Source organism: Vipera berus (genome assembly GCF_964194415.1).
Source record: "Vipera berus genome assembly, chromosome: 1".
Lineage (NCBI taxonomy): Eukaryota > Metazoa > Chordata > Lepidosauria > Squamata > Viperidae > Vipera > Vipera berus.
This window is the reverse complement of record NC_138202.1, coordinates 25,726,898-25,798,986: the sequence shown is the minus strand read 5'-3', so window position 1 is coordinate 25,798,986 and position 72,089 is coordinate 25,726,898. Positions and strand designations below refer to the sequence as shown.

The 72,089-nt window shown below is 41.3% G+C and overlaps 1 protein-coding gene across 1 annotated transcript; it reads right to left on the bottom strand.

Moving 5' to 3' along the window:
* Positions 1 to 20,517: 20,517 nt before the first annotated feature.
* ARMH4 (armadillo like helical domain containing 4) lies at positions 20,518 to 71,829 on the bottom strand (the record flags this gene model as incomplete). The annotated part of the gene is made up of 7 exons (XM_081320593.1): positions 20,518 to 21,001; positions 22,011 to 22,145; positions 29,066 to 29,097; positions 47,575 to 47,835; positions 55,140 to 55,358; positions 57,488 to 57,757; positions 70,494 to 71,829. The coding sequence occupies 7 exons, from the start codon at positions 71,827 to 71,829 to the stop codon at positions 20,933 to 20,935; spliced, it is 2,322 nt and encodes a 773-aa protein (XP_081176719.1). The 3' UTR covers positions 20,518 to 20,932.
* Positions 71,830 to 72,089: the final 260 nt, after the last annotated feature.

The following is a 72,089-nucleotide window of genomic DNA, read 5'->3' as shown; positions in this document are numbered from 1 at the left end:
CACTAGATACAATGCTAAAATGTGGGTAGTAAGCCCAGGAAATTGAAGAGGAAAGATATGAGACCATGGGGCAGTCTTTCTTGAAGATTTAAAAGCCTAAAATTCAATTTACCGTTTTGGAGAGTTGGAATTGCTTAATTTAAGATCAATTTCTTGTGGATTTTTTGAGTAGTTGTTTCTACTACTAGACGATCATAGCAATGAAAGAAGCTGTCAAAATATATAAACTGTGGAAATCAACCAGAATGATCAAGTTATGGAGAAAACCAAATTATGATGAAAAATTATTACATCTAAAGATAAAAAAAACCGGACGCCGGAGGCAGCCATTTCTTGGCTGTCAGTCTCGTGGCTCCGTAGAGCTGCCGAAAACAGCGTCGATCAGCTGTTCGGCGGCTCTGAAGCCCCCACCTCGGGAGAAGAGGAGGGGGTGAGCGTCCAGGTAGGGGTAGAGCTCTCCGGGGCCGCCAGAACTTAGAGTTTTGGCGGCAGAAGGATTGAGCCCCCCCCGAAGCCTGGGCATGCTCCGGACTGCGAGGCGCCTCTGCTCCAGGTTTTTTGGAGCAGAACAGGGCATTCGCAACCATCCCTGCTAGCAAGGAAGAGCTTTTGAGAACGAGGACGCAGGCAGAGCGATGCAGGAGATTTTGGTGAAGATGATGTTTTGATCTTTAACTCAATGGACTTTGCTGAATCTGTAAGTGAAAGTGCGTAGTTAACAATAGTGGGTGAAAATGGCGGCTATATCTTCTAAAGTTCCTGCCCTGAGGCAGCAGTCTTCGGTGAAAACTTCATTGTCCTCTGCATCTGAATCTGTATCAGCTTTTACAGCAAAAGATTTGCAGAATCTGTTGCAAGAGACTATGGAAAAGCAAATGCAGCAATTTGTTGAGATAATGGAGAAAAAGTTGGAGGAGAAGTTTACAGAGAAATTAAAAGAAATGAGAGCAGCCATCACATCTGCAATACAAAGCATGGTTAAAAGTATTGAGATTTTGGATGAAAGAGTGGAAGATCTTGCTCAAAATGATATTAGATTGGAAGCCAAAATGACAGAAACTGAAAATGTAATAGAGAAAATGGATTATGATTTGATTTCGACACAGTATTCTCAGATGGAGTTTGCTTTAAGAATCAGAGGCCTAATAGAAAATCCTAAGGAAAATTTGGAGAAAATGGTTTCTGAGGCTTTGGAAGGGGTGTTGAAGCGACCAGCAGATGAAATAATGCAAGATATAGATAAAATCTTCCGTGTTAATTCGTGGATCGCAAGACAAAGGAAACTACGCAGAGATGTGGTAGTTTATTTTACAAAGAGAATGATTAGAAATGAAGTTATTCAGGCCTCCTACAATATTGATTTTGTAATTGCTGAGCAAAAAGTTCTGATTTTAAAAGAGATCCCTGCAAAGATTTTAAGAAAAAGGAAGGAATTTGCTTTTTTGACACAAGAATTGAGACGACGTGATATTAAGTTTAGATGGCAAATACCAGTGGGTATGGTGGTGACCTATGAAGGTACGAGGTATTGTTTTACTACGGAGATTCAGGCACGTGATTTCTACAGTAATGTTTTAAAAGCAGTCCCCATACCATCTTTGGAATCTACAAAGAAAAAAGGTGAGAGAGAGTCTCAACGTTCCAGAGAGAACCCGCAAGTTGCTGAAGGGTTAACGCAGACAGATGTGAAAGATACAGGAGTGGGTCAAATTTCATTATCACTGGAGAAGGCCAGAAATTGGAAGAGGCGTGCTACTTCTGGACGAATGAATCAAGTCTGAAGATTTAGTCACATAATTGTAAGAGACAATAATGTAATAAGGATTATGGGAATTGGAATTGCTAGAAGGACTAAATATTTGGGGATATATTTTCTACCCTTATAAAATAATTATGTAATATTTCGTGTTGCTTTAGTTCTAAGATGATTATGAAAAGTTAATTGGGAAGATTTGTAGTAGTGTTTATTGATATTCTGTAGGTTATGATTTGTTATTTGGATGAAAAATTTTAAGCTTTTAGTTGGATAGTTTTATAAAATTGATATAAATTGTTTTCTTTGTGATTGAAGTTAATTTGTAATATTTTTATGGGTAATATTGGAATAGGTAATAGAATATAAGAATATAAGAATGATGTGATTATATAAAAATTTCTTAAGTTTGGAAAGTAATCTATGGTATTTTAAGTTGTATAACACATTAGGATAATGTGAATTTAAAGCTTAGTTGGAATGAGGAATAGTTTTAGACAATTGATATAAATTGGTTATTTGAGATTGTTTTTATTGGGTATCAGATTGGAAGGTATTATTTTGTATTTGAATAATCATTGATATGATATATATATGTATGTTTGGAATTTACCTATATGAGTTAAAGTTTGATAGTTTGAATAGCTTAGGATTGTTTGCGTAAGTTAGATCATGATTGTTTGTATTTTTATACCCTGTGTTTTGGTATTAGATTGGAAAGTATTATTTTGTATTTGTATAATTATTGATATGATATATATATATATATATATATATATATATATATATATATATATATATATATATATATATATATATATATATATATATATATATATATATATATATATATATATATATATTTCAAATGTTAACTATTTAGATTACCTTGCTAGGCCCCAAACATGGGGCAAATCTTTATTTCCTGTTTTCAGCCTATCTTGAAGGCTATCAAACAGGCAGTAGTCACACCGGACAATTCATATATTTGTGTAAATTACTAACAAAGAATTAAAGGGAAACTGAGATGCATTTCTGACTCCTTAGTCGTCCTCAGCCAGCTATACCCTTCTGAGATTCGAACCTGGGCTGATAACACATTAGGATAAATAACACTGCCTTGTATGCAATCAGCCCAGGTTCGAATCTCAGAAGGGTATAGCTGGCTGAGGACGACTAAGGAGTCAGAAATGCATCTCAGTTTCCGTTTAATTCTTTGTTAGTAATTTACACAAATATATATATATATATATATATATATATATATATATATATATATATATATATATATATATATATATATATATATATATATATATATATATATATATATATATGTTTGGAGTTTTCTTATATGAGTTAAAGTTCGGTAGTTTAAATAGTTTAGGATTGTTTGCGTAAGTTAGATTATGATTGTTTGTATTTTTATACCCTGTATTTTGCTCTGGGAAGCCGGGGGGGGGAGGGGAAAGGGAGGGAGGGGTTGGGGAGGGTTGGGGAGGGGGAAGAGGGTGGGGGGGAGGGGGTTGGGAGGGTTTTTTTTTCTCTTTCTCTTTTTTTGGTTTGTTAAAGATAAAATGTATTGTAAAACTTTTTAATAAAAAAAAGATAAAAAAACCACAAAGTAAATTCCAGCTCTATGAAGCATTGTGGAAGAAAATACAGTCCAGGTGACTGTCAGATATATTGAGTCCCCTCCTTCTAGTACAAGGAAGAAAAAAAAACATTTTGCAAGCATCAGCAAGAAAGAATACAGGGCAGCTGATTCCTTTTAACTTTTACCTATTACTGTGATGTTCAATGATGCTAAAGGCTTTGCCATAGCATATTTTCTTCTTGCATGGCACTTTTTCTTCTTCAGTTGAACTTCAGTATCAAACCCCAACCTTTTACCATAAACAATTACAAAGTAAGTTAAGTGCAATGAGGAATACTATGAAGTATGTCAGTGGCTAAGAGCTTTCATTCCCTTGGGATTATGGAATTGAAGGAGAAAGAGGGTAGGGATTCTCTTGAGTTGAACTCAGGTTTGGAGATTGCAGGCATATTCTATTTAGTTTTCTTGGCAGCAATACAGACCTGATTTACCACTGGGTTTTTGTTCTGTTTTTTTGCTGGGGGGGGACATTTTTGTTTCATTCAACTCTTAGTGGTCTCCCTTTCAATTATCAAACAGACATAACTCTACTTAGCTTTTTCCAGATCAGCCAAGGTCAGTTACTGCTGTCATCTGCAATTATGAAGTTGCTGTGTGAGATGGGGAGTCTCTAAATTAGATGATAGATGACTGATAGATGAGAGAGAGAGAGAGAGAGAGAGAGAGAGAGAGAGAATATAGAATTATGTACCTTAGTTTAATTTCTTAGATACATTTATTTTACAGTTATTACATTACAGAAAAATCCATTGTATTCTCTTTTATGAGGACATTTTACCAAATAGTAATATTTAATATTTTCAGTTCCTCTTTGTCTTGAGGCATCTATTTTTTGAAATTGCAAATATCACTGTTAAAAAAAAGAGAGATGGGCTTCGCTTAGCCTTGCTACTGTTCATTACATTGTTAGGGAAGTAGATCAAATAATAGCTTCCACTGATCTTTCTTGCATGCTTCCTCCTGCAGGCAGCCCCTTCTACACCAGGGGTCCTCAACCTTTGCAGCTTTAAGACTTGTGAAATTCTGGGAGTTGAAGTCCACAAGTCTTAAAGTTGCCAAAGTTGAGGACCCTGTTCTACACAACACTCTGGGAGTTGCAGTGATACAGAATGAGTGAGCAATTGTACTGGTAAGAACTTGGACCCAATTTCATTCTGTCCCAGTGGAAGTAAACTCTCACAGGCCAGGACAGAAAAGAGAGCTTTTCAAGACATGACAAAGGAAGAACAGGTGAACATTTCAGTTTTCTCTGGTAAAGGAGTAGTTAACTCTTCAGTTAAACCAATGTTTCTCAGCTTCAGCAACCTTAAAATATGCAGACTTCAATTCCCAGAATTCTCCCAGAAGTTCACATATCTTAAAGTTGCTGAGGTTGAGAAATGCTGGGTTAAACTATCTGTGAAAAAGAGGATTAAGCAATTCGCTGACATCCCCTATTCTGTAATGATTTCACTGATAAATGAAAGGTGGACTTTTGCTCACGGTATTCAGCTGTCAAGCTTCTGTATCCTAGCACTTTTCCTGCCATAAAACATGACTGATGAAACTCTGAGTCTTGTTTTCCTGACCAGGCTTTGCTTTGGGGTACAGCCAGCCCCAGTGTCAGGATCTGGAAGCAAGTTTTGCACTATTCACTCATTGTCCATGTCAGTATTTCTCAACATCGGTAATTTTAAGATGAATGGACTTTTTTTTTCTTTTAAGACCCTGCAATCCCTTTATTTGCAGTAGAGTCAGGGTAGCTGAATAGAGCTAAGCATTTACTGGCCAGATGCCCTTCCTGTCACCTACGTGGAGTTCATATTTTCTGTTTGCACCTTGAGAGAGAAACATCCACCTGTTGCTGCCTGGGATTGAACTCTCAACTTTCTGTATAGGAGGTGAGTGTCTTCACCTCTAGGCCACCATACCATTATTTATTTTTTATTATTTATTATTGGGACTTATATGCCGCCCTATCTCCTGAAGGACTCAGGGCAGCTAACAACAATAAAATACAACAATACAAAAGTTAAAAAGAATTAAATTAACAGCCCCAATAGAATAAATTAAAATTGGAGTTAAAAATTAAAAAACATTTTAAAATCCCTGTCGTCAGTCCAGGTCAGCCTGATGGAAAAGAAGTGTTTTAAGGCCGCAGCGAAAGGACCAGAGATCCGGGGCCATCCGGAGCTCAAGGGGAATTTGGTTCCATAGGGCTGGCGCTCCCACAGAGAAGGCCCTCCCCCTGGGGGTCGCCAGCAGACATTGTCTAGCCGACGGTACCCTGAGGAGGCCCTCTCTGTGTGAGCGTACTGGTCGATGGGAGATCGTTCCCGGCAGCAGACGGTCCTGCAGATATCCCGGGCCTAAGCCATGTAGGGCTTTAAAGGTAAGTACCAGCACCTTATGGATATCATCTCCCAGCATGCTAGCTGGGGAATTCTGGATGTTGAAGTCCACACATCTTAAAGTTGCTAAGGTTGAGAAACAATGATCTACATGAATGAGATTCCTTTCCATCTCTAGCAAAATATGATAAATACACAGCTCTTGTGTTGATAGGCAGTCCTTTTCTATACCACTTCATGAGCAATTGTAGCCACAAATTATTTCGTTAGGAGTCTTATTACAGTCTTCCCCAAACTGCTCCTCCTGTCCCGCTAGGGAGACTGGAAATTTATGTCCAAAATACCTCGAGGCCATTGGGTTGGAGAAAATTATAGCTTCAGAATTATAGGAAGACATGGGGAAAATTGAAATAGCACAAAATAGCTACATTTCGGAAATTAAACTTTTTTCTCCCTGGGATTTTTCGGGGGGTGGGGGGGAGCCATCATTCTCCTGGCAAAGCTTCTTGCTGACACATGCATTCCAGTGATCCCAATTTCAGAAAACTAACTCTGTGACCTCAATTGCTGTGTTCCCTGCAGATTTTGCAGAATCAGAGAAGTGCCCATTCTGAAGACACTGACAGTGAAGGGTCTCGTCTAAGAGGCTTCTCCTGACTTGAAGGTCTGATCATGCAGAAGGTGGAACTGAGCCCACTGGAATGCAAGCAAGAGACTTCCTTCCAATCCCAGTCCTGTATTCCCTATTATAAAGCAACCAGGTTGGCTCCTTAAAACAGTGCTTGCTTCCCATAACTGTAAATCCTCCACTTTCTTGCCTACTGTAGCAACCAAGGCTCCATGTGTACTGCATTGCTGGCAGGGAGATGGGAGAATCATCAATAAGTTGAACAAGATAGACAGCCTGCTTGGCAGAAGTTGCTGAAGCAGCACCCCTTCCTATTGGCTAGACCTGGGAGAGGTTCTGCTAGGACCAAATGTGAATAGCCACCAATTGCTACTCCCTGGAAAGCAGAATGGAATCTGGATAACTAAGAGATGTTGTTTTTAAATCTAAGTCGAGATTGATTAGATGGGGGCTCTTGGAGAGCAGAATATTCTCCCAGTGCAAATCCACCGAGCCTTTTTCCCTTTGGCTGGTAGACAAGTATTCAGTTACAGAACTCTTAAATCCTAACACTGGCAAGAGGCCATTTAAGACACTAGGTCCAATGCCCTGCTCAGTGAGGAATCCAAGTGAAAGTGTCCACAAAAGATGACTGGCCAGTCTCTGCCTAAAGACCCCCATTCAATGGTAGCCAATCATTTTTTCACAGTCGTTTCCCTTATTAAATTCTGTCTTAGAACCTGCCTTCTTGCAACTTCAATTGATTAATCAGCATCCTGCCCCTCTGAAATGATAGAAAGTGGGTATGCTGGACATGGTGCTGAGATCCTTTCTGGTATTTGAAGAGAGCTATCTCAAGGTTGAACATCCCCAGCAACCTGAATCTCTCCCTTCATTGAATGGAGTTCCTAGTTTCCCAACTGTCTTCTTTGCCCTTCTCTGAGCCTATTGCAGTTTCTCCGATTTGCTGAACCGGAAGCAGTACTCAAGATGGGCAGTCTGAGGAATGCCAAACAAAGTGGAATTTTTAGATTCAACATTTAGATTGCCTCTTTCAAATTAGTGTTGTCTGAATTCTTGTAGCACTATTTCTATTGGCTTACTTTAAGGTAAAAGAACAACAAGGAAAAACCTGATCTATTTGTTTTTATTGTGTTATGGGTACACTGCTGTGGGGAAGGGATAAATGGATGGGTGGATGGATGGATGGATGGATGGATGGATGGATGGATGGATGGATGGATGGAAGGAAGGAAGGAATGGTTTTCCTTGTTGACAGCAACTTTTTAAATGACAAAACAAGAATTTCTTAAACCAGCCTTTGCCAATCTGGCATGTTCAGATGCAGTAGAATTGCACTACTCAGGTGACCCGGACGACACAGATAAACCTCCAAGTGGCCTCATCAACTCTCTTAAAAGAATGCAAGTGATCAGCTGCCTGAAAAGAATAGAAATCCTTCCATTTCCCACCATCCAGTTAGAGCTGAAGAAGCTTCTTGGATGAGAAGCGAAATGTCTTCAAAGAAAAAACTAGAAAGTCCTGTTGCCTTGTGAAAAAGCACCTTTGGGACAACCATTACCTGGATGACTGAGAATCCCCAGAGACACTCTGGGCAGCTTTAAAAAAAGAAAGAGAAGGGCACATACATCAAGACAAAAATCATCTCTCACACACACACACACACACACACACACACACACACAAATGCTGCTGGGTTTGTTTTCAGCAGAGCCCTCAAGGTCTTGCCAGGCAGAAGTTCAACAGGCATAGCTTTCGTTCAAAAGGGGGGGGCGGAAATCTGTTAATTAGATATTGCTTTGTACCCTTTTCTATCAAATCCCAAAGTTGAGGGGAGACAAAGAGGTGAACAGACTATGGGGAAGGAGCCTCAACCTCAGCCCTAGGCATTCAGGCCTCCAAGCCCTTCTACCACTGGTCTCTCTTGTGGCTCTGATCTGATCTGGCTGGTTCTTTCAAATTGCACAGAGGAATTGGAAACATTTTGCTGCCTGAAAAAGACAGGGAAACTTCCCTCACCCTCTATCTCCTTTCACGTACTCAAAAGATACTAAAACTGGTTTAGCAGGGCAATCATTCTTTGGGGCCCTAAATCTGGCAGCAGGCTATCTTCGGGGCTGCATTGCAGGTTAGGAAACTCATTGGTCTTTCCCATCCAACACTTGTCATGGCCCCATCAGATCCCAGTTCAGAGGAGGAGGAGTTGGAACCAGTACCATCCAGGACAGGGGTGACAAGTCTCCCTTGGAAAGTTTGGAGAGGCCAGGGGCTGAGGACAATGGTGTCCAAGACCCCATTGGGGGAGGGGAGGGGAGGGGAGCTGCCTGCCCGCACAGACATGGGGGAGGATCGGCTGCAGACAGCCAGTGATGTTGAGATGCAGCAGATCCCCTCTGATGAGGAACAGCTGCCGCCCCTACTCGATCTCAGGATAGGGAGAGTAGAGCGGAGGCAAACTCAAAGGAGGTCTGCGAGGCTACTTGGGAGAAGGTCACCCCGGCCTTCCTCTTAAGGAACACCTGGCTTAGGTTGACGTAAGCACAGGCTGGGGGAGGTTGTCTTTGTCAGGAACAATTGTTTGCTTTGGCATGCACTCCCCTGGCCATGGGGAAAACTCAGCTTTGACTCATATTTCTGCCTGTGCCTTGCCTTTACCTTGTGGACTTATCTTGCTCTGTGAACTTGCCTTGCTTCATGGACTTGCCTTGCCCTGTGGACCTTGACTCTGGACCTTGCCCCATGAGCTTACACCTTCTTCTTTGGACTTCCTCTCTGCCTCTGCAAATTGGTTTGTTGTTTACTAGTTTTTGTTTGTGGGTCTGTGACTGCCTTCAGGGAAGTTTGGGGTGGAGCCTTTACTGGCAGTGTTAGGGCTGGTTATTGTGTAATTTAACAGAGCAGTAAAGGACTCTACAGAAGCCTGCTTCTTCCTAGGTGACCTGGGTCATAACAACTTCACTGTGCCTTCCTAAATTGCAGGAGACTTTGATTTGAAGCAAATGCAGGACTTGACACATGACATAATTTTTCAAAGCAAAGAATGAAGAAGGGAAAACTAAAGAGTGATTTCAGAAGTTCTAGGGCAAAGCAGGTCTTCTGAGTCAGGGGGAAGCAAGAAAGATTAAAATCATGGCCATGATTGAAGCCCTGTGATACCCCTAAAAGAGCAGGGCTTCGCTCACATGGCTATAGTCACCATCCTGACATTTTTGACCCCTGTTGCAGATGCCCCCAAAGGGATGTTTGCATATACATTCTTCCAATTTTAAGTCTCATTACTTAGGAAAGAAAAAAAAAATCTTTAATTCTCCTGTTCTGAAATTACAGCCTGAGGTTCTGTTGTGTGTGAGGGGTGGGGGTGGGGATGTTCTCTATAGATGTTTACTCAAATAAGTAAATAGCTGAGATTTACAAAACTATTTTTTAAAAAGTCCCACCACCAGACTGGTCCTTGAGATCAATGTCCCTGGTAATTATATTGTTTTGTTCTAGCCACTGCTACCAGTTGTTTCTCCTTGCCTTATTTCTTGCACATGAAAAGAATTGATCCAATAGTTCTTGCCAGAGCATGTCAAATGGGATGTAAATTTCCCCTTAAAGTAAGTTTCCATAAATATCCTGAAATTGCAGTCTGGGCCATGCTTCAGAAGGCCTTCCAGGCTTGTGTAAGAGCTCTTCCTTCTTTGGCCTGTCCCTCCCTTGTCAACCTTATTTATTATGCTTGAATCCTAGAAGTAGTCTATCAAAACACCACAAGTCAATTGAAACCAAACTAGAAATTACTGGATTTCTTCTTAAAAGAAAGTACCACCACTCAAAACTGAGGGCAATTTTGGTGAAACTTCAGATCGTGTTCTTGGAAGGCCTTGTTGTTAGGGAAGGGATATAGTATTTGACTAAAATGCTCAAATTTAGGTATTGGTATGACTGAACAGTAATTCATTTATTAAATAATTCCTCCATGCGGACAGATGGATTGAAAACTGCATGCAAGATTTTTATATGTATCGGAGAAACTCTTACCTCAAATGATGCTCCTCAAAAGCAGAGGACATGTCCCCACTTGGATCCATCCACATCATAATCATACCCCCCCCCAAAAAAAATCCTCCTTAGACTTCACATCATCCTTATTCCATAAGTGAGGATAAATCATCCTTAGTTCCATTGGTTTTAAAGTAGTAGTTTCCCCCTTATTCTGACTCTGTACTTCAAGGAGTATACAGTCTGAATAATTGATGTAATTGGTATATGGCAGGGGTAGGCAACCTTGGCTCTTTTATGACTCGTGGACTTCAACTCCCAGAATTCCTGAGCCAGCTGAGGGCAACCTTGGCTCTTTTATGACTCGTGGACCTCAACTCCCAGAATTCCTGAGCCAGCTTGGATGGCTCAGGAATTCTGGGAGTTGAAGTCCACGAGTCATAAAAGAGCCAAGGTTGCCTGGCTTCCAGTGGCGACACGACGCTGAAGACAGCCATCTCCGGGCTGTCTGCTCCGCAGCTTTGTTGAATTACTGAAAACAGTGCCGATCAGCTGTTTTGGTGATTCGGAAGCCCCCTCCCCGGGAGAAGAGGAGGGGGTGAGGCCCCAGGTAGGGGTTGAGCTCTCCGGGGCCGCCTGAGCTTTAAGTTTGGGCGGCTGAAGGATCGAGCCCCCCCGAAGCCTGGGTTTGCTCCGGGCTGCGCAGCGCCTCTGCTCCGTGATTTTTGGAGCAGAGCCAAGCGTTAGCAACCACCCCTGCCAGAAGGAAAGACTCTTGAGTGTGAAGACGCAGGCAGAGCAGTACAGGAGGTCAAGGTGAAGTGGACTTTTATTTTTACTCTCTAGCTCAATGGACTTTATGGTTTTAAAGTGAAAGTGCGCAGCAAGTGAAAGTGGGGGAAGATGGCGACTAAAACTTCCAAAGTTCTCCGGAGTGTGGGGGCTTCCCCAGTGCAACAGACTTCGTTGCAAGCTTTGCTTCCTCCTGCACCTGCTCCGGCATTGACGCTTAAGGATTTGCAGGATGCCTTCGAAAAGCATTCACAATTAATGTCAGATATGATGGATGAAAAGATGGAAAAGCTGGAGGAGAAACTGGAGGAGAAGTTTAGAGCAATGAGGGCAGACATCTTGCCTGCAATTGAAGGTGTGGCTGTATGTGTGCAATGCTTGGATGAAAAAGTAGAGGATCTTAGTCAAAAGAATTCTATATTAGAAGCAAAAGTATTAGAGAATGAAAATATAAGGGATAAAATGGATGGAGACTTGACCCTCGTCCAGTACCATCAGATGGAGTTTGCTATCAGAATCAGAGGCTTAAAAGAGAATACTAAAGAAGATTTAAAGCAGTTGGTCTCTGAGGCTTTGGAAGCGGTACTGGGTCAGTCAGCAGCTGAAATTGAGGGAAGTATAGACAAAATCTTTCGTGTGAACTCATGGATTGCAAGGCAGAGGAAGTTGCCTAGAGATGTGGTGGTTTACTTTACAAAGAGAGCAATTAGGGTTGAAGTTATCCAAGTTGCTTATGATACTAGGTTTGTGGTTGCTGAGCAAGAAGTTTTGGTCTTAAAAGAGATTCCTCCAAAGATTTTAAGGAGAAGGAAAGATTTTGCCTTTTTGGCACAGGAACTTAAGAAATGCGACATCAAGTTTAGATGGGAGATTCCAGTGGGCATGGTGGTGATGCACGAAGGTAAAAGATATCGTTTGGTCACAGTGACTCAGGCACGTGATTTTTACAGTAAAGTTTTAAAAGCAACCCCTCTACCACTTTTGGAATCTGTAAAGGGAAATGGCGAGGGAAAGCCTCAAGATGCTGAAGGAATACAGACAGAGGAGAATGGTGCTGGAGGGGATCAAATTACAGTTTCATCGGCAGCTGCTGGAGAGCAGAGGATGACCCGTGCCGCCTTAAGACGAGTGAGACAAGAGCAAGAGCAAGATCAGCAGAAAGTTATGGAACCTCCAAAGCGTACTTACAGTGAAGCTGTGGGAGGGGCGGGGCGTGGCCTAAGGAAGTTAAAGGGGTCCTGGCAGACGTGCTCCAGAAGCTTCGGGATGCCAAGAATGGCGACTAAGTTCTTAACCTGGAATGTTAATGGATTAAATTCACCTCAGAAGAGAAAGAAAGTTTTTCAATATTTAAAACAATTTAAGACTGATGTTATCTGCTTGCAAGAAACGCATATTAGGGTTATGGACCAAAAGTACTTGTTGAACTCAAGGCTGGGCACGCAATTTATTGCTTCCGCAATGAATAAGAAAAATGGAGTGGTTATTTATGTTAAGAATACTCTGACAGCGGAACTAATTGAAGTAGATAAACAAGGAAGATATGTTATGATAGATTTGCTGTTAGAAGGCAAAAAAACGCTTTTAGTTGGACTGTATGCTCCTAATCAACAACAAACTGATTTTTTTAGTTCACTACATACAAAGATTACCCAGTTGGATTATAAATCTTTTATTTTTATGGGAGATTGGAATGGTGTCCTGGATGTACAGCTGGACAAATCTGGTTCTTTTAAGCGTGCCCCAAGTCATGCTAGATTGCCTAAATCTTTTTTTGAAATGAACGTTATATTATGGAGTGGAAAAAGTGGATTGATTATATGCAGAACAAATATGGGACTAAAAAGTTTCACTTAGCATTTGAATAAGTTTTCTTTTCTTTTTTTTTTCTTTTTTCTCTTTTTTATGTAATATCAGTATTGCTTGTAGTCATTTTATTTGAGCTAGAGTGCGATAGACTTAATAGTTTATTGTTGTTAGCATATGGATGTTTATGATTGTTCTTTGTTTTTATACCTTGTACTTAGCTCTGGGAAGTCGGGGGGGAGGGGGGAATGGGGGGGGAGGGATAGGGAGGGTTAGGTAGGGGTGGATGGAGGGAGGGGGGGATTGTTAAAGATAAAATGTACTGTAAAACTTTTCAATAAAAAAAGAGCCAAGGTTGCCTACCCCTGGTATATGGGAATGGCTTTGGGGGGAAGGAGATGCTGCCTAGAGTAGAATCAGATAAGAGGGAGCTTCACCTGCAGCTGCATAGTGGAGGGAGAAAGAAAGGACCTCCTCTCCAAGTTAACAGTAACAGAGTTGGAAGTCTAGTCCAACCCCCTGCTCAGGCAGGAAACCCTATACCTTTTCAGACAAATGGCTGTCCAGTCTCTTCTTAAAAACTTCCAGTGTTGGAGCATTCACCGCTTCTGGAGGCAGATTGTTCCACTGGTTAGTTGTTCTAACTGTCAGGAAGTTTCTCCTTAGTTCTAGGTTGCTTCTCTCCTTGATTAGTTTCCATCCATTGCTTCTTGTCCTGCCCTCAGGTGCTTTGGAAAATAGCTTGACTCCCTCTTCTTTGTGGCAGCCCCTGAGATATTGGAACGCTGCTATCATGTCACCCCTCATCCTTCTCTGCATTAAACTAGACATACCCAATTCCAGCAACCATTCCTTATGTTTTAGCCTCCAGTCTCTTGATCATCTTTGTTGCTCTTCTCTGTACTCTTTCTAGGGTCTCAACATCTTGTTTTCAGGGTGCAAAAGTTACGGTTACAGTTCTCGGGCTATAAAGGAGATAGCCAGAGATATGTACATTCAGAATTATAACATTCTGTTAATATAGTCTTACAATAAAGAACTGGCTCATCTGGTCATGTTTCCTGTCTGATCTATCTGGAAAGGCTGGCATCAGCATATTGGCTGGGGAATTCTGGGAGCTGAAGGCTGGGAGCTGGGCTAGAACACTTAGGAAGGAGAATCCTTAGAGAAGGATCCTTGACTTTGGCTGCTATCAGGATGTAATGGGACAGAATGGTAATTCACATTAGAAATGCCTCTCACTTCCATTTCCTCTTAAGCCTTGAGGGTGCAGATGCATACTGATCAAAACCATCTTTCAACAGCCCTTGTCTTTAGTACAAAGAGGGTAATCATTAAGAAGCCCTGGAGGGGAAAAAACATAGAAGTGTCTCTACCACCATTTGTGAGTTGATAGGACATTTCTCCAGTTTCTGTGGTCCTGATGACTGAGCAAGGCCAGAAACCACCATCTACAATACTTGCATCTTGGAGGCAACAAAGTGACAGGTACTGTGGATGGCAATATTTTGAGCATGCCTCCATCCCACCTTAAAGAAATATAGAATATCTCTTTCCGGTTGATCGATCGGTGGAGTTTTAGATATTGTGTTCTCTGCATTGCAGAGTCTGTCTTTATGCTATTCCTTGGCAAGTGGCCAGCCCTTTTCACTTTCAGAAGAATTAATGTCTCTCCCATCAGATCTTTTTTATCTCATGACTCTTCTACAATTCCCCTGTTCAGGAGAATTCAGGTTAGTTAATTATCAGCCTCACTTTATTTGATTAGACCCAGCCTTGCCAAACTACAAGTAGCCTTTGATTTCTCTGCAAGGGCATAACAAAGCAGGAGCATATTTTACAGAAAACCAGTGTTTTATCTGGGGTTATTAATGTTATGAGGACTGGGAATAAAAGAATGAAATCTCCACTGAGCCATAGGAAGCACCAGATACTCCCAGGATAGTCAGTCTCCTACATCTACTTGATAAGGTGGCAATGAATGTAATTTTTCAGATGCACCAATTTTGCATTTGTTTCCAGAGTTTCTTGGACTAAAGACAGGCTGTAAATGTTGTTCTACTTAAGTCTGAGACAGCCGGCAGCTTCATGTTAGATAATGTCCTCCTTTGTCCTACTCTGTTGGTTTGGCATCCCTTTTCCAGATTAAATTAAAGCAGGATTTTGTATCTCATATTGAAACCATGGACTTCTAACTCGTTGCATCAGCTAAAGTTATCATACGTCCTTCACTTCCGAAAGCTCTGCTTTAGATGTATTTAGTTATTTATTTTCTTGGTTTTGCTCATGAATCTTCTGTTGTGAAGCAAAATTATAAACAAACCATTTTTGCCATCCTTATGAACCTCTTTCAGATTTTCCCCCTTTTCAGACTTGTCCTTTATTTTTTCTAAGAAATTGTAGTCACTGTATGCTACTGAGCATAAAGGCCAGGTTCAAGGAGGAAACTGAAAACCGAGTTTGACTTCTTGCAGTTAAATGCACCCTTTTGCAAATGCAAGTAGCAGCTGTTGCAAAGAGGATTGAGGGCAATTAGAGATTTGAGCAGAAAAAGAGAGTTTAACTTTTTTTTTTCAATTGCTGAACGTTTTCCTTCTAAACCTGTTTGTTGTTGTGTTTTTTTTCAAACTTGGCAAATTTAAGACTTAGGGACTTCAACTCTCAGAATTCTGGCTGGGGAATTCTGGGAGTTGAAGTTCACGTGCCTTAAAGTTGCTAAATTTGAGAAACATTTTTCTAACTACGCTGGTGGAAAGAATCATTAGTGCCACAGAGCAACTCCTGATTATGTGAGCAGCAATGGGAATCCCTGGTGCTCCGAGGCTTGGTTGTTTGCTTATAAATGTTTCATTACCCAACTAGTTAACATCAGTGTTAGTGAGTATGGCTTTCACTCCCTTTTTCTATACTGTAGCTTGTCCTGCCAGTGTTTGTGGGGTGTGGTCTTCTCCTTTGTAGTTTCTTGATTAAAGTATTATTTTGTGCTTGTTTGTCTACTTATTTGTCTCTTTAGTAATTCCTTGATTTACAGTTTTACAGTACCGTTAGGGTATTCCTAGGGTAATAAGCAGAAAACAATATCCTAATGAAGGAACTGCCAAGGAGAAGATCATACCCCCACTAGCACTGGCAGGACAAACTACTGTACAGAAACAAAGAACACACTCAATAACACTGACAGTGTTACCTAGCCAGGTAACGAAATGTGTGCAAGAAAACAACTAAGATCAGAGCACCAAGAATCCTACAGCTCAACTCTGAGTTACATATATTCATAGCAGGCAGCAATTTCAGATTAGTTTTTCTGGCATTCCCCCCATCCTTCTGTGGCAACCCTAATCGTTGTACGTGCACCCTGCCAATATATGAAATTTAAAGATGCATTTTATGCTGCACCCGTTTAAGCACAGCTTTCCTTAAACAAACATTTCTTGCATTTGATAACTTCTCTCCCCTTGCTTTCTGAACCCAAGACGAACCTTTCTTTGCTGCTTCTTTCAGCTTTGCTCTGCCAGCCACCTCTAGCAAAAGCAAACTTGTGTCCCCTGGGATTGCCTCTTCCCCCAACAGTCCAAGCTGTTGTCATTACGAAAGCCTTTGACTCGGTCTGGATGGCAGCAGCTCCCAATCTGTCCGTCATACAGACGGACCAAAAAATGGCACCGTGGTGTTTTAAGAGTAGCCAGAAGGGAACTTGATTCCCTTTCAGTCATTAAAAACAAAGGTATTTCCAAATGTCCCTTCTTCCAATTAGGAGAACTTCTTAGCAAGCCAAAGTGGAGAAAATCAGGAAATCATCACCCAGAACTAATCATTTGTTCATTAGGGTACTCCTTAGACAAGGCCAAGATAAATCAAATGTCCCCAGGAAAAGGAGCTCATTTTTTCTTTCCTACATTTTTTTATCTGCTGCTAATCATTTAATGCCCACATGGCTGCTGGATAGGCTAAAACTGTTTCTTAAGCCAAACTTCCGTGTTTTTTTTACAAGCAGCACTATTTTGTTTTATGTCTACATATTTCTGACGGGACACATTTAACGGCCAAGTGCTTCAAAACTTTATTGGCTTGCCCTCACAACAACCCTGTGAGGTAGGTCTTTTGTTCCTACCCAAAAGGTGAAGAATTGGGTTGACCAAAGTGACCCATCAAAGGCCCAAGCAGCATTCCCCAACTTGGTGCACTCCAACTGTTCAGGCACATCATGACATCACTATAGCTTCCACTGGGCAGCTCGGATGTTGGACAACCGCTCCTCATCCCAACCAGCACATTGACACATCCAGAGGATTCCAGGTTGTGGAAGGCTGGTCTGTAGCCGGATGACAAGACTAGGCATCCTGAGATCCACCTCTGGTCAAGCTGTATCCTCTATCTACTGAAACATATATTCCTAGGTTGTTTTTTTTAGAATCCCGCTCTACACAGGTTAGAATGCTAACAAGACAATTCAAAATATTTCTCTTCTAACCCTGAAATCTGTAGAGTATCTTTCCCAAATCTAGAAGCAATTCCAGTTTTAGCCAGCTTCTTGCATTGTGAGATGCAGGAAGACTGAACCGCCGTGGAAAAGGAATTGCCTGGCATGCAATGGGACTCAGTTTGTATCCCTGCCTTAACTAGAGCCCTGCCTACCCTTGGGCTTTAGTTAAAGGCCCAAGAAGGAAAGGTCTATTCCCAGCAAGGGACCTCTTGCTGGCTAGAGCAATCAAAGCTGAGTTAAACATCCAAACTCTTATACTTGGCACCAAGCATCACTCCCGTTCCTATTGGAATGTCATGTATTTTAAGTCATTCTGTCCCTTCTGGGAGTGAATTAGGAAAAGGGGGATAGGTCCCAAGCTCTGGCCTATGACATTTGGGGCCTGCCATATCTGATCCAGCAAAAAGAGCCACCGGAGAAATTGCAAAGAGCAGGACTGCTCTGCTTGGACTGGCTGCTTTGAATGTGTTGTAGTGAGCCACTGGGTGGAGGAGAACATGGACTAGAAGATACAGAGAGGGCTTTGCTATTCCATACTGCTGAACTGGGAGACATGAAGAGGAAGAGCAAAAGAGTATCCCTATTTTATTTAACTGACATTCTTGAAAAAAGGTACCGACATATCAAGGAACAGCCAATTTATGGTTTTATTAGGGTTGGGGGGGGTGGCAATTGAAGCCTCCAAAATATGACAAGTCCATTCTGTTGCTTCTGAATCATCTTTGTCATCTCTATCTTCTCAACTTCACACAATCACTGGGTGCATGCATGGCCTTCAGCCCTTGCCAGATCAGAAAAGGCACCCCAACATATTATGTGCTACACATCACATTCTAGCACTTGTTGTGTTCCTTGCAGCCATATTGTATTGTTTACAATTGGCTGGAAGTCTTGGGCCCCCTCGTCTACAATCTTGGGATGCTATGCTAGGAAGCCTCTCTTACTAAGACATTGCTTTTTATGTAGTGTGCGTGTGTGTGTTCTACAAAAATAGTGTTTACCGGTAATATCCTTAAGATAACAAATTGTTCTCTATGGAATGGAAGCCTGAAACTAGAAATATTTCAACTGCTTTCACACTTCTTTCCTGCTTACCTACTATTTACTTTGTGGTGTACTGCTACTCTGAAGTCGTTGACCAGAACTGTCCTCAGCCATACACAGAAGATATATTTACACATACTTCCACCAGGTAAAGTGATGAGACAATGACTCCCAAAACACATGAGCCAAAGAGGCAAAGCATCTTGGTCAAATTAAGTTACAGTATCAGAAACAGTAATCACTGAATTGTAATAAAGCTAAAGATTTCTTGTTATAGCTTTAATTTCACCCTCTCAATCTTTTGAAAGAAAGAAAAGGCCAGAACTCGGATCATTTGTTTGGTATGCAGAAATTCCCAATTTCTGGCTATAGCCAATATTGGTGAGTGTAGCCTCTTCCTGAAACCCCTAACAGTTGTACTGGCTCAGGGTGGATAATAATTGGGAGAAGTAACCAAAAGCTCAGCTTAATACATGTCTCTTGTCTTTTTATGGAAAGCAAGACAAGAGGTCTTACTAGTTTAGTTAACTGGTGTGGTGAAAGCTCCAAGTCAGAAGCACATTTTAATTCCCAAGGAAATGGAACAATTAATTAGACCAGCCTTCCCCACCTGTAACTCTCTCCAGATGTATAGAAATATTCCTATCATCCCCGTTGACTGGGAAGAATGGGACTGATTGTCCAAGTCAACTGGAGAGAATCTGATAAATCAGACTGAGTTAGGGAATTTGTTGGCTAGTTTGCAATGCATATTTGGAATTTTGAACTTCTTGGAGAGAATTCCCTTGAAATAGCTGCTAGAGACTTGCCTATTTTCAAAACAGCTTCTGCAGTGCACATGGCCAATGAGAAAATAGTTCTTATGCTCCACAAAAAGTGGTGCCCAACTGGATCTTTTTTTCCCTTCAGCATATATATATATGTGTGTGTGTGTATGTCTATGTGTATATGTATATTGTAACAAATAGAAAATAATAGAATGTTAGAGGGTGGTTCCACAGAATGCCAGCTTTCACTGGAAGTGCTAAATTAAAAAGAAGCAAAATGGGGTAGGCTGCTTTGTGGACACATAGATGAATACAGAATTATCAGCCCTAAATTTTGCTGAGTCCCAAAGCAGCTAAAAAGGGATATGCTCCAAACTCTTGGCTTTTGTCTGAGTGCACAAAAAAGTGTACTCTAAACTTTAACCCAACGGTGCTTTTTCACGAGGCAACTGGGCTTCCTTTTTTTTTTCCTTTGAAGACATTTCACTTCTCATCCAAGAAGCTTCTTCAGTTCTGGAAGCTTCTTCAGCTTCTTTGCCAAGCTGAAGAAGCTTCTTGGAGGAGAAGCGAAACATCTTCAAAGAAAGAAAGAAAAAAAGAAAGACCAATGGCCTTGTGAAAAAGCACCTTTGGGACAACCATGACCTGGATAATTGAGAATCCCCATAGACATCTAAACTTTAACCCAGATCAGAAAGTGCTTTGCCTCATGGTATCAGGAATTTGGGCACCACGATCATGCGTTTACCACTGGTTCATTGCCATCGTTTGATGGCTACAGCGCCAAGTAATGATCTCTTGCAGATCAAATGTACACTGACCATTTCCATATCACTTTGGAACATTGCAAGACGGTAGAGAGGTTTTTAGCTGTGGGAGCTGAGTAAATAGCCATGTGAAGTATGCCATGCATATGTGACGGTTGCTTAGTACTTTGATCTTTATGGGTCCCCCACTGAGCTGATGAAAGCACTCTCCTACCCTCCTGACTGTTCTTCCACTCCCATTTGTTTCACAATGAACAAAACAAAGCACATGTGTCTTGGGTAAGTAACTATCTAGTTTGGCCCTAAGCATAATATACTATATATACATGACGTGCTTGTTCATTGTACTCTACCTACATAGTTATTCTCCTGTTTATGAGGTGGACTGCTTCTGGATGACCGTTTTGTTAATTAAACAGAGCCAATTATTTTCAAAACCATGAGCTTTTAGCTCAGGAAATCCCACATCTTAGAAGTGGCTTCCTAGTGGGAGATTGACAGGCATTATTTGGGTTCAAAATCATCCTCCCCAAGACAATATGGGAAAGAATGACATTTTGATTGCTAGCATCAACATGAAAATTAAAACCTTAGGACCATTACTGTCATTCAGCCTGTCTTGTCCCCCACTCTTAGTGGAATCATTGTTAGTTTCATCCTTAAGAACATGCAGTGCAATGGAAATGAAGTTGCACAAATGCATGGTTTTTAGAAAGGCTGCAACATGCTGTGAGTGGGATGTGTTTGGCTGTGTGTGTGTTTCTCCTTTTGGGGACCGGTTGTATAAAGCAACACTGCCATATGAGTGCACAACAGGGGCAGGCCGCTGGGGTGCAGCAGAAAGACTTTTTTTTACTTGCAAACCTCCCTTTGCAACCAAAGTAAGTCACTGGAGAACATGATGTAGCTTTGCAGCAGGATTCAAAATTCATCTTCAGAGCTGTCAGCTAAAAGCATCACCCGGTCTTGCATGCTGTTGAATTCTCTCTGCTAGTTGGGGTGAAAAGTGAAAAAGATAAAAAGAAAAGAAAAAGAAAAACATCAACAACAAGGAAGACAATCACACTTCCCAATTGTTTATTTCTTCCCTGCCTGGAAATATTCAGCTACTGCAGCTTTCTTTAACATACTTTCTTCCACATATGCTGGAGTTCAGCATATCCAAAGAGGTCAAAACCAATAAATCTGGAAGACACCAGATGGAGGAAGGCTGGGTTAGTTATAAACTTGGAGCAGCTCAAGAGTAGAGTTATCAAGACCAAAGCAGGTGCTTTGTAGATATTTGGGATACCTTGCCCCATCTCAAAAGCTAGCAAACACAAAACAATATGAGATATAACAGATCAAGCAATAAGTTCATTCTTATTGAACTAAGATGATTGGTTTAATTGCTCTGATATATTGAAATGTCACTGATAAAAAAAATCATCCTCTAAAAAGGTTAAGAAAATCTGACTGTTTACACCAATTCTCCAGTTTTTATAAACACTGCAGAATTCAAATTAAGCAGAAAGACAACATTAATTCTACATCACCTACAAACTACATCACCTACAAACTAATTTGTGCATGTTCCATTATCAATTTTTATACGTTTTTTGGACTGAGATTAGATTTCCAGTGTGCATTCTATCATGCCATCTTCCCCAACTTAGTGTGTTTCAGATATACTGAACCACTATGCCAAGAAGATGGAAATTGTGGCTGAACATTTCTGGAGCACACTGATTGGAAAAATCTGCATATAATCATGGTGTGTGGGTGTGCGTGGGTGTGCACACACGTGCGCTTTTGGGTCAGTTTTTGACTCCAAGCAAAGGTGGCAAAATTTTCCAGAAGTGGTTTGCCATTGCCTCCTTTCTGGGGCTGAGACAGTGTGACTGGCCAAGCTGGCTTTGTGCCTAAGGTGGGACTAATACTCACTTTTTAGGAGCAAGCAATCATTTGGGGCAAGGAGAGAACTCAAGCCATTTCATAGCATTTAAAGAAGAATACCAACCTTTTGCTTATGTCTTTTAAAGCCATTTCTGCGACGGCGGTTCATGATCTTGATACTATAAAGTGCTCCCAGGATGAAAAGGGCTCCAGCAATGCCTACACCCACTGGGACCAGCATCCCAGACATGTATCCTGCCTAAGGAAGGAAGGATGGAAGAAGAATTACAAGTAACCATCAGGTCAAGCTGGATTTTTTTTATGCTTTTAATTATTTGGTCACTATTAATACTGCAGACCTCAAACAACTGAACTCTCTTCTTGCAGACATGTTTCCAGCTATAAGCAACCATACTGCTACTTTGCTCTGCTGTCATTTAAACATAGAAAGTAATATGTGGTCATGTGATCCCCTTTTGTGACGTTTTGGCAAGCTGAGTCAATGGGGAAGCATAGTAACTGTGTTATTAACTTTACAACTGTGATAATTCACTTAACAACTATAGCAAGAAAGGTGTAAAATGGGGCAACATTTGCTTAACAACTGTCTCACTTAGCAATAGAATTTTAGGCTCAATTGTGGTTGTAAGTCAAGGACTACCTGTAATTCCCACATTTTTAAACCACAGGAATACAATGCTATATAAATTGGCGCTGTGATGGCATAGTGGTTAGAATGCAGTATTGCAGGCTAACTCTGCCAACTGCTGGCAGTTTGATTCTCACTGGCTCAAGGTTGACTCAGCCTTTCATTCTTCTGAGGTTGGTAAAATGAGGACCGAGATTGTTGGGGGCAATAGGCTGACTCTGTAAACCACTTAGAGAGTGCTGTAAAGCACTGTGAAGCAGTATCTAAGTGCTATTGCTAGTTGCCATTGCTGTATTATAGGGCAAAGAACTGAAAAAACACATAAAGTTCTGATTATTATTATACTCCATATATATATATATATATATATATATATATATATATATATATATATATATATATATAAATATGTTATTCTTTTATATGTTATATAAATAAATATGTTATTTTTTCCTTACAAAAGCTTTTGATAATTAATTTCAATTTAATTATTCAAATTTCCATTTGATAATTAATTTCCATTTGATTTCTATTTATCACCTGTCTTTTGTTCTTCAATTGGAATAATTTTGGAAAAATTCTAGTATTTTACAAGTTGCTTTCAGCAGAAAAACAGATAACAAAGGATAAATATGAATGCTGATCTTGTACCATAAAACAAAACAGTATTAACAGTATAATAAAATTAAAGCAAAATAATAATAAGAGCAATAAACTAATCTCTGAGAAGCATTTACATGAATTTTGCTGATACAGAAGAAACACAAAGCATAAAATAAAGGCATAAACACTGTATATTCCCATTGCAAACAAGTATTTGCTTTAATGTCTTGGATTTTATGCTTATTTTCTCAATTCATCCATGCTAGGAGTGGGTGGTGCATTTGTGGCACATAATATTTAGGAACAGAACAAAAACAATGTGAATATAAAACTGGGTCTTCCTAAAGCCTACTCTTGCTACGTTGGTTATCTGTTGGACAGGTAGATAAAAGTACCAGCAAAGCAAAAACAGGTCTAGGCTGAAAGTTTTGCCCCACTATTTATTCTCACCCTCATTCTTTAAGGCAAGGGGAGGAGATAAGTAGTACTCCTTATTTAAGCTTAAGCCCAACTAGCCAGGGGGTCTGTTCCAGATTGTGGTTAAAAAAAATAATTAAAGCTGGCACATATATATGTATGACATATATAAAAAAACTGATGGAGCTTCCGTTGCACCATTGCAGCTACCACCATCCCTTTTTTATCATTCCCCCTAGACCAGGGGTAGGCAACCTTGGCTCTTTTATGACTTGTGGACTTCAACTCCCAGAATTCCTGAGCCAGCATGGCTCAGCTTGGAAACCTCTCCCTTTCCCCTCAGCATGGCTGGCTCAGGAATTCTGGGAGTTGAAGTCCACGAGTCATAAAAGAGCCAAGGTGGCCTACCCCTGCCCTAGACAGTTGGAAAGGACCTGAGAGGTCTTCTAGTCCAACCCCCTGCTTAGGCAGGAAACCTTATGCCATTTCAGACAAATGGCTGTCCAGTCTCTTCTTAAAAACCTACAGTGTTGGAGCACCCACAACTTCTGGAGGCAAGAACAGAGAGACCCCCTGTAAGAGCCTTGGTGGAGCAGTGGGCTAATGCCTCCTTAAGTAACACCAGCTGCTTGCAATTAGTGCAGGTTCGAGTCCCACCAGGCTCAAGGTTGACTCAGCCTTCCATCCTTCCGAGGTAGGTAAAATGAGGACCCAGATTGTTGGGGGCAATAAGCTGACTTTGTAATAATGCCGCTTGGGGGGGGGGCGAAAGCCCTAATAAGCAGGCATATACATAGAATGAAGGCTATTGCTAAGCACATTAGTTTGTGCTTAAATTGTAAGCCGCCCTGAGTCTTCGGAGACGGGCGGGATATAAATGGGATTAAAAAAAAAGTAGTGATACTGCCACATTTCTAAATGTGTCGAGCTTAATGTAGCATGTATTCAGTTTGTAGCCAGATCTTCATGCAGGGCAGGATTAGACCAGCTTCTTTCTAGCCAGGGACAAAACCAAAACCCCGGACAAGCTATTTCATATTGAATCATTACCTCTGAGGCAAGGGCCCTGGTCAATTATGTGACCAGGAGTGTCCACTGAGTAGGGTCATAAAAGCCAAGATGGCAGCTTTGAGAGTGTTGTTGAAGCCTTGCCTGTTTCTTATGTATGTTGTGAAAATACAATGCACATTAAAAAAAGGCAAACCTTCAATGACACTGTTGAAGCCACCACCTGGATTTTTTTACCCTACTCTGTGAACACCCCTAAAAGTGATCATATCACTGGTTGGTGTGCCAGATTTGAGAGATATTTCGGAGGGACCTTAATTGGATGAAATGAGACTGTCAAAAGCTTGTTCCTTATTCTCCAGGAAAAATAAGGCTGAAGTTTGTTATTTATTTTGACAAAACAACCATTTATTTTTAAAAAAATGCTGATTTGTCTTCCAAATTTTGGTTGGATGTATTTTGGGTATGGGCAGCTGAATACAGGTAAGTCCTCAACTTATGTTGGCAATGGAGCCTGCGCTTTATGGTCATCAGTTGTGAAGATTGTAAAGTGACTAACCCAGTATTGCAACCTTTTTTGTGGTTAAGCAAACACCCTGGTTATTAAACAAACCCACTGTTCACTATGGGTGGCTTTGCTGAAAACCAGAAGTAAATAACAGTTTTCAGTAAAACCATCATAAAAACGCAGTCACACGACCACAAGGTACTGCAAACGGCCAGTTGCCAAGACCCTGACATGTGGTCATGTGACCATGGGAGGGGTGGCCATCAAAACTTTAGAAATGGATTGTATGTACCCCTGGGGAGGTCCGTTGTAACTTCAAACAGTTGTAACTCCAAACAGTTGCTCAACAACCGATCATAATTTGAGGACTATCTGAATAACGTACAGGTTACACCCCCCCCCCCAAAAAAAACCTCTACACCTAGTAGAGTTAGAAGGTAGAAGGCCTAGGGAATGGCCTTAGAGGACAAGAGGAAGAGCTACTACAAGTTTGAAAAAAAGTCTCAGAAAAACCCTTCCCAAATTCACACAAAGATAAGGAGGTTCAGGGCAGAAGCTCATTTAGACTTAGATTTAAAGGTTCTGTTACTATAGCTCTTACAGGAAAAGTAGTTCTGATCTATATGGCATTGATATCTTAGTCTGGTCTACCTTATAGGGCTGACAGTGGAGTTTCATGGATTCACGAAGCAGAAGTCAGCAGGGAGGAAAGGAAAGAGAGTAAATGAGAAACAAATAGGTGAAGATGTGTATACTGATGGGTCTAGCCCAATTCTGAACAACCAGCAAGGTCTCTTTACAGATTATTCAGCCTTCATCAGCCTAGAAGCCACATGGTGTCTCAGGTCTACAGGTCAACTATTCCCACTGCTTTCTAACCACGTTGGCTGAAAATCCCAAAGATGACATAGCAATTTAAACAGGAAATTACCACACTGGGGAAAGCTGAGTTGCATTTTGTCCAGTAAAATGATAGGGCATTGCTTCTACATTTGTATTAATCTTCAGATATTCCTGCCCTCTATGGGTAGGAAGTTGTGCATGCAGAAGGGCTGTTTCCAAGTGATATCCTAGCCATTGAGCATTCTCCACAAGGACATAGCCACACCTGGGTCCTTGGTTTGTTTTAGGTTCATATGGAAATAACCACAATCAATGGTCTGAGGTGCTTGGAAATGTGTAAGCTTTTCTCCCCAACTTGCTGCCATTCATATGTATGAGACTACGAACCTCATAAGATAGCCTGCTTATCCAGTTTAATGAGTTTAAAGTTTCATGAGAATTCGTCTAGCATCTGCAGGTTCAAAGAGCTTTGACTTAACCCAAGCAAGACTGAGTGGCTGTGGGCATTTAGGCCTTCTGGAGACAAGGTTTTTCCACCTTTGGTTCTGGATGTGGTAGCACTGCTCCTGATGGACCCAGTGCACAATCTAGAGATCCTCCTAGACTCATGGCTCCTGCTCAAAGAGCAGTTGGCAGCCAGGCCTAGGATAGCCTTTGCACACTTTCAGGTGGTGTGCCAGCTGTGTCCATTCCTGGACCGAGAGGCTCTGTTCACAGTCACCCGTGCCCTCATAACTTTTTGCTTGAACTACTGCAACATGCTCTACTTGAGATTGTCCCTGAAGAGCATCCAGAAGCTTCAGCTGGTACAGAATGTAGCTGCACATGTACTAAGTGGTGTCAGATATGTGACATATGTAGCACCACTTGAACTGCACTGATTACTGACGTGCCTCCAGGTGCAATTCAAGATGCTGGTTGTCACCTTTAAAGTCCTACATTCCTTGGGACCAGGTTACCTAAGGGATTGTTTCTTCCCCAACAGTTTCTACCTACCCAATGTGGTTTGGCAAGTTGGGCATGCTGAGGGTCCTGTCAGCCAAGGAACACCAGCTGGCAGAGCCCAGAAGACATGCTTTCTCTGCTGTAGCCCCAGCCCTTTGGAACATCCCCCTTCAGAGATTGGGATGGCCCCAACCCTACTGACCCTTCATAAGGCTTTAAAAACTGGCTGTGTGCCTGCATCTCATGGTCCAAAAGTGTGAAGGGTCCTGTTTTTTGGCTTTACTGATAAGTAAATTATTATGATAAATTATTATGGTGTTTTTCTCAGCTGTTATACTTGTATTTATTTTGTACTGTTTTTAATTGTTTTGGAATTTTTTGCTCTCCAGAGTCAGTTGAGATGGGTGGCTATTGAAATTAATTAAATATATAAAATAACAATGATGGGACTGCAGTCCAACACATCTAAAGGAGACATCTTTTAGATGTGCAACACATCTAAAGGAGAGAAGTCTAAATCAGTATTTCTCAACCTTAGCAATTTTAAGATGTGTAGGTTTCAGCTGGGGAATTCTGAGCTGAAGTACATTCACTATAAATCAGGGGTCTTCAAATTTGGCCCTTTTAGGACTTGTGGACTTCAGCTCCCAGAATTCCTCAGCCAGGCACACTGGCTGAGGAATTCTGGGAGTTGAAGTCCACAAATCCTAAAAGGGCCAAGTTTGAAGACCCCTGCTATAAATGTTGCTAAGGTTGAAGAATACTGGTCCAAAAATTTATCGTATGTGAAAATACCCTGCATCTGCTGCAGACCACATCCTCACTCTTGATGCCCCCTGCAGCAAACCACTGCTAAAGCACTGTAAAACACTCAAATTTCAGTTCCTAGTTACGACTTGAGAAACAGGCTTTGCTTCTTTCCTGGAAGGAACATGTACTGTCCTGCCCTTGTTTCTGGCATTATGGAGAACCTACATGCAAAGTGCTCAAACAATTTTACTTCACCCTCCACAAACCCAAGTGAGGATTCCTGCATCCCACAGCTCTCTCCCCCTGTGGATTCTATTGTGGGAAAATCTACTTAAAATAAATGCATCAACCACACCAATATTTAGGTGTACATTGCATATCGAGAAGACTGTGGAATGGCAAAGCTCCAGATATATAAGCAGTAAATCCTCAGTGTGATTAACGGAATTGGGGCGCACACAGTACTTCCACACATTATTCTGCTTCTACTAATTCTTAGAGAAAGAGGCTAGAATCCAGGACCTGTAGCAAAAATTACTCCCGGTATTAGTCTGGAAGAAAAAGGGAGGGTATGATAGACCAAAACAGTCTTCCCTTCAAAATGTGTTCGAACTATAAATCTCAGAATTCTATAGCACTCATAATCCAGAAGATGTCATTATAAAAATTGGATCCAAGACTTGAGAAGCACAAATGACCACAGGACTCCAGCATGATAGCACATGTATTTTGACACCATCGCATAGCGATGTGCAATGACATCATGATGCACATGACACCGCTTATGGAAATTCATGGTTATCATTCAACTCATAAAAGAATTGTGCTCTCGGCCATTCAGAAAGTATCTGAGTCTTATCAAAAGCCATGGATTAAAACAGGGGTCCCCAATCCCTGGGCTGTAGCCCACTATTGGGCCGTGGCCTACTTGGAGCCAGGGCGCATGAGAGGTGGGCCAGTGCACAGCTCCACTCGCACAAGCGGCGCCCCAAAAGCTTCTCTTTTCTCTTACGTGAATGGAACTGTGTGAGCACCAGCCCATCGATCACACGTCCCAGTTCCCCTCTCCTCCCTCCAGCCGGGCCCACCACATTGCCTGCTCCCAATGCTTCAAAAGTGGAGCAGTGAGAGCAGAGACTGACACAAGGATGCCCTGCTCAGCTTTGCTGATTCATCAAGGCTACCTGAGCAGGACACCTGATCCGCTTTTGGAGTGTTAGGCAGCCTCGGTGGTGAGTCTGAAGGAGCAGGAAATCGTGCCCCAAAGGCTTCTCTCTTGTATGAGTGGAGCTACACAGCCCGGTTCCCCTCTCCTCCTCCCCCCCAGCTGGGCCGCCAAGCCACAAAAGTTGGGGGACCACTGGGTTAAAAGATCATCTCTCCATAGCAGATTTCTGAAAATAAGAGAAAAATACAGTTCATTTTAAAATGCATCATTCTGAGAAGAGCTCCTTACCTTGTCTTTTAGTTTTTCCATCCAGCTTCTCACTAGAAAATTAACAACATAAAATTAATTGCAATCAAAAGTCACTGAACATTGTAGTAGCTTAAGGCCAACATTAACCCAACAATGCAATTTTGTAGAGGATTAGAAGCTCCCCAACATGTGGAGATCCTTCTCCATGGTAGAGGACAGGTAGTCCTTGGCCTACAACTGTTCATTTAGTCACCCTTTGAAGTTACAATGGCATTGAAAAAAGTGACTTATGACCATTTTTCACACTTATGACCATTGCAGCATCGTCATGGTCACGTGATTTACATTTGGATGATTGACCACTGGTTCTTATTTATGACAGTTGCAGTGTCCCAGGGTCATGTGATCATTTTTGCAACCTTCTGACAAGCAAAATCAATGGGGAGGCCAGATTCACTTAACAACCGTGCTACTAATTTAATAACTGCAATGATTCACTTAACAAATGTGGCAAGAAAAATTGTAAAATGGGGCAAAACTCATTTAACAAATTTCTCACTTAGCAACATAAATTCTGGGCTAAATTGAGGTCGTAAGTCAAGGACTACCTGTATATACAATGGCCCAGTGGTGGGACTCAAATACCTGAACATTCGGTTCTCTTATTGGATGCAGACCTGGGCCTCCGAGGCCTAGAACAGACTTCCGGAAGTGGCATCCATGCACCTCCGGTGGGCTATTCTAGACCTGGGAGGTCTCCTCCAGGTCTCCGAGGCCTAAAATGAACTTCCGGAAGTGGTATCCATGTACTTCTTGTGGGCTGTTCTAGGCCTGGGAGGCCTCCTCCAGGCCTCTGAGGCCTAGACTGGACTTCCGGAAGCAGTGTGCATTCAGCTGGTTCTCCGAACTCAGCAAAATTTAGCTACTGGTTCTACCGAACCGGTGCAAACTAGCTGAATCCCATCACTGCAATGGCCCCAAAAGCAGTGAACTAAGCAGGCCCCCCCCCCAAGATTTCAGTGCTTGGACAAGACCCTTTCTGACACACGCTTAAACTCTAGAAGGTGGATTGGATGAACACCAGCAGCACCTCTGTGAACAGCTCTTCCCCACAGCCCCTCTTTTGAATCCTCGAACAGTTACCTCAACAAATCAATGTAAATATCACAATGACATGCATATTATAAATATGCAAAATACAGTTTGCTTTATTCTTACAGTGCTTTTAGAATTATGCCCAAAGTTGACTAGCAGCTCTCCTGCTACAATGTAAATGATCGTTATGCTGCAGTTACAGTATGTTTAAAATGGGTTTTTGCACTATAACACATTTTGTAAGCAAAATCACAGTTTGGGATTTGAACTGAGGCCAATCCTATTCAGATCTAGCTAGAAAACTACACTGACACTGCTTTCTATAAGAGCTTGCAAAAAAGAATCCTCAGTACGATGAATCAGCAGAAATAGCTTTGTTAAACCTACTGATGCCAAAAGACTATTAAGTTATTAAGAGTTGTTGTCCTTAATAACTGCAGTGAATAAACAGACTTATATCCAAGTTCCAGAGTATAACTAAAAGCAAGAGTCCCTAACCAATTCTTTGAAAGCATCTCTAAACCTGCAACAGATTTTGTATGTGTGTGCCCCTGACTTTCAGTGTATTAGATCTAACTAGACAACCCATGACCCATCAGGTCATTGTTTCACATGTGTCATCATTTCAAAAATATTTACTTAACCTAAACAGATCAATACCGCCGACAAAAGATTGCCGGCGGGTAACACCCAGGGGGAGGGCCTTCTCGGTGGGTGTGCCTGCCCTTTGGAACCAGCTGCCCGTAGAGCTTAGGACTGCCCCTGACCTTCACTCACTCCGCCGGGACCTGAAGACCTGGCTCTTTGAGCTTTCTGGCCAGGACTGAGAATTTTAATTGTAATTTTATTTAATTGGGTTTTAATGGGAGTTTAATAGGGGTTTTATTTTATTCAAGGACTCAATTTAATTATTTTAATTGTTCTTAACTTTTGTAATGTGTATTGTTATTTTAAATTCCTTGTGAACCGCCCTGAGTCCTACGGGAGAAGGGCGGTATATAAGTCCAATAAACATAAACATAAACATAAAAAATAGAATGATCACAGGGAGATAAAAAAAGCAGTGGAAATGGGGGCGATTTCTGACTTCCCGCCAGCTTCCCCACTGACTTTGCTTGTGGGAAGCTTGCAGGAAGAAAGTCAATGAAAAAGCCAACAGGGAAGGTTACAAGTTGATCTGGTATGTCTTGCACACTTGCACACTCTCCCCAACCCACACCACACCCATGTGCAATTTCCCCAATCCATGCTGAACTGTGGCACAGCCTCTCTGACCCTCGTCATGCCTCTTATGCACCCGTTACTTCCGCCATACAGATCCTTCCTAAGAAGAGATTGCAAAACAGTGTTCTCCAGTGGGGTTGAGAGGGAATATTTATCCTGCCTAAGCCACACTCAGTGCCTTTCCAAGAATCACTGAGTTCACTTCTACTTTCTCTCTTAATTTCTTTAGGAAGTTGTGTCAAGCACTGGAGAAATCAGTAGATTCAGGCAGTTCAAATGAGTATAAAGATTTATTGCAAGCTTAAGCTCTCTACAAGAATTAACCAACTGACAGTTAAGGGAAATAAGTGGGAGTTAAGACAGACATTCAAGGTGGGCTGGAGTTAAATCTCTTGTGGGTGTGCAGGGGCTCATGACTTATGATGCGTTTGACCCTTCTGTCAGGCTCAGCCTGGTCACCCCCTACAAGTTGCTTATTACTGATTTATTTGGAGTTAAGAATTTTCCAAAAGACAAACTGTATTAAACTGGGAGATTTTCCTTCTACTCTGGACAAAAAAAAACAAAAACAGATCTAAGTAAGTTTACGGAGTAACAACAGAAACTTTACTTTTTGACAAACAGCACAAAGGGAAATAAAATGTTGATTTTGGAAAGTTAAGATGCTAGATGAAAGAATATTTCCTGTGGGGTGCTTAGAAATTTATAAAACTGTATATGAAGTCTTTGAAACTACTTGTAAGAGATCCCCCTGTGAGAAAATTTTGTTGATTGGAAAATAAACAGATGATCAGAGGGGACCTGAAGGGGAGAACAAAAGATTTTTCTTGAAGGAAAACAGACACATTAATACAATGGAGCAATACTATTTGACTACAGAAGAAATAAGGCTGTTTGGGAACGATTTACACAGAGGTTACTTACAAAAGCAAGTAATACTATAGCAGAGGATGTAGAAGAACAACACATTTTATTGGATAAAACAGAAACTCTGTGATTTGAATATGTATTTGAAGTTTTAAAAAATGTTGGATTGGAAAACTGATGTGGAAAAAGATGTGGATCTCAACATGGATTTTAAAATGCCAGAATGTAACAGTGGTATGGGAAACAATGCCAAAAAAAAGAGCCTTGGTGGAGCAGTGGGCTAATGCCTCCTTAAGTAACACCAGCTGCCTGCAATTAGTGCAGGTTCGGTCCCACCAGGCTCAAGGTTGACTCAGCCTTCCATCCTTCCGAGGTAGGTAAAATGAGGACCCAGATTGTTGGGGGCAATAAGCTGACTTTGTAATAATGCCGCTTGGGTGTGTGTGTGAAAGCCCTAATAAGCAGGCATATACATAGAATGAAGGCTACTGCTAAGCTTGTAAGCCGCCCTGAGTCTTCGGAGAAGGGCGGGATATAAATGGAATTAAAAAAAAAAAATAAAATGGATGTATAACTAAAACCAGTTGATATGGGACACAACTGAGGAGAGCATGGCAAGATGGCTCATTGATATAAAGATTCCTGCCATGGACAGGGGGTTGGAGTAGAGAACCTACAAGGTTCCTTCCAGTTCTATGGTTCTATGACTCTATGTTCTAATAACCAAGGAAAAAATACAAATAATAAAGCAGAAGAGTGAGTTGGAAAGCCTTCTTACTTTGGATTTATAGAAGGAATGTGTGGAACCAAAAAAAAACCTCTTCCTGAAAAGAGACAAGGAGTAATCGTTCAAGCTGTGCTTTGAAGGAGACAAAGAGAAAGTGATAAGAAATCAACTTGTGAGACACTACATGTTGGGAAGCTTTATAAAGTGAACCGGTTGGATAAGAGTTAAAATACATAATATTATGGTTTTGTCATTTTCTCTTTTTTTTCTTTATTATTTCTTAGTTTGTATTAGTTTTTTATCTTTGTATTTGTAAATTTTAATAAAATTACAGATAATCCTCGATTTATGATGACAATTGAGCCCCAAATTTCTGTTGCTAAGTGAGACAGTTAAGTGAGTTTTGTCCCAATTTACGAGCTTTCTTGCCACAGTTGTTAAGCAAATCAGTGCAGTTATTAAGTCCATAACATGGCTGTTAAGTGAATCTGGCTTTCCCACTGACTTTGCTTGAGAAAGTTACAAAAGGTGATCACATGACCCTGGGACACTGCAACCGTCATAAATAAGAGCCAGTTGCGAAGCATCTGAATTTTGATCATGTGACCATGGGGATGCTGCAATGGTCATAAGAATGAAAAATAGTCATAAGCAGTGGTGGGATTCAGCCGGTTCGCACCGGTTCGTCAGAACCGATACCTAATTTTTTGTTGAGTTCAGTGAACGGGTTACCATAAATCTGTGAGGCATGTCACACCAGTGATGACAAATATGCAAGGCATGTCGCGCTGGTGATGACAATGTGGTGATGATAGATATGCGAGGCACGTTGTGCCAGTGATAACGATGAACAGAACGGGTTGTTAAATTATTTGAATCCCACCATTGGTCGGTCATAAGTCACTTTTTCAGTTGCATTGTGACTTTGAATGGTTACTAAAGAACTGTTGTAAGTTGAAGACTAACTGTATTGAGAAAAACAGAGGAAATGATGATCACATGACCATGGCTGAGTGTGGCAGTGCTGAAGCAGCCGCAACTTTTCCCAATTCCAATCCCACAGGAATAATAGATCGGAGATGTTGGATGCATTCTGTAAGTTAGTCCATCTGAGGTATCCTGGTTCAAAAATGGTTACTCTGTGATGCACCTTTCGTCCAGTTGAAGGTTACAAGCAGACAAACTTGTGACACAAGTTTTCGTGTATATAGATATGTAAGTTGTACAGTGTGAGGCATGGCACGTAACTGTTTCACTATATTCTACATTGTTTAGACCCTTCTCTTTAGCTAAGTTTTAGCTAAATTTCTGAAATTTGAGTAGTTTCAGAGAAAGGCTGCACAGGTAATCTGGGGCCTGAAATTGCAAATATTTGAATCATTGTGTGCAGTTTGGGCAGTTGTATAAATTTGTTTCATAAAACAATAAAGAAAGCAACTGAGAGAAGTGGGTATGTTTAGCCTTTAGACAAGTTGTCTGACAGGCTGTGTGACAGCACTGCTCAAATATCTGAAGGAGTGCCACAGTTTGTTCTCCATTGTCTGAATGGAAGATACACAATAATAGACTTATGTTACAGGAAATAAGATTCCAAATGAATTTTAGTGGGGGGAAAACTTCCTAAAAGTAAGAACAGGTCAACAGTGAAACCATTTGGTAAATGGTGATGGAGTTCCAAAAGAAGTTGGATAGGTATGTATTTGGGAGCTTTTAATCCACATTCCTGCACTAAGCAAAGGATTAGACTTGATGGTGTAAATCAACACTTCTAACTTCATGACTGTGATTTTACATCAGAGAGCCTGAACAACTTAATTTAGCCTGGAATTAAAACAGAAGTAGCTAATGTTTCATGTCCCAGTTTTTGTTCCATGAAGAAGGCTGCTGCTTTTTTTTCCTTTTATGAAATAAAATGACAGGATCGCAGCAGCTTTAAAATCCTGGCAATGATGTTTTCCCTCTAACAGCATCCTTAAGGGCTGAGAAGGCTACATCGGGTTGATTTTTGCTTGGCACTTACTAAAATGAGGTGTATGAACTTGCAGACAAGAAAACAGCCATCCTTCAGCCTCATTCTGGTTTTAGAGCGACCATTTGATAGCAGTGTTCCAATATTTGAGAGGCTGTCACAAAGAACAGGGATCAACTATTTTCCAAAGCACCAAAAGGCAAGACAAGAAACAATGGATGGAAACTAATCAAGGAGAAGAGCTATCTAGAGCTAAGGAGACACTTCCTGACAGTTAGAACAATTAATCAGAGGAGCAACTTGCCTCCAGAAGTTGTGGGTGCTGCATCACTGGTGGCTTATTAAGAAGAGACTGGACAGCCACTTGTCTGGAATGGTATAGGTTTCCTGCTTGAGCAGGGGGTTGGAATAGAAGACCTCCAAAGTCCCTTACAAATCTTTTATTCTGTTATTATTCTGACCGGCTCTATGCTGGATTACTCTGTCCCTTTTACAGCAACTCACTGGGAGGGAAGAAAGAGGAAGAGAGTGAGAAGTAGGGAAAACCAGACAAAAGGAGAGAAAGAGTAATGACAGCAATCACTTCCTTTGGCATTGCTTGTTTTTTGTGGTGCAATCCCTAATATATTTACCCTACCCCAGTTTCCAGGAAATATCTAGCAGTCTCTCCTTTAAAGATGCAGCAGCTCTGGGGGGGGAAACAGGCACCAAACTTAATTCAGAGTATCTCTTATTGCATCCTTTCTTTCTGTTGCTACCTCTAGTGCATTTAAATAAGTCTGCCTTTTTCACAGTATCCTCAAAATAGTATTATTCTCTAAACCAGGTCTGGAGCCCACTATATTGCCCCCCCCCTTAAGCAGCTTGTCAGACTGGTTTCTTGGGGACATCGGGGATTATTTGAGAAAGCTGGAGGAGAGTAATTTTTCTACCAGCCTGTGCTTTGTCAACTCCTCATATTGCTAATTGCCTAATTAGACACTCCAGCAGGGTTAAAACATTTTTAATAGAATTCTGCATCCCCTTCCCCTCCCAGTTCAAGGTCTTCATTTTTTGAGTGAAAGTTCTCCGTTTTATAATTGGGTTGGATTCAGGCAGCTAAAAGATACTGACTGTACTCTTGCAAGGTGCCTGAGTCACAGGTATGTACTTCCATTACGCAACCAGCAATTTAGCTATTACTAGACAGCCCTTGGGTCATCGTTTCAGAAATATTTCCTTATCTAAGACCATGAGTGGGCAAAAAAACAATGAGAGCAGCAGCATCTTCCAACTTCCTGCCAACTCCCCTACTGAATTTCCTTGCAGGAAGTCAGCAGGATCAGAAACCTTCCTTGCTTGCTTCCTCCCTCCCTCCCTCCCTCCCTCCCTCCCTCCCTCTGTTCTTTCCTTCCTCAATCCCTGCCCCCCTCTCCCTTCCACCATTGCTACAATTCTTCTCTCCCTCCTCCTTCCTTCCATCTCTGCCCCTTTCCCTCTTCTCCTCCCTCTCCCTTTCATCCTTCTCTCCCTATCATTCCTTCCTTCCTACCCTCCCTCCCTCCCTCCCTTGAATTCCTGCCACCTTCCCCATTTATTTTACTAGTGGGAAGCCTGCAGCAGGTGTAGAACAAGAAACACGAAGTTGTGCACCTCCCAGAGGACCCCGAGGTTCAACTAATCCTTGATGCAGAACATTCACGATTCTGGTTTCCTTGCTTTTTTAAATTTCAAAGCAGTCACATAAGGCTGCTACTTGGATTGTAGGAATAATTATGAGGATAAGATTCATCTGTCTCCTCCCCCAAATGCTTCCCAGTCAAGGCTGCATTTGCTGCAAAATGGGACGGGAAGTTAATATACAGGTATTTAAAACTGCGGGTTACTGTGAGCCTGAATGGGTGAGGAGCTGATTCCAGGAGGAAAAAAACAGCATAGGAGAGAAGAGTTAAAGCCCTTCTCTTGCAGACCTTTTCCCCAAATAAATTATTGACCCCTTGAAATTAGCTTTGAAATAAACATAAACAATATACATTCACTCATATCTACCTAAAAGATTCTGATCAACAACAGCCTCATGTTTAGCTTGGATTAAAATATCCTTGTGTCTGCATTTTCCATCATGTGCTCACTATAAAAATAATATCTCTCCATTCAAATATTTCCAGAGCTTAACATCTAATAGAACTACTGATCTGTTCTACTACTCCTGCCCACTTAGCAGTTCAAAAGCATGCAAATGCAACTAGATAAATAGGTACCACTGGGAAGGTCACAGCATTCCATGCACTTGGGCATATAGTCGTGCTGACTACATGACCACAGAAGCATCTTTTGGACAACACTGGCTCCCTCAGGTAAGAAACAGAGATGAGCACACACACACACACACACACCAAGTCAGACACAACTGGACAAGGGAAACCTTTACCTTTTTTTATCTAAGCTGCAGAAATCTGACCAATAGAGAGCAGCAAAGAGACCACTGTTCTCCACTTAGCAGATATTCCAGGGATGGACCCTCTATATACCCAAGCATGGTAAATTTCAACCCTTTGGAAAAATAACTAAGATTTTTTAAAGGATTTCCGAGGTACGGCTACTTTGAGGAATTTGGGAGCTCCCCTTACACGTAGTCCTAGATCAGGGGTGTCAAACTGCTGGCCCACAGGCCGGACACATCATCAGGAAACTGCGCCCACCCCATTGCCAGCAATGGAGTAAAAGGTCCGATACATTGCACAATGTCATGTGACATCACGAGTTTGACATGTCTGTCCTAGATTAACATGGCACATGGAAGTGGAAATAGAAAAGAAGCAACTGTGCTTTAAAAAAAATAAACTTTTCATGCAGAAAACATGACTTGGGAACAGAATAGTGCCATTTACCATGCAAAAAAAACATTGCTCAGGAGAATGGCTTAATTGACCCAACCTATCCACTGGCTAACATGGAGCCTTTGGTTGATCTGTGTCATTTGTCTGAAATGGTATAGGATTTCCTGCCTGAGCAGGGGGTTGGACTAGATGACCTACACAAGGTCCCTTCCAACTTTTTTATTGTTGTTGTTGTTATTTTCACTACCTCCATTTCCCATTCCTCAGGCCAGTCTTCCCATTAGCTAATATGGAGCTGCATTAGCCAATGCATAGACCTCCCCTTTCGAGAACTCTTGGCCTGGGATGAAGACGGGCGCAGCAGAGGCAAGCTGTCACCGCCTTCACATCCTGGGCTGATGATAAGGGCTATGCACACTTTTCCATGCAGGTTATTTGCTATGCAGGATGCTTTCTGGGAAAGAAGTGCAGCTGTGTTATGATGTCCCCAGTTGGCCTTATGCTAAGTTTTGTAGCCCTTCTATTTTGAAGTAGAGGCCCTTGGGTTCCTACTGTGACAGGTGAAGTGAAACAAACAATTACATTTTTTAAGATTGCTAAGTCTGTTGATCAGTCCAGTTAACTGCATGATTTCCCTTCAACTCATAAAGCCTTTAGAAACTGAAGTGGCCAGAGCTGTCAGGAAGTACAAGGACACAAAGCTTATTTTTAGCTGAACAGGAGGAGGAGACCTCAGTACTTGTATAGGAAGGCATGTATATATTAACTTACTGCAGAGGTGTTATCTAAATCAGGCAACAGCTGGTCCTGCCACAGCTCCTCATCTTTCTCCAGCTGGACTGGCCCCATGGACGCTCAGCCTGGATCTTGCCTAGTGGGGAACTGGGCTAACATTACCCCTGAACTGCAGCATGGTGCAAATCAAAGGAAGGGGATGCAGAGGGTGTGAATGGACAGGTGAGAAGCAACCATCTAAGCAGGGTAGATTACATTCTTGACTCAGTGAGTATCTGAGTAATATGGTACCAAACTTACAGAGTATAGCAATGTGTTTAGCGCAAATGGCAGCATTTATAAAATTATAGATATACAGTATAATTGTCCCTCTCCACATACACTCTTTAGTACACATTCCATTTTATTCAGAGTAACTTATATATCAAATCCTACTCAGCCTATCTATGCCATTCATGCAGTGTCATCTTGTCTGTGTTGCAACAGACCCTTGCTCCTTTCTCTTATGATTTATTTAATTTCTTTAATCCCACTATTATTTTTGGTCAACTGAAAGCAATATCCATTCCTGATGTCGCTGTCTCTTATTTTCCCCATAACAACAACTGTTATGTACTGGGCCTTTGGGTACCACATCACGTGCGTTGCTGGAGAACTAATGGTTCTCTAGCAACCCAGACAGACCTCCTCCGGGCCTGCAATTGGTCAGCCTCAGGCGGCAAGCGCAGGTTCAATCTTATTGGTTGCTATCATAGGGCTTGGCTATATATTGGGGCTGGGAGCGGCCCAAGCCTAAGTACAGTTCCAGCTTGAATAAAAGAATGAGTTCCTTTGTACTCAGCCATCTTCATTCCTGCTCACCAGAGCCCACGACATAACAACAACCATATGAGATGATTTGGGCTCAGAGAGAGTCCTGGCCCAAAGTCACCCAACTGGTTTTCCTGCCTAAGGGAGAATTAAAAGTCACTTTTCCCTGGCTTCCAACCTGGCACCCCAGTCTCTACGCCAGTGTCCTCAAACTTGGCAACCTCAAGATATACTGTATGAGCTCCAATTCCCAGAATTCCACAGACAGCCTGCTGTAGTCTCATATCCTTGTGTTATGGAAATACAGGTCCCTTAATCCTCTGACATTGCCATAATAATGATGGGAACTGGAATTTTAAAAGAACTGGCACACTAGAGGAACATTAGAAAGACTCTAGAAAGGGTACAGAGAAGAGCAACAAAGATAGGCTGACTGCTGAGTATCAGTAGAGAGACACTGTAACTGAAGACGTGGGAAGGAAATGGAAACCTTTTCTAGATTTGCTCAAACTAAGACTGGATAGATATTTGCTGAGAATGCTTCTGTCTGGATTTCTACAATCTTAGTATCAATAGGGGCCAGTTAGGCCATCTAACCAAGGAAACAATGGAATTAATCATCAAACAAATCAACCCAGAGTTCTCACTCAAGACAAAAATGTCCAAGCTCAAACGACCAAATTTTGGACACATTGTGGAAAAGGTGGAAGGAAAGAGAAGAGGATGATTACCAGCAAAGAGAATAGCACCACTGTAAGACCTAAAGGACCCAGATGGGGAAAATCTGTCTATGTAGTTTCTAAGAGACAACCCCAACTTGATGGCACATAATCAATCAATCAATCAATCAGTTTAGGCTACTGAATCCAATCCTGTATTCTGTGCTGGTAAAACTACTCTTAAATATCTTTCTCACCACTGCTTGACCACTTCCAGTGAAGGGAGCCCAGAATCACGCTTCTGATTCCTCTCTGCTTTTCTGACTGCATCTCTCCAGGAGCAGCAAGCAGGAGCTGAGCTCAGGGACTAAATCAAGGGTAGGCAACCTTGGCTCTTTTATGACTCGTGGACTTCAACTCCCAGAATTCCTGAACCAGCACGAGTCATAAAAGAGCCAAAGTTGCCTACCCCTTCCAATCTGTGATTTCTCTGAAGCCAATTAATTCTACCTTTTGCTCCTTTTTACATGACTTGTTGATCAGAAGGCCGGCAGTTTGGCAGGTCGAATCCCGAGTGCCGCATAACAGAGTGAGCGCCTGTTACTCATCCCAGCTTCTGCCAACCTAGCAGTTCGAAAGCACATAAAAATGCAAGTAGAAAAATAGGGACCACTACAGTGGGAAGGTAACAGCGTTCCGTGCGCCTTTGGCATCTAGTCATGCCGGCCACATGACCACGGAGACGTCCTCGGACAAGCGCTGGCTCTTCGGCTTTGAAACGGAGATGAGCACTGGCCCCTAGAGTCGAAAACAACTAGCACACATGTGCGGGGGAACCTTTGCCTTTACCTTACATGACATCCATTCAGGTATCTGGGGTGAATTATCGTATCTGTCCCCTGCTTCTTACTCTTTTCTATTTCACGTTAAAGACACCCAATACCATCAAGCTTTTTAACAGAACTAATTTTTCATTTGTTTGACAAGTTCCATCATGTGCTTTGAGCTTACTCCAGTTCACCTACACTATGTTATAATGCTAAAAATCAAAGTTTGTTCCAGTTCTGAGTACGCAGGAATGAACTAACCTTGTTGCAGTAATTGCTAAACAGGAAGCCAGAAATAACTATATGTCAAAGGCACAACGAATTAATTATACTTATGTTACGATAATATATTAGCAAAATTCAGTATTTAAATAAGAGAAACTTACTAAAGATTTTGTGAGAGTATGCATTCATCATCATTATATAATGGCTGTGTACTAAACTAATTAGTTCCACCTATTCCTTTAAAAAAAAATCCAAAATCCATAATTTAGTGCTTTATTTGCTAGGATCAACCGACAAGGCATTGTTTCTCTATTTGGTTAATTTGCCCCAGCGAATAAAGAAGCTGCCTGGGGAATTCAGGAAGGTGAAATCTACACATCTTATAGTTGTCAAGGTTGAAAAATATAATCTAAGGATTCTAGGACTATTGATTATATTAAAGAAAAAAACAGCCCAAAGGAAGGTTATGGCAAAGCTGCATGAAAACTGCATGGCAAAGTCCCAAGAAGTTGAGAAAAGACATTTGTACCTTTTTTTTTAATGGAGTGGGATTTTTAATTATTTTTATTTTTATTTATTTTAATTCCATTTATATCCCGCCCTTCTCCGAAGACTCAGGGCGGCTTACAAGCTTAGCAGTAGCCTTCATTCTATGTATATGCCTGCTTATTAGGGCTTTCACACCCCCTCCAAGCGGCATTATTACAAAGTCAGCTTAATTGCCCCCAACAATCTGGGTCCTTATACTTATTATTTATTTATTTAGAGTATGACAATTTATTTATTTAGAGTATGTCAATGTCAGGGAAATCTACATATGCTAGACACACAATGCAGTCCTGACAGCCTACATTGCTAGTTCATTCCGTTTGGTGCTTGTGCACCTATTCTCAACGCACCACAGGGGTCAAACTAGCTTTATACCAATTAGCTAGTGGGGTTCAGGTTGCTATGGTAGCTCATCCAGGCTCCTCTTGCCAGTCTCCCCTCCCCTCGTGGCGATGCCTTGCATCTGGCCAGATCCAGCACCGGGTTTTGCTCTCTGCACACACGAATGCAGCTAGGTTTTTTTCCCCCCCACCAAAGTGATACCCGTTTATCTACTTGCAATATGGCCTGCTGGGTGGGCAGGAGCTATGGATCAAGTGACTGGAGCTCGCTCTGTCTCACAGAGCCGGGTTCAAATTGCCAGAGTGCACATCATTTCTGGCCAGCAGTTCCAGAGTCATTAAGCCTCTGCACCACCGCATCCCCACCAAATGTACCTCTGAAAGATTTACATTTTTATTCTGCGGGAAGCAGGAACAACTCCAGGGGAAAAAAAACTTTTCTTTAATCCTCACCTGTTAATTTTATTTCCAGTTTAATGCCATTTTAAAGTGATAGAAGAAAACAATTCCTTGGGTCAGTTATTTAATTTAATTTAATTTAATTTATTAATATTTGTATACCGCCCTTCTCCCGAAGGACTCAGGGCGGTGTACAGGGCAAGAATAAAACACAAAGCTACAAAAATTAAAAAGTAATTAAATACATGCCCAACAATAAATACATTAATAAAACCCCAATAAAGTGATAGTAAAAACCCCACCAATCCCCCCTCAGGCCAGGCCGGCTTGTTCGAACAGGTATGTTTTCAGATCGCGGCGAAAGGAGCGAAGATCGGGCGCCGTCCGGAGCTCAACCGGTAACTGGTTCCATAGCTCCGGGGCGCCCACAGAGAAAGACCTCCCCCTGGGGGCCACCAATCTACATTCTCTGACCGGTGGCACCCTGAGGAGGCCCTCTCTGTGGGAACGCACAGGGCGGAGGGAAGTTGACGCCGGCAGCAGGTGTTCCCTGAGGTACTCCGGACCCCTGCCATGTAGGGTTTTAAACACCATGACTAGTACCTTGAATCTCACCCGGAAGACAACTGGCAACCAATGCAGCTCACGGAGCAGAGGTGTAACATGGGAGTATCGGGAAACTCCCAACACAACTCTCGCGGCTGCATTCTGTGCCAGTTGGAGCTTCCGGGTGGTCCTCAAGGGCTTTATGACAGTTATGCTGTCATTGGAAACTGAAAACAGCCACCGATACCCTACGCCACATATCAAATGTATAAAGTCAAAATGGATGTTCTACTGCAGTGGTGGAGAACCTATGCACGCGTGCCAGAGACGGCACTCAGAGCGCTCTCTGTTGGCATGCGCTCCACCGCCACCAGCAACAAGTCCATCAGGCCACCTGGAGCAGAAGCCCCGCCCAGTACAAAGGAGGCAAAGCGGCCGACTAGCAAGCTCAAGTAGAGGTGGTAGAGCAGAGGTCACCAATCATTGTCGATTGGTGGACTGGAAGAAAAGGGAGGGGGAAGCATTTTACATGCATGCATGTTTTTTTTTTAATTCCATTTATATCCCGCCCTTCTCCGAAGACTCAGGGCGGCTTACAAGCTTAGCAGTAGCCTTCATTCTATGTATATGCCTGCTTATTAGGGCTTTCACACACACCCCAAGCGGCATTATTACAAAGTCAGCTTAATTGCCCCCAACAATCTGGGTCCTCATTTTACCTACCTCGGAAGGATGGAAGGCTGAGTCAACCTTGAGCCTGGTGGGATGTGCGCCCTTGGCACACACATGCTGCAAATGGGGCGGGGCTAGTGCCTGCGTGATACTCTCTAGCCCTGCCCTGTTCTTGTGTGATGCAGCGCCTTGTATCTGCACCCAGTGGCGTGGCAGCGGCCATTTTGCGCCCCCCGGTTTTTGCATGCCAGAGGCGGCACTCAGAAATCCCTCCCTGCCCCCCACCCCGATGGCACTACAATGCTGATGCGGCCCTGGCACTTTGCGATAAATAAGTTGGTTTGGGGTTGCAGTTTGGGCACTCGGTCTCTAAAAGGTTCGCCATCACTGTTCTACTGTCTCGATCCTGGAAGTGGAGCGGGGAGGCGATTTGTCCACTGAAAAGTAGCATTTCTGCAGGAATTTTGATTTGCTTTGTCCTCATGTAGCCTTTTGCCTCGCCAAGCTCCTCCAAAACAATTGCAAAAACTGAAGAGATGAGAGCAAGACATCTGGACGGCAGATGTATTGCCTTGTCATAATGCATCTTCCCAAGAGGCATTTATATACATCATCCCCATGATTTTCTGTTGTCCTCTGGAGACTAGCAGTGATGGCTGCCCCAGGGCACAGAGTAAAAAAAATACTTCTATGACATTAATAATGTCATTTTCTTTTTCTTTATATCATAGAGTTGGTAGAGGCCACCTCACCCATCCAACTGACCCCCACCCCACCCCACCCCACCCCACACTCAGTACAAAAATTCAGATACAAGCTCTTACACAATCACAAAGTTGGAAGAGGCCATTAAAATCATTAAGACGTTAACCCACTGCTCAGTGCAAGAAAGCTGACTGACTGAATTATTTCAGACAAGATGATTGAACGTACCCAGTGGGAATAAGAGCCCACCATCTCTCTGGGTGATCATTTACACTATCAAACGAACCTTACATTTGTGATTTTTTAAAAAAATTCATGTTAAAGACTTATACACTCATTTCACTGTAAAATATTCTAGGGTATAAAAGTAGTATAAAAGTAGCATAAGTAGCATCTAATCAATTCTCTACTCAGCTCACTCCCTCTGTCCTGGTTCCAACTCTTCTCAATGGCTATGAGAACTTTCCTTTGTTTTTCTTTTTAATTAAAGCTTAGAGCTCATGGATATTCAATGAATTCAGACACTCCATTCTATTCTTTCTGCCTATTGATTAATTGAACGGGGGGATAGCCATTAATGTCCCTTTCCAATGAAATGTCATTCTCCTGTGTGCTCCACCCCCTCACTCCCAACCCTGATTCCTATATCTGTGCTTTCATTCCTCCTGAATTGGCTGTAATCCTGCTTCCTTCTCCTCCAAAACAAACATGAGAAAAATCCTGAAGATGTTCAACAAATGCAATTCCATGAATGTGAAGATCAGGTGGGGGGGGGGAGTTAGTAAGCTTCACTCCCTCACCAAGCATTCTTTCTGCATTTTAAAAAATTATTTGTTTCTTTTTGCAAAGATTCATAAGGATACAACTGAAAGATGGAACCTCTGAGAATCTAAGTTTCATGTTATAAATAATATAATAAAGCTTGAAGGATGCAGGTCTTATAAGACTGAAGATCTTATGTGCCCTCCAGATACTACTGAATTACAATTCCCAGTATCCTTCATTGTTGTTGTTAGTTGCGAAGTCGTGTCTGACCCATCGCGACCCCATGGACAACGTTCCTCCAGGCCTTCCTGTCCTCTACCATCTTCTGGAGTCCCTTTAAGCTCACACCTACTGCTTCAGTGACTCCATCCAGCCACCTCATTCTCTGTCGTCCCTTTCTTCTCTTGCCCTCAACCTTTCCCAGCATTAGGCTCTTCTCCAGTGAGTCCTTCCTTCTCATTAGGTGGCCAAAGTATTTGAGTTTTAGCTTCAGGATCTGGCCTTCTAAAGAGTAGTCAGGGTTGATCTCCTCTAGGACTGACCGGTTTGATCGCCTTGCAGTCCAAGGGACTCGCGGGAGTCCTCTCCAGCACCATAGTTCAAAGGCTTCAATTCTTTGGTGCTCAGCCTTTCTTATGGTCCAACTTTCACTGCCATACATTGCAACTGGGAAGACCATAGCCTTGACTATACGCACTTTTGTTGACAGGGTGATGTCTCTGCTTTTTAGTGTGCTGTCTAGATTTGCCATGGCTTTCCTTCATTACTGGCTATTTAAACAAGGATCTCTGACATTTGAAGCAATACCTATAGCAGAATTTCAGCAACCTTAAGATATGTGTACTTCAACTTCCAGAACTTCCCAGAAGGTTAACTGAGGAATTCTGTGAGTTGAAATTCACATATCTTAAAGTTGCTGAAAGTAAGAAACACTGACCTAGAGCAGGGGTCCCCAACCCCCGGTCCGTGGACCAGTACCGGGCCATAGCATGCCAGCAACTGGTCCGCACAAACAAAGCCCCAAGATCAGCCAAGGTCAGCTGGGTGCAGAATTATTCTGTCTGGACTATGATAAGATCTCTTGGCTTCTCCTTTTCCCACTCGCTGGGGAATTCTGGGAATTGAAGCCCACACATCTTCAAGTGGCCAAGGTTGCTGTACCTCACAGTGAATCCAACAACCTTTTACTGAGACAATGAACATTTGATTAGCTAAGGAGATTTTTGCAGCACATACATACTTACCTTCCCTCAAATACCCCTAACAGTAATGAAACACTGAAGTTCTATTTCCCTAAAACTGATAGGGTACACACTTATTTATTACTTTTATTTCCATTCTTTCCTTTAAGACAGGGGTCTTCAAACTTGGCCCTTTTCTGACTTGTGGACTTCAACGCCCAGAATTCCTCAGCCAGCAATGCTGAGGAATTCTGGGAGTTGAAGTCCACAAGTCATAAAAGAGCCAAGTTTGAAGACCCCTGCTTTAAGATTTTAAGTTGGCACACTTGAGGAAGGGTCACCTGATTATTTTGTTTTCTCACATCAACAACAGCCAACATATAGTAGTAGCAAAGGTATGTTGGACTAGGAGTGAGACCAATAGTTACAAACAATACGTTATGCTAACAAAGGTGAGCAATACCTTCTAATCATAATACCACATCAACAACACAGCTTGTTTAACTTCCCTGCCCACACAACTGGGGAAACAGCTAGGCCTTCAAAATCTTAGGAAAGGGTAACAGGGCTGCTGCCATTGGATGTCCAGGTTGCTGCTGATCCACAAGGCAGCGGTGACACAGAGAAAGCACAACTCCTGAGCCAACAAGATGACATTGTTCAATACAGCTTCCCCTGCTGGATCTGGTGAGAAGGAGCGGAAGCAATGGGAGAAATGTCCTGCAAGAAGCCTGGCCTTATGCCTTAGTAGGGTTTTATAGGTAACAACCAGCACCTTGAACTGCACTCAGAAACCTATTGGGAACCAATATTATATGAGTACAGTGAAGAATGCCAAAAAATGACTGCATAAATGCATTCCACACTAGGTCCCCAACTCAGTGGTGGGATTCAAATATGTGAACAACCGGTTCTCTGTGTGGATGCCACTTCCGGAAGTCCGTTCTGGGCCTGGGCAACAAAAAATTAGCTACCGGTTCTGCTGAACTGGTGCGAAGTGGCTGCATCCCACCACTGTTCCCAATCCTTTTCAAGGGCAACCCCATGTAGAGTATGTTACAATAATCCAGAAAGGAGATGACTAAGGCATGAACTACCACAAACAAGGCCTCTCAGTCCAATAATGGGCCCAATATGTAGAAGATGAATCTTGCAAAGTCCAGGTAATGGTTGGGGGAAAACAGAATGAGGGGTCTCCGAACTCTTCAGTGAAAGGTGGGATATAAATTCAAGTAAATAAATAGGACTAAAACATCAAGGATGGAAATGTTTCTTCTAGTTCATTAGCCTGATCACTACCCACCACCCACTACACTACATTTGATAACCAGCTAAACCATTGAAGGATTGATCGCTGCAATGAAAATAAGAACTTCCTTTTCTAGCATAGAGACTTTGCTGCCCAAACCTTCCACATGTTAGGCATTGCTTACCGAGCCCCTGGTTCTGCTGTTCCCATTCAATTGCATTTGGTACATGATAGGATATTCCAGAGAGCTCTCCTGCAGGACTTTCCAGTCCTTCCAAGGGTTCCTGTGAGGTTTCCCCAGGAACAGTAAAACTGGAAAGGTCAGCATCATCTAAGTTTTCATCTATTAAACTGGGTTCTCTGTCATCATCATTCTCTTCTTCATCCTCATCCATTTCTTCCTCCTCCTCTTCTTCTTCCTCCTCCTCTTCCTCCTCCTCTTCCTCTAAAGAGATAGGGATTTTAAAAAAGATGATATTGAAAAAATCATATCATGATGTTCATTGATGACAAACAGGCCATGAATTGATTTGTACTCCTTTTTTAATGAATTAAAGTAATGATGGAAGACGCTTGAAACAGAGGCTGTTGTCTTGGGGGGGAGGGGTTAATTAAAGTCTGTTCCTCGGTGAATATCTAATGATAGTATTTGAAAAGTTCCAAAGATACAGATATTCGTCAAATACAAAGAGTTTCTTCTTTTCCTCTTGTCTCATACTCTTGGTGAAAACCTCTACCCAGCTGTGGAATAAAGAATATCTTAAGAGGAGAGCCTTTCAGTAGAGATACAATACAATCCTAATGTTGACTGGACTATTTGCCCAATGACTGATACTCACCCCACTAGAAGTAAAACCATTTAACTTCATTGTGGGTTTTGTTTTTTATTTCATTTTACCCCTTATAAATGAATGAAATTTTTCAGAGGCTTAACACACTTACTAGGGGGCTTAATTAGTGGGAACAGAGAGACAAATATCGAGCCACCGAAATTGATCACTTTGTTGTGTATTAATTAATAATATTAATAAACCTTTTTATTGTCAAAGTACAACATGTGTACATTGAGATTAGCTGAGCCTCCCCCCGTGCTCTCTCCCCGCAACACACAGTGACAACAAACCCTCCATCCTACCACACCATGTAATTCTGGATGCTCCATTTGAATCTGCAAAACAGATGCATGCAGCCTATTGGCCATAATGACTAACAGTGACTTAAGAAAATCTGCCCAGGTTTGGTGACCTCCAGATATATTGGATATATTCTACAGATATATCCTACAGCTAACTCCTAGCCAGCATGGAAACAGCTTGTGGGCTGGGAATGCTGAGAGTTGGCCTAACACATCTGTAAGGCACTAGATTGGGATGTCAATCAAGCATAACAGTGTCTTTAAGAGACCCTTGTTGTTCTTGTGACAGATGCAACTCTGTTTCTACTTGCCCAATATTAGAATTTATTCATCATTATCATGCATAGTTTATTCTTTCAATAAAAGCTTTTTTCATGCATCAAATGAGGCTGTAGCAGAGTCCATATTTTTAAAAAAAATGAAATAGGAATGCTACCCAATGAATTTTAGTACTTTCATGTCTCCTTTATTTCAAAAGAAAATAATTAAATATCCTTGGTCAAACTAGTAGATATTTGACTCATCAATTCTAATACTTCGACATTGTACAAAACGATGAATGCAGTGATTTCAGACATCATGGAAAGAAATGCATTGGCTCTTGCCTATCTCTAAAATATTTTGCTCTAATACTGCATTACCAATTACATTACATTCCTCAGTGTTAGAAACAAAAGGAAACATTGCCATCAGTTGGTCATTAGGAGGCCCTGCAATCTTCAATAAGGTTCAGAAGAAGAAGAAAAATCTCAGTGAAGAGGGAAGAAACTATAAGAGAAAATGCCTGCAATTAATCAGGAAATAAAATCGTAGTATTTCCATTTTTTGTGTTTCCTCTTGACGGTGTTTTAAAGTATCAAAATAAATGCATAAACTAAAAATGATAAAGTTACAGTTAAAAGTAATAGGATTAAAATTGGTGTTAACTACAGATTTTTATCACTCAGATACACAGATAAAATAAAACAGATGACAGACAAATTAAGAATTATGCCTATTTTGATACCTTTGTCTTAAGAAAGGAGACCACCACAAGCTTGATCTATGCTTAGGAAAAAAAGCCAACACAGTGCTAGGCTGCATTAACAGAGGCATAGAATCAAGATCAAGTGAAGTACTAATACCACCTTACAATGCTTTGGTAAGGCCAGACTTGGAATACTGCATCCAGTTTTTGTCACCACGATGTAAAAAAGATGTCGAGACTCTAGAAAGGGTACAGAGAAGAGCAACAAAGATGATTGGGGGACTGGAGGCTAAAACATATCGGGAACTGTTGCTGGAATTGGGTATGTGTAGTTTAATGAAGAGAAGAGTGAGGGGTGACATGATAGCAGTGTTCCAATATCTCAGGGGCTGCCACAAAGAAGAGGGAGCCAAGCTATTCTCCAAAGCACCTGAAAGCAGGACAAGAAGCAATGGATGGAAACTAATCAAGGAGAGAAGCAACCTAGAACTAAGGAGAAACTTCCTGACAGTTAGAACAATTAACCAGTGGAACAACCTGCCTCCAGAGGTGGTGAATGCTCCAACACTAGAGGTTTTTAAGAAGAGACTGGACAGCCATTTGCCTGAAATGGTATAGGGTTTCCTGCCTGAGCAGGGGGTTGGACTAGATGACCTCCAAGGTCCCTTCCAACTTCTTCTTCTTCTTCTTCTTCTTCTTCTTCTTCTTCTTCTTCTTCTTCTTCTTCTTCTTCTTCTTCTTCTTCTTCTTCTTCTTCTTCTTCTTCTTCTTCTTCTTCTTCTTCTTCTTCTTCTTCTTCTTCTTCTTCTTCTTCTTCTTATTATTATTATTATTATTATTATTATTATTATTATTATCTGTACACAACACCTACAGTACACGCACCAATGTGCACACATACAGTTCTGTTGGTACCTTCCAACTTTCTGCACAAAAACCTTATTTTAATTTTGATAAATCTAAAAAAGGAGATGGCATGCTGCGAAGGAAACCACTAGCTTTTAGAAACATCTTTGTAAATTAAAAATGGCGGGTGGCTGTCCCTTAGCACTTTGTCATAAAATGTGTTCACCTGCCAAGAAAGAGAAGACAAATAAGCTAGGCTAGGGGCTGGAAGACAGTTGTTCTGGAGGGCTGCAAAGAAGCTTGTCAGTTCGCTTTCTGATGAATTGCCGTTCTATGGTTGGTCCTGCCCAGGGTAGCAGCCATTTTGTCAATGGGCAAGCACAGCTAACAGCTATTTTCTCTGAAGGCCCATATCTCACATACAATGTACTTATTAACAACAACAACAAAAAGTGGATCCCATCAATAAACCAAAGACATCCTAGATTTTGGCTGAGTGCAATATAGAACCCAACCAATGTTGCATTATTTGTTTTTGTTTGTTTGTTTGTTTATATACTGCCTTCATTATTTCTATAGCTTATTATTTATAAGAAATGATTATTTAAATAGAAATATTTAATGCATAGCTTTATTATTTGATAGCTTATTATCCCGGCTTATTCAACCAACTAATTAAAAAAGCATGTCACACTGAAGGACAATGTGTGAATCCAGCCACACACTCCACCCAAAGAAATAGTTATTGCTCTATAATTAGGAAATATTTGATTTAATGAACAATTGTGCAAAGGCTCTACAGATAGCCTTAAATGTCAAGATCTTCTCACATTCTATACCCCTAGATTTAAACTTTTAACTTATTTTTGTTTCATCCTATTTCCTTTTACAGATGTACTGCATTCTATATGGTTTTTATGCTTTTGTTTTCACTATATACCACCTACCACCCAGTCCCTCTGAGGGTGAGATAGGTGGTAATTAATTTTGATAAATATCTCCATTATAAAAATCTGTTTATTCTTAGAAATGTATCACACCAAAGTATGAAATGTAATTAATGATAGAAAAAAAACAACCTTAAGGACCCAGTTTTTAGGACGGGGGGGGGGAGGGAGCAGAGAGATTGAGCCTGTTCTGTAGGGCAATAGATTCAAACTTTTGAGCCCTATAACTTCTACACATCTGTGCTATCTTTGATCAGATTTACAGTACAGTATGTGATGTCCATATCTGGATAAGGTGTTAAATGGTTTGTCCCAGGATTAATAAACAATATCACAGTCTGATATTCCCCATTCTGATCTCCAGAATGAAGGAGGGAGGTATAATTGTTGTAAAATAAGACCACTCCAGTCACTGCTCCCATCCCTTTTTAATACCCATAAATGAAACTGATTTTTTTAAAAGAAATACCAAATATGCTTGGCAATTATACCAATCTAATGAAAAAACAGAAAATTGTTACTGTGTTATGGTACAGACGTCCAATCATATCTGGATGGCAGCTGAGGATCCTCCTCAAGAGGTTTGCTCCTGTGAGATCTCACAGATGCCTGATGCCCTGTTCTTTTATTTTTATTTTTAATACAAAACATTTTGGTACCTTCATCTCCACAAGGTGCCTTCCAAATGTTTGGGGACTACAACTCCCAGAAACCTTAACCAAAGGCTCCTTTACATCAGCTGGTCACATCCTTGCCAAAACATCCACAATTCATATGGATATATCCCTGGGATATATACTCTTGGAAAAATATCTGTAAGAGTTAACTTTGAAATTTCCATCCCATTTGTAAGTTTTCTCTCCCTTCCCAGACTGAGGTTAATTTTGTCTACTCAACCAGGACACTAGAATGCCTCCAACTCCAAGATTTATTATGGGATTACAAAGCCAAGTCATGCAGACATGGATGTGTTCAGTAACACAGGGCAGGCAAGACCCTGATACTAGAAAAAACAAGAGCATTGATAATTAAGTGAAAAGGAAGTACAAGATTACAAATGTAATTGGTTACAAATTAATTATAAAAAGAGAGAGCTTAGTCTTTCACTAAGCCTGAGTCTCTATTTTATACCTGCTAAATATCAAACCTTGCAATGTATGGCAGTGAAAGTTGGACCATAAGAAAGGCTGAGCGCCAAAGAATTGAGGCCTTTGAGCTATGGTGCTGGAGAAGACTCCTGCGAGTCCCTTGGACTTCAAGGCAATCAAACTGGTCAGTCCTAGAGGAGATCAACCCCAACTGCTCTTTAGAAGGCCAGATCCTGAAGTTGAAACTCAAATACTTTGGCCACCTAATGAGAAGGAAGGACTCACTGGAGAAGAGCCTAATGCTGGGAAAGACTGAGGGCAAGAGAAGAAGGGGACGACAGAGAATGAGGTGGCTGGATGGAGTCACTGAAGCAGTAGGTGTGAGCTTAAATGGACTCCAGAAGATGGTAGAGGACAGGAAGGCCTGGAGGAACGTTGTCCATAGGGTCGCGATGGGTCGGATACGACTTTACAACTAACAACAACAACAACAACAAAATATCAAACCAGAGCTTCAGCTAGCTCCAATTGCCCTGATCAACTGCCCTGATCAGCTTAACCATAAATACTGTACAATATAGACACTATTCTTTTTCTGCGACTCATGAGAACCAAAGATATTGGATGGCTTTGCACAACTGCAGGAACAGCAGCAGGCAGTCTCTCTGTGCTCCTGACCCATTATTGCACCAAAATTTAATCAAACTCCTAGAAAAGTTCTCTCCTTAGAATAAATCCTTGTCCAGAAAATGATTAGTACATTAATTAAAACAGTTCAAATGGGTTGGTAGTGATTATAGAAAAGAAAAAAAGCAAGTAACTCAATTTAAAGAATGATTGCTAATTAAAAGCAGGAAGCTAATCTGAACTTATCCCCAAGCAAGGAAATCCATCTATGCCGCTTCATGTCCCTTTCTCCCTCCATGATTTATAAAGCCTCTGTCCTTTAAGAGCTTAGTCAGGTACCTACTTTGTAAAAATGGAGAAACCAAGAGCAGATGGTAAGGGCTTTAGGGGTTATATGTTTAAGGGAGGGGGCGTTTAATCCTTGTACGTTGTTCAGAGTCACTTGTGGAGAGAGAGAGAGAGAGAGAGAGAGAGAGAGAGAGAGATTCCAATCTTTACAATTAATGCAACCTGCTTTTTTAAAATAAATGTTGCTGAAACCCATTTACCAGAAAGTTAACTGATATGGCTGTCCCCTGCTCTTCCCATCAGTCCCCTTTCCTAATTTTTTCTATTACAGTTTACTTTTATTTTACTCTGGCGGAAACATTTTCAAAATTTTGACTAGGCCTACAACCACCCTCCCCTCCCTTTTCAGATTCTAAAACTTTGATCAGGCTTATCACCTTCTGGGAAAGACAAGTTTCCTGTTTTCTCCAGCAATCCCCCTCTACTTGCCTCAAAGAATAACAAGACCTTTGATTATGAATAAATGGCCTTTGCCTTTCCAATAAATGTTGAGAGTTTAACATCAGAGTACAGAAATGAAGCTACTCCACTAACATAAAACATCTTGAGAGATATTTCCCCATGCTCGGAGATGCTGAACGCTGAATCTTATAATCATCTATTAAGCCCTGGGTAAAGAAACAATGTAGTGTGAAATCTAGTGTAATTCTTAATTCACATGTTTACAGTTTACTCAAAAAGTATTTTATTTACTTATTTATTTATGAAATGTATATGCCGCTCATCTTGCACTTCAAGGGAGCTCTGTGTTTAATCTGTTTGTGGCATAATCATGTTGGACCAAGAATATTTGAATAGTTTGAGTATGAGATGTTCTTGAGTATTTTGAATAAGAGATATTCTTAAGACAACTTGGAAATGGTATTCCTTAAAAACCTTGAGGTCAAATTTGGTAAAAATAGTTCTGGTAAAAAGAATAGCTTGGGACCAAGGAGAGAGAGAAACAGAGACAGAGAAAGAGAGAGAGAGAGAAAGAGATCTGTCTCCAAGTCAATCATGACTCCTTGCAACTACATGCACAAGCCCATGCATTTTTCTAGGCAGCATTTCCAGAACTAATTTACCATTGCCTTCTTCCTAGGCTAAGTGAAAGTGACTGTGTACTCCAAAGCCATCCAATTGGATTCTATGCTTTAAGGCAGGTTTAAAGTTTACAACTTACTTACAACTTTGCTAAATTTCAATCCCACAAGAGTCATAGGTCCTGCATTTTCGACATGTTCTATAACCCATTTGAGGAATTTTGACTCCAAATTGTTTCCCTATGATACACTCTTTCACCCAAGTTACCAACAACCAAACAGGAACATAAGAGTTTTTGTATTACCACGTATAGATATTTGGACCATTACACTCTTACAGTCAATTCCTGTTGGGGACTATCCATATTTTAAAGGTAAAGGTAAAGGTAAAGGTTCCCCCGCACATGCGTGCTAGTCGTTTCCGACTCTAGGGGCCGGTGCTCATCTCCGTTTCAAAGCCGAAGAGCCAGCGCTTGTCTGAGGACGTCTCCGTGGTCATGTGGCCGGCATGACTAGACGCCAAAAGCGCACGGAACGCTGTTACCTTCCCTCCGTAGTGGTCCCTATTTTTCTACTTGCATTTTTACGTGCTTTCGAACTGCTAGGTTGGCAGAAGCTGGGATGAGTAACAGGCGCTCACTCTGTTACGCGGCACTCGGGATTCGACCCACCAAACTGCCGACCTTCCGATCGACAAGCTCAGCGTCCTAACCCACTGAGCCACCGCGTCCCTTATATATTTTAAAGAGCCCTATTCAAATCATCTTACCTTCTGATTCCAGCCTTTCCAGCCCATAAGTTGAAGCTGTTGTGATTCGGTGGGCAGCTAGAACTGTGGTTTGCCTTGTAGAAGATGCCAAAGAAGGCAGAGATGTCATAGTCTCCATTGTGCCAATAGTCATTTCAGTTGGCACCCTCAGATCAGCCAATGTTGCAGGAATATAGGCAACAGAAATGATCTCTTTATTCTCTAGGAGGGTGACAGGTTCTGGAAGCCAAGCAACAATCACAAGTAAGACCTATAAGATTGCACACTGTGACTAAGAAAGATGTCTCATAATTTTCATCATCCTTAACCAATGGCTGGAGATAAAAACCCCAGTCAATACTAGCAGATGGAAATAGGTGAGAATATGTATTTCATACATGTGGAAACTCTTGGCACATGAACAAAGGGTGATTCCCAAATGTTTTGAAGCTATTTGAATTGGTATATATCTTTACTTTTTACTGTAAACAATTCCACCACTTCATTATGTGGTGTATGAAGATAAAAATTCTTCCAGTGTATCCTGAATCTCTAACAATCTCTTTCAATGGATGATCTTGGGATCTAATATTAGAGTTGAAAGAAAACTTCTAGTTTTCTATCTAGTTCAGTGTTTCTCAACCTTAGGGGTTTGAAGCTGGCTGGGGAATTCTGGGAGTTGAAGTCCACACATCTTTAAGCCCCCAAGGATGAGAAACACCGAACTAGTTGGTTGCAATTGTATTTAATGTAATATACTAATATACTTGGACAATGACTTTTCAGAATATATATATCTCAAAATAGTTTATAATGCAAAGTAAACTGTCACATAATACAAAAATTAAGGAAAACTACAAACATAAACATTATACAAATGCAAAAAGAAAAACAAACACTATAGCATGCACTTATACATTAAATCTCCTAGTACTCCAAAAGTATATAAATTTAAAAACTAATAAAAAGACATTTTCCTACTCACCTCCTGCCTACTAATTGGGGTTATAAGGGCAGGGTTATTAACCAAGACAGTACTTCAGTAGAAAACTTAATGTTTGAGTGAACTGATATGAGATTTAGCATTCTTAAAACCATGTATTTTTTCATGACAGTTAATATAGTAAATGTCAGGACCCACCCCAAACCACGTCTTAGGAAGACAAAACTCTTGGAGCCAAATCTTAGTCCAAAAGGAATCTTTACTATGACATGCTTGGTTGTAGGAGGCAAGACAGGACTTAATATTTCCACGATGTAAACCCTTATAAAGAGTTCCCGGTTTAACCCCCCTTAATCCCCATTTGGTCAGTCCCCCATCCTTCCTCTCGTATCATCCATCTCGTGGGAAAAAGGAAGTTAGGACCCTTTTGTTTATTGCTGTCTTCCGTGACAAAAGCCAGATGCTAGCCCCCCCTTTTGTTTCCCCAGTTCAAAAGGCTTCTCCTTTCCTTTGAAATGCCTATTGCCGGTTCAATACACATCTATCCTCTTCTCTTCGGGAGATGGCAGAATCCATGGGATATGTTTGAAACATTCCATTTATGAATATGATATAAATGGATTCTGACAGTAAATTAGATTAGACTACAGGTAGTTCTCAACTTACAACAGTTCACGTAGTGACCATTAAAAGTTACAACGGCATTGGAAAAGGTAACTTATGACCATTTTTCACACTTATGACCATTGCAGCATCCCCATGGTCATGTGATTTACAAGCGAATGCTTGACAACTGACTCACTTTTATGATGGTTGCAGTGTTACGGGGTCAGCTGATCCCCTTTTGTGACCTTCTGACAAGCAAAGTCAATGGGGAAACCAGATTCACATAACAACCGTGTTACTAATTTAACAGCTGCAGTGATTCACTTAATAAACGTGGCAAGAAAAGTCGTAAAACTCACTTAACAACTGTCTCAATTAGCAACATAAATTTGGGGCTCAGTTGTGGACGTAAGTTAGGGATTACCTATATTTGCCTGTCTAGCAAATTTGGATTCCTTTTCTTGCAAGCATTAAACCACAATAAACATAAAAGATAGCTCTTACACTCAAATTAATTTTGACTAACTGCTATATGAAACTTAGGGCCTTAGGATGCCCATGCACGGCATAGCCCAGGTGGGCAACCTATGGCCCGCTGACTGTTATTGAACTAAATTAAAACTCCCAGAAGCTCCAGCCAACTTGATGAGGGATACCATGAGCAAATAATTCAGCCGGGTGTGAAGTGTCAGACTTCTGCCTATCAGAATTAGAAGCAACTTTCCAAAGTCTCACACAGAAGGATCTCTCCCATCAACCATTCAACTGGCGTGTCAGAGACTGACTCAGAATTAAATTAAGGGGGCAAAATCCAACCAACCTTCAACTTCCACCATTTTCTCTGGGAGATGGGTAGAAGGAGGAGACACGGTAGGAGCCACAGTTTCTAATATCCTCAAGAGTTGGGAGGTGCTGGAGACTGTTGATATCTGAGTTGCCAACTCTATTTCTTTCTCCATCACATTTTGTGATTCTATCATCTTCTGGGTAGGCAGGCCTCCCGAGATCACAGGTGATGGCACAGTAGCAGTTCCAGGGAAGGCTGTGGCTGTTCCTTCAATAAAAAGGGGGTTGAAAAAGAGGTTGAAAACTATGTTTTTTAAAGAGCATTACTATCTTTGTTGCTTAGTTTTCAAAGAAAATTGTCTTCCCAATATATCCTGCATTACAATCAAACCATATAAACGCACATATATCACTATCACAGTTAATAATCACGGAAGCAATTTAAAATATGAAATATATAACATTTAAGACAGCAGCATTTAAAACATGAAAAAAACAGAAGCAAAAGCTTTGAAGTTCCTATTTTACACAAGGAAAAGTGGATGCATAACCCCATAGGTCACCTAAGCTTGTTCTCCCACATCGCCTTCCAGATGTCACTAATCCAATTCAGTATATCCTTCCCATTAACCATGTTGATTGGATCTGATGTGCACTCTAGTTCAGCAGCGAGAGTTGAAGATTCCCGCTGCTGCACATGGTTTCGTGTGATCTCTGAACAATAACAATGAAAACTGCCTTTCGGAGTAGGTGGCAATAATCATCATCACCATCATCAGCATCATCAATAAAGAGTGGAAAAGAGACATGGCAAGGCAAAGTATCATATGACTAGTACACAAAAACAAGCAGGCAAAGCAGATAGCTAATAGACCTGGCAATGGTTAAGAGCAGGAAAATGGAAGAAGAAGACAGAAGTGCTAATTCTGGCTGCACAAAACCAAGCCTTATGAACAAATAAGTCTATATTGCTGAAACCCATCGGGGTATCGGGGGTTTCCCGATACTCCCACGTAACACCTCTACTCCGCGAGCTGCATTGGCTTCCAGTTGCCCTCCGGGTGAGATTCAAGGTGCTGGTGATGACCTATAAAGCCCTAAATGGCTTGGGATATTTGAGGGAACACCTGCTGCCGGCATCAAGTTCCCTTCGTCCTGTGCACTCCCACAGGGAGGGCCTTTTCAGGGTGCCGCCGGTAAAAGACTGCTGGCGGATAACACCCGGGGGAGGGCCTTCTCTGTGGGTGCACCTGCCCTTTGGAACCAGCTGCCCGTGGAGCTTAGGACTGCCCCTGACCTTCGCTCATTTCACCAGGACCTGAAGACCTGGCTCTTCGAGCTTTCCGGCCCAGGCTGTTTTAATTGGGGTTTTTATATTTCTACTTCAGGGACTGAATTTAATCATTTTTAATTGTTTTTTTAATTTTTGTATTGATGTTTTAAACACCTTGTAAACCGCTCTGAGTCCTACGGGAAAAGGGCGGTATATAAATCTAATAAAATCTAAAAATCTAAAATGCATACAAAGCCAGAATTGAAAAGACAGCAACAGAGAGCAAATGTGAACTCTGCAAAGAAGCTGAAGAAACAGTGAACCACCGAGTTAGCTGCTGCAAGATCGCACAGACTGACTACAGACAGTAGCATGACAAAGTAGCAACAGTGGTGCATTGAAATGTCTGCATGAAATACCATTTGTCTGCAAGCAAGAACTGGTGAGACCACAAAATAGATAAAATAATAAAAAATTAAACGGTTAAAGTGCCCTGGGACTGAAGAGTACAGACAAGCAAGCATCTGCCACTTGAATACCCCAGACTTAGCAACTATTGAGAAGAAAGATAAAAAGTCTGGGTAAACGAATCAGTACGTGGAAAAAACAGAATAGAAGAGAAAGAACTGGGGGGACACAAAATACAAAGACCTGCAAATAAAAGTAGAATGACTCTGGCAAAAGAAGGCAAAGATAGTACCAACAGTTACAGACACCTTGGGTGCAATCCAAAACATCTGGAGCACCACTTGAACATTATTGACACTGACAAAATCACCACCAATCATTTGCAAAGACAGCTTTACTTGGAACAGTGTCAACGCTGTGACAATGGATGTCGTCGCTCTGACAACTGAGAACCAGCAGCCATTTTTACTTTTGCTTTTTGGCGGGCTGAGAGGCTGGAGAGAAAAGCCTACGTTTTGTGCTAATTGGGGAACGTGATTTATGACAGCTCGTGGGGTGGGAATTGCAATTTGTTACTTTGTATCTGGGAGGAGGGAATCTCATTCTTGGGTTCAACTATGTAAGTGCCGATACTTTGTTTTCTAATAAAATGTTCTTTAAGGAAGACATCTTGCCTTGAAGTTCTTTTAACTGGTTTCATCTGTCGGAACCATAACATTAACCCAAGGATCCATTCTGTTCTAACATCCTTGGGGTCCTGAGCTCCAGTCACCATCCCAAATCAGAGGGGAGGTTGACAAAGATTCAGGGAAGATCTCAGCATGGAGAAAAAAAGATGCACCCACAGCTAGCACCCCGACCTCGGCAACTGCCTCAGCAGAGGGAGCGCAAGCCCTTACATCGTTGGAGGAAGTGAGTTCAAAACTTCTGGCGGTGGGAATGAGACCCAAAACACGGGAGCTATTGTGGTCCTCAGAGTGGACCCTGCCCAATGAAGACCCTAAGCATCCTGAGGCAGCCCAATCAAAGAAGAGTTCTTCAAGAGTGGCTGAGTCGGAGTTGCAAGCGGGTGCCTCACGGGAATCACGCTCCCCCAAACAGAGGAGAACTAAAAGGTTGGCGGTGGCAGAAGATTCAGATGAGTGGAGGTACCTGTCTGCAGTCTGTAGCCAATCGGTGGAAAAATTTGTGGAGAAGTTCAAGGGGCTAGAAGTGAGAAGCAAGGGACAGGTCACCTGCTCTTTGCCTACTAGTGAGTGTGATGGCTGGCGAGGTTCAGCACTAATCTATGCCCAGAAGAAGCCTGAGCCCCAGTGATGGAGCTCGGGCAACAACTCCACGTGACAACTCCACGCTCAGAGCCACCAGCATCGACCTCCAGCCCAGCATCCTGCAACAATACCCTTAACATCATCAAACAATCATATCTGCTTATCCCAGCCCCTTGGGAAGATAAGGTAGATTAAAAATGCCAAATCTAGTCTAAACTTCTGATTATGCAACCAACCATAATAATAGTAAATACAGGTAGAAATACTCCAAAGGGTTTTTGTTGTCACATTTTATTTGTTAAATATGAACAGCAGGTGGCAGCAATGATAGACTCATTAAGCCAGATCAGACCTAAAATTAGTCCTATGAGAAAGCCCAAGAAATCCCAGGCCCTGGGCTTGACTAAGAAATCAAAAGAATAACCCATATCTATATGCCAAGGAAGCTCCATGGATATGTCCATGCAGTCATCAGGAGTTGAGCTCATCTCCAAGAAATCTATCTTTTTTAAAGAATTAATATCTCTGCTGTATACATAGTCCTCGACTTACAACCGCAACTGAGCCCGAAAATTTCTGCTGTTAAGTGAGACATTTGTTAAGTGAGTTTTGCCTCATTTTATGAATGTTCTTGCCACAGTTGTTAAGTGAATCCCTGCAGTTGATAAGTTATTAACTTGGTCATTAAGTGAATCTGGTTCCCCATTGACTTGGCTTGTCAAAAGATTGTGAAAGGGGATCACATGACCTTGGGACACAGCGATAGTCATAAGTATTGTGGGAAGAATCCAGAGAAATATTTTGGGGAATGTTAAAAAGGCAGAATATATTTCTCCAAAGGAATAATGGAGATGATCTTTAAAAGGCAGAAACTTCTCCCTCCCCCTAGCCAGCAAACTCAGCAGAAACCAGCTTTTAGAAATGCAGATGTAATAATCCATTCAGGAAAGTTGGAGCCAGGAAACTAGAAGCTATGAGATTAGGAAGACAAAGACCTCTAAAATCTATATACCCCACCCAAACTCTAAAAGACATGACCTTTGGGGACATAATAAGATTAACCCACCAATACCAAAAGGGCACACTCAGACTCAGGTCAAAGTATATGATACAGGAAATACAAAACTTCAAACAGGAACAGGAAACAGCCTAAAAATCCCCAGAAGGTATAAAAACCCACCACTCCCAGCAACATGTAATCAGCTTTCCCAGAGCCACATTTCTGTCTGGTTTTGCTCTTCAATAAACTGCAACCTTCTTTCTAAAGCAGTCTCCATTTTGTTTATACCCAGCTTGGACTAGACCCTGATGAACATTTTTCTTTCAACAGTTTGAACCAGTTGCCAAGCATCTGAATTTTGATCACATGATCATGGGGATGCCTCAAAGATCATAAGTGTGAAAAAATGATAATAAGTCAGTGCTGTTGTAACTTTGTACAGTCTCTAAATGAACTGTTGTAAGTCAGAGACTACCTTACAGGTAGTCCTTGACTTACAGTCATGTAAGTTGAGGACTACCTGCACGTTAATACTGCACCTGAGATCAGTATGAGCCATGTACTATGAGTACACAAGAGAATTATTATTTGGTGCTTTTGAAATTCTGGCCAGTACTTGGCTGTAATTATAATTAGAAAGTAATTGTATTCCCAATATTATAGGCAAGTAGACCTTTTTGGAATTTGTTAGAAAAAAATTACGATCTGATTCCTATCCTGATGATAAATTAACCTTCTGAAACGGCCCTTATCTTAAAATGAAGGTAAAAGGGTTTTTTTTAAAAAAAAAACCAGGCTAATAAAAGGATTAACATCCTAGATCTGCTTATTTCTAATTGTACCTTTAAGACTTTTGAGAGGTTACTGAAACAACATTGCCTGTCTAAAACCACTGAATGGCAACACAGTATATTCAAACAATTGTTAAATTCTTAATTTGAACCTGATGTATGATCAGCTTCATGCATATTTTGAGTACTATAGATTAAATAAAATTTTATTTAGGAGCAAAACAAGCAATTCAGTTGTATCAACAATTGGGAAATCTTACAAAAGTAAATTACCACTCTAATGGCAGAAAGTGAAGAGGAACTGAAGAGTCTCTTGTTGCGAGTGAAGAAGGAGAGTGCAAAAGTTGAGTTGAAACTAAACATTAAGAAAACCAAGATCATGGCATCCGGCTGTCTCAATTCCTGGCAAATAGATGGGGAAGAAATGGAGGTAGTGACAGATTTTTTTTTCCTGGGCTCCAAGATCACTGCAGATGGGGACTGTAGTCAAGAAATTAAAAGACGCTTGCTCCTCGGGAGGAAAGCCATGGCAAATCTAGACAGCACACTAAAAAGCAGAGACATCACCCTGTCAACAAAAGTGCGTATAGTCAAGGCTATGGTCTTCCCAGTTGCAATGTATGGCAGTGAAAGTTGGACCATAAGAAAGGCTGAGCGCAAAAGAATTGAGGCCTTTGAACTATGGTGCTGGAGAAGACTCCTGCGAGTCCCTTGGACTGCAAGGCGATCAAACCGGTCAGTCCTAGAGGAGATCAACCCTGACTGCTCTTTAGAAGGCCAGATACTGAAGCTAAAACTCAAATACTTTGGCCACCTAATGAGGAGGAAGGACTCACTTCGCCTAATGCTGGGAAAGATTGAGGGCAATAGAAGAAGGGGATGACAGAGAATGAGGTGGCTGGACGGAGTTACTGAAGCAGTAGGCGTGAGCTTAAATGGACTCCAGAAGATGGTAGAGGACAGGAAAGCCTGGAGGAACATTGTCCATAGGGTCGTGATGGGTCGGACACGACTTCGCAACTAACAACAACAAAAGTAGAATAATGATAATTATTAATAATCTGGAACTGAGCCAATAGTTTCAAATTTACAAAAATATTATCTATGCTTCTTACTAAGGTAAATGTAAAGGTTCCCCCGCACATGCGTGCTAGTCCTTTCCAACTCTAGGGGCTCATCTCCGTTTCAAAGCCGAAGAGCCAGCGCTTGTCCGAGGACGTCTCCGTGGTCATGTGGCTGGCATGACTAGACACCAAAGGCACATGGAATGCTGTTACCTTCCCACCGTAGTGGTCCCTATTTTTCTACTTGCATTTTTTATGTGCTTTCAAACTGCTAGGTTGGCAGAAGCTGGGACGAGTAACAGGCGCTCACTCTGTTACGCAGCACTCGGGATTCGACCCGCCAAACTGCCGACCTTCTGATCGACAAGCTCAGCGTCCTAACCCACTGAGCCACCGTGTCCCTCTCATGCTTCTTACTATAATTCATCAAAATATCTTTTGCAGGATTATTGGACTCTTCAATGGATGTTTAAAAGGGGGTTCTATTCACAGGTACAATAAATCTGAAATCATGTCTTCTCTTAGGTATGAAACCCAGCTGGGTGACTTTGGGCCCAGCATTCTCTCTCAGCCCAACTTACCTTACAGGGTTATTGTTGAGGGGGGAATAGAGGCAGGAGCGCTATGTATGCCATTTTGAGTTGTACAAAATAAACATGGGATACAAATCTAATAGTTATTATAACTTTAACACACATTATTTACATATGTTTACATAAGAGCCGTGGTGGTGCAGTGATTACAGTGCATATTGCAGGCTAATTATGCTGATTACTAGCTGCTGGCAATTCGAATCTTGCCGGCTCAAGGTTGACTCAGCCTTCCATCCTTCCATCCTTCCAAGGTCAGTAAAATGAGGACCCAGATTGTTGGGGGCAATATGCTGACTCTGTAAACTGCTTAGAGAGGGATATAAAGCATTGTGAAGCAGTATATAAGTCTAAGTGTTATTTATTGCTATGCTTTCTTGTTGCTCCATACTGGATGAATGTTCATGACACTGTTTTTGAGATAAGAATTGTGTTAGCACATTGTTAAATCATATTCCTAACATTTGAATTCAACCATTTGTGAAAAACATTTGGATTTATCATACATGAATTATTGCAAGAAATATTGTTAAGTGTTCCTGGAAATATGTAAATCCTATAGGAAATTTGTTTATTGTGCATAAAGAACAGTTGTATATTTAATTTGTGTGAAAGAGAACTTGAGAATTCTGGAAAGAGATAAGAGATGTGACTGATGCAGAAAAAAATATTTTCAAAGTAACAAAGATTACAGATTTCAAAACAAACTAGGATGGAGACTTTGAATTTTCAATGGCAACTGTATGTTCCACAATTTCAATTTTCCTATCAGCTTTGAAAATTGCCCACTAATTCTGGACAGCTCTGTAACTGAACTAATAGGCAAATAATTTTGTTTTCTCTTCTTTCTTTCCTTAGACTATTTGTGATTAAATTCGGAGTTGTAAAGTGTACTGACTGAAAAAGAAATAACTTCCCACTTTCCAAACATTATCCTTGTTTAATGAAGGAAGAAGAATCTAAATAAAGATGATGGAACTGCCACAGCCCTTCCTGCCTCTGAGGAACTCCCAAAAATTGTATTAACTCTTAACTCTTCTGAGATTCCAGACAAGGTGTTTAATCTTGAATTGCTTATACAGTGGTACCTTGGTACTCAACTGCTTTAAAACTCATTGGATTTGGTACTCAATGCATTCTGATGTGAAAATTTTGTCCAAATACATATCATTTGTTTGGTATTTAAGGCACAAGCTAGAACTTGTCGGTGTTGGCTGCCTTGTGACTCACTACATTACTATATTTCTTATAGGGAAAAATTGTTTGGTACTCAGCGTTTTTGGTATTCATTGTGCCTTCTGGAACCAATTAACGATGAGTACCAAGGTAGCACTGTAACTTAAAAAACACTTTCTTGTGACTGAAACAATTATAGAGCTGCAGAATTTTGGCAACTCAAAGGTACTTCAGAGACTCTAAAACCATAAGTTGAAAGAATAACTCTAGTGAGTCTCTTGAAAAGAACATGGGAGAACTCTAAAAGGTAACTATTACCTCTCACAAGAAAGCAGAAATGAACCTGAATGCATTGCTAATGTATTAAGAATTTTGACAGACTTTTGAAAAGAATTGAAGATGAAATGACCCTTTTACAGGATTTGGTACAGTGAAATAACCTCAATTTTTACATTGAGTTCTTTATACTGTAAGTCCATCTCTGATGCTCTATATAGGGGAAAAAATCTGCATGAGATGTTCTCACTATTACATACGGACTGGAGATACAAGTTGGCCTACCATCTAGACTAGAGTCCCAGCTTGGTGGCAAATTATTTCCTCATATCCATACTGCTTAACTTTATCCACTCCAGATGGTTCTTTCAAATGGAACAGAAAAGCAAAAAAAAATGACTTCTTACTTGTGAAAGTGCAGCAAGCCTATTTGCTGGAATTTAATTTGATAAATATGGCAGCTTCTGAATCCATCTTGGGGAGAATATATTTTTTTTAATATTCTTTATAAAGAATTGCAATTGATTCAATTACCTTTTAGTAATTTTTTGTTGATCAGCTAAAAATATCTTTTCTAGAATTTTAACTCTCAACATCTCTATTTCAACAAGTATGGAATGAAACTGGAAAAGATGTTTATATATCCTTACTGAATATGAAACATTCAAGAGTTTATGGAAGTAAGGCTTTCAACATTAAAATCCAAGATCCAACCACCACGTGACGGGATGAGTTCCCATCCTCACCCCAGCTCATACAAACCTAGCTGTTTGACAGCTAGGTAAGTAAATAGATAGGTACCACTTTGGTAGGAATGTAAGTCATGCTGACTAGCTGACCACAGAAATGTCTTCAGACAGTGCTGGATCAATGGCCTTGAAATGGACATAAGCAGCGCCCCCTAGAGTCAACAATGACTAATACAGTGAAATCCACAGGGGACTCCCTTGAAATAACAGAATATTTTGGGAATGCAATGCAAAGAAAAGATGTACTAGAAAAAAATGACTTTATTGGCCAAGGTTTAGAGAAACAGGAGAAGGAAGAGACAACAGTTGAGCAAATGGATGGGATCAGAGATACTTCTGAGTTACAGATTTTCACTGGGAATAGATTTGGATGGCGGACATCTGCCCGTAACAGTCACCATGGATTGGGCCTAATTCTATAGCCCTAATTATCTTTCTGCATTTAATTTTATCATAACCTCACTGTTTTACATAGCTCTTTCTCTTGTGGAACAATTCTACTCAGCATAAAACATAATGCTTATGATGGATTATATGCAGTTCAGAAAACTAATATTGTAATAAATGTGTTACTTTTTAAAGTGCCTCAAGACTCCTTATAAAAGCTTTTTATAAAATAAATGAGGCATACTGTTTAAAGAAAAAGTGCATAAGAACATTTTATTTTACATCTCAAAGGCTAAGGAAGATTTTTTTTTCAAGTTCTTCTGCACTTTTGGAAAAAAAATGTAGCCAAAAGATTCTTATCTCTGTATTAGATTGCTGAAAAAATTAATTACACAAGCTTTTTTCTTTTGTTGGCCTACATAGTTTATGATCCAAATGATCACACTCTGTTCTCTAGTATTGAGGTTTTTAAATACGTTTTAATTTTAACTGTAGTTAATTTATTTTGGGGCTGTTATTTAATTCATTTTTTAATTTTTGTATTGTTGTTTTTATTGTTGTAAGCCGCCCTGAGTCCCTTGGGAGATAGGGCGGCATATAAGTCCCAAAAATAAATAAATAAATAAATAAATTGAGTATGAAGGGATATTTAGAATGTGTCTATTATTATGTCCCATCAGGGTCTTAGGGAGTTCAGGCAGTCATCCTGCCACAATGCTTTTCAACAGTTCATTCATTTAGGGTTCATTTAGGATTATTTTTGTTAAAGTGGTTCCAACTTGGACCCAGGCCCATGCACAGTTTACTGCAGCAGCACAGAAGCAGCCAAAATATCCAAGGGAATCCAAACACTGAAGCTAGGCTGCAGAAAACAGTCTGCCAAAATTCCCAAGTAGCAGCAGAGCAGCAAGAGAAATTGCTTCAGAACGTAGAAAGTGGAGGTCAAAATAATAATAATAATAATAATAATAATAATAATAATGATGATGATGATGATGATGATGATGATGATGATGATGATGATGATGATGGAAGGGACCTTGGAGGTTATCTAGTCCAACCTCCTGCTCAGGCAGGAAACCCTATAACATTTCAGACAAACGGCTGTCCAGTCTCTTAAAAACTTGGAGCATTCACAGCTTCTGGAGGCAGGTTGTTCCACTGGTTAATTGTTCTAACTGTCAGGAAGCTCCCCATCCTTTCAAAGGTGTGATTACACAATGCAGTTATAAAACAGTTTCAAATTTTTGAAAATAATTTGAAAAAAAAAGTCAAATAACAGGAAAATAGATTCAGTTCCCCAACCCTAACATCATTGTTGGGGGCAATTAAGCTGACTTTGTAATAATGCCGCTTGGGGTGTGTGTGAAAGCCCTAATAAAGCAGGCATATACATAGAATGAAGGCTACTGCTAAGCTTGTAAGCCGCCCTGAGTCTTCGGAGAAGGGTGGGATATAAATGGAATTAAAATAAATAAATTTAAAAAAATATACACTCAGTGACTAGGTTTATCCATTACATAATGTGGTTTTGTTGGCTGGGTTTACAGTGTAAACTCAGTAAACACTAGTGTATTGTGGGCTTTTCAATAAATCAACAGTGAATCACCTACAACTAGTATGTGACCCATCCTCCATACTGAATTCCTCAGCATGCCAAGATCAAGCTGTCAAAACTGAAGAGCAAAAAATAATAAATCTAGGCCATATTTTTGGTGCAGAGAGGCGCTCAAAGATGGGAATAGGAGGAGTTTGCCTCACAGACATCTGTCCTCATATCCATTCCTAAAACTCTGAGGGGAAAACTTGATTTGGTCATTGCTCCTGACCCTTCAGACCGCTGTTTTGAGAACATGCTAAGAACTTTGATGCTCCTCAAAGCATAGTATTCTTATTCTGGTACCTTCCAGAAATACTGGATTATTGGACTGGTTGGGAATGATGGAAGTTGCCTCAGGAGGCTTCATGTCAGAAAGAGCAGTTTCGAAGAAAGCCATAAAACTTAATTCGGTGGTATTATCCAGGATGAAGAAAAACTAATTGGGGCCACATGCAGCCCAGGATTGTCTCCCCCACCCCCGCAAAAAAATACAAATAAATAAAACAAAACAAACCCATCTAGAGAAAAATAAAACCAATGTTTTATCTAGGCAGGATCTTAATTAGTTGGACCTAAAGAAACTGCAGCATTGAGTCAAACCACAGAATTCTTCTTGCAGGGGGGCAGCAGAGACTCCTTAGACCAGACATGTCAAACACAAGGCCCGGGGGCCGGATCTGGCCCGCGAAGTGGTTTCATGTGGCCCACGAAGCCATCCTGGAAACAGTGAGGGAACGGCCCCCACTGCCTTGGCCCTGGCCCAGAGACCCTCCTCCTGCCAGAGACCCTCAGATCTGTCCCACTCCTGCCCAGGCCCCCATAGGCACCCTTGATGCAAATGATGTAGAGCTGGCCATGCCCACCCAGTAGGCCATACGCACTCTAGCCACGCCTACCCAGTAGGCCACGCCCACCCTGGCCATACCCACCCGGCCCCCTGAGGGCAACCGCAATGCTGATGCGGCCCTCAATGAAATTGAGTTTGACACCCCTGCCTTAGACAAACAGAGATAGCAATAGGCAATAATAAATGAATGCTTTTAACTTGCATTTTAAGGAGTTATGATCAACAAGGGAAACTAAGCATTGAATCAGATAAAATCCTGGTACTTGCCAAGCTTGGCATATACATAAAATAATACAGCTATTTCTCAGCCCCATCTTTAGGAAATATAAACAATAAAAAATCATTCTCTTCTTTTCTTGTGTTTATTATAGCTCAGCGTCTACAGGTAGTTTTCAAGTTATGACCACACTGGAGCCTGCCCATTATAGTCATAAGCCGTCATGGTCATGAAACAAATTGGTCATGTGATCGACCTGATTTTACGATCTTTTTTGCAATAAATGTGGTTTTGTCACTTTTCGGCAAAATCGTTGTAAAAGGCAGGCACATGACCATGGGACTCTGCAAATGGCTGTAAATTCAGCTGTGTTCCAAGCTCCCGAAGTGCAGTCATGTGACCACAAGATGGCCGACTGTCAGTACTTTAGATCTGGCTTGCAAGTCCCCTTTCTCAGGTTCCTTGTAACTTTGAATGGTCGCTAAGTGACCGGTTGTAAGTCGAGGACCACCTGTATATGCATTGCATGCCTTCTCACTTTGAGAAAAGAATTCCAAAGGTCACCCAAGTTACTTCTCCAATTTGGAGTCTCCAGATGTTTTGGGGCTGCTGGCTGAGAATTTGAGGGGGGGAGGTTGCAATCTCACATCATCTGGAAGGCACTAGGTCACAGGTCTGCAACCCGCGGCTCCGGAGCCGCATGCGGCTCTTTCAGCCGTCTCCTGCGGCTCCCAGTCCTCTGCTATGTGTACTCCAAAAAAAAAAAGTGAGACTAAAAAAGTTCAACCAATCAATTCAAATATGCAGGGTAGGTGCATATCTCGCCTTGGCTCCACTCTTCAGTCAAACTCTGTTCTGCGCATGCGCGCATGTACGCACATGTGCACACATTTTTTGCGGCTCCCAGTTTTTCTTTTTGTGAGGGAACCGGTTCCGAGTGGCTCTTTCACTGTTTCAGGTTGCTGACCCCTGCACTAGGTTAAGGAAATCTAAAGCAGTGGTTTTGCTTTGCCATAGAGTAGAAAAGAGAAGTATAGTGAAGGGGAAGAGAGGCCTTCTGGAATGTAACTAAACAGATTTGGCCCATCAGGCAAAATCATTCAAGAATGGACCATGTGGGTGACCAAAGAAAGCATACAAGTCAAAAGGGCAACTGGGTCAGGGTGAGGCCATGCTCAACCATTCTGAGCTACTCTGAGACACGACTCTGCCTTCATTTGGAAGCTTGTGGAAAGAGGAGGAATATCTTAGGTAGACCAGGAACCTAGAAAAAGGAAGGATCATATATAGCACCATCACAATACACACCATAAACCAAACAGTGGTTCATACACTTAAATTATTTTTTAAACAACAACCACTGACCAATGCAAATAAAAAAAAAGAATTACCTCTTAAATGGTGTCTTAAGGTTTGGAAGACATCTGATTTCGTTGCATCTGTTGTAGTTATAGTCTCAGAAAACAATCTAGACCTGATGATCACTGTTGGATCTACATTTTCCACTGGGCTTTCAGACCAAGCTCCGACCTTCTCAGATGGATCAATGGTGTAACCAAGATTCAAGCTTGAATTGGCTGAGTCCTCCACCTGCACAGGTATCTGGCCTGACCCATTTGGATTATCTTTGCTTCCTTTGGCCGTGGTTGCCAATAGTCTCGGTGACAGATCCTTTTTCACGTCGTCGTCCTCCTGTCCTGTTGGTTGCACTATTTGAGGTTGATTTATCTTCAGAGGATGCATAGCTTTCGCCTGGCTGGAAGGCTCTAATTTGGTATCATCCCACTCATCACTTAGCAGCAAGCCTGCAGGTGCCATCATGGTAGTGCTTAAGATGCCTTTGAAGTGCCCTTGGTTCTCTGAGAGTTCCCCTTCCAAATTTAAGGTGGCATCTGCTGACAGCAACCTGGGTTCCGGAGCAACATCTGTGCCCATCCAGATTGTTGGGAAGCTATTTCCATCAGATCCTTTTGTCAAATCAGCTGGTGGGCTCGTTGGAAGAAATGGATTTTTGAAGAGGTTGCTTGATGATGTTGTAGCAGGAAAACTATTTATGACTTTGGGGATAGTTACCTGGGGATTGTCTGAAGGGTCAACATGGGTACCTGGTGTAAACAAATCCCCATCCAAATTTCCTTCTCCCCCACCTCCATCTACTGTTTCTTTTGCAGAGCTACTAAGTGTATCATCTTCAACAAGAAGATCTGGAATTGTCACAACAGTGGCAATCAAAGCTTCCTGTGTCCCATATTTATCACGTTTTTCATCTGGCCCTTTGAGGCTGATTTGCCTTTTGCTTTCTGCAGCAATCTCCAGACTTGTGCTGGCAAAAGCATCAATATTGGAGTGCTCCAGGGGATTGTGAACATGCAGAATGGTTGGTAAGGTTGTTTTTACAGTTGTGGCTCTGTTTAATGACCTCCCAGATGGCTCTACTGAGGCTCCATAAAGGCTTTCAGATACAGGAGCACTGGCTATATTCATGGATGAGCTTAAGTTACCCTCTGGATTTGATGCATTTGCGTTTGCTAAGCTGTTCCCTGCTGGTGATGTCAGATGCAGTTGTCTTACATGCCTTTCATCCCCTTGTCTTAAAACAAGGCATTGCAGGCTGCCAAAGTTGAGCAGAGTAAGGCAGAAGGCAAGGAACATGTGATACCCCCTCATGTAGCTCATGTTCAAGGAAAAGTTTGCATGGAAGTGAGCAGAACAAATTATTTCAGTCATCAGGTCCTGGAGAATGAAGCAAAATAGAACAAACAGATTTCCATTCCTTTCAAATTAGTATTTTTAAATTAAATTGAAATATCATATAAAGCTCTAGTATTTATAACTACTTTGCTATTATATAGGCACATTATTATATGTATGTGTGCAATTTGTAAAGAAAATTACTTTTGTTGGTTTTTTTTTAAATTCCATTCAAAGCATTTCCTCACTGGATTAACAAGATGCATTTTGCAGAAGCTGGGCCTCAAAACTTCTGA